At 48.2% G+C, this 72,089-nt stretch overlaps 1 protein-coding gene across 4 annotated transcripts; it reads right to left on the bottom strand.

Annotated features, from left to right (window-relative positions):
* Positions 1-4,463: 4,463 nt before the first annotated feature.
* RAD21 (RAD21 cohesin complex component) lies at positions 4,464-40,324 on the bottom strand. 4 transcript variants are annotated; one of them, XM_029062971.2, is made up of 15 exons: positions 40,119-40,324; positions 29,357-29,435; positions 25,857-26,032; positions 24,922-25,051; positions 23,133-23,232; positions 22,351-22,457; positions 21,138-21,344; positions 19,631-19,756; positions 18,714-18,836; positions 15,880-16,103; positions 15,581-15,746; positions 14,945-15,096; positions 10,521-10,670; positions 8,565-8,648; positions 4,464-6,173 (listed from the first exon to the last, which is right to left on the bottom strand). In XM_029062971.2, the coding sequence occupies exons 3-15, from the start codon at positions 25,998-26,000 to the stop codon at positions 5,982-5,984; spliced, it is 1,905 nt and encodes a 634-aa protein (XP_028918804.1). In that variant the 5' UTR covers positions 26,001-26,032; positions 29,357-29,435; positions 40,119-40,324; the 3' UTR covers positions 4,464-5,981. The 4 variants fall into 4 exon arrangements, with proteins under 4 accessions (XP_028918804.1, XP_028918803.1, XP_007661994.2 ...); XM_029062970.2 differs by lacking the exon at positions 40,119-40,324 and adding an exon at positions 34,854-35,082; XM_007663804.4 differs by lacking the exon at positions 29,357-29,435.
* Between the last annotated feature and the right edge of the window lie 31,765 nt (positions 40,325-72,089).

The following is a 72,089-nucleotide window of genomic DNA, read 5'->3' on the forward strand; positions in this document are numbered from 1 at the left end:
CAGCGCTTAGAACGGTGCTCGGCACATAGTAAGCGCTTAACAAACACCAACATTATTATTATTATTATTATTATTATTAAGTGACTCGCCCACCGTCACACAGCTGCCAAGTGGCAGAGCCGGGAGTCGAACTCACGACCTCTGACTCCGAAGCCCGGGCTCTTTCCACTGAGCCACGCTGCTTCCCATGAAGACGACGGTTTAGGCTGCGCCCGTTCGGTTTTCTGATGGGCTCAGATATCTCGGGAAGGAAGATGAACTCCGAGGGGGGATTACTGATCACCCGCTTGTCCTCCGTCGCCGCCCGAAGCAGCGGGAAGGCCGTCCCGGGTGGCCGCGCTTCTCCGAGGCTGGACCTCGAGCCCTCTTTCCCCTCTTCCGGGGAGACGGCGTGGCCTCAGAGCGAGGGGCTGGGGATTCAGAGACCCGGGTTCTAATCCCCACAGCAGTTTGCCTGCTCTGTGACCGGCTGGGCAGATGGCTTAACTTCTCCACGCCTGCGTTTCCCTCTCCGTAAAATGGGATTCAAATAGCAGTTCTCTCTCCCCGACGGGTTGCGAGCCTCGTGTGGGACGGGGACTGCGTTCGATTTGACCGCCTTGAATCTCAGTGCTTGGCCCGTAGCGAAGACTAATAAAAACCATTTCTATTATTACGGAATTGCTTATATGTTCAGGGCAAACTAGTCCGATTTCCAAAGACCCTCTACGACATGAAGTCCACCACTGACAGCTTTCCCAGATGCACCGTGAATAATAATAATAATAATAATAAAGGATAATGGCATTTGTTAATTACTTATTACATACCAGGCACCGTTCTAAGCGCTGGGGTAGCTAAGGTAATCGGGTTGAACACAGTCCCCGGCCCACACAGGGCTCACACTCTTAATCCCCATTTTTCAGACGAGGTAACCGAGGCCCAGAGAAGCGAAGCGACTGCCCAAGGTCACACAGCAGACGAAGCGGCGGAGCCGGGATTAGAACCCACGCCTTCTGGCTCCCAGGGCGGTGCTCTTTCCACTAGGCCACGCCGCTTCCGCTCCGTGACGGCGGGGCCGACTCATTTCAATCGATCGGTGGTATTGATCGAGCACTTACTACGCACTGTACTAAGCGCTCGGGGAGAGTACAGTACAATGGAATTAGCAGGCACGTTCCTCGCTCACCACATTTCAATGCCAGGAGCTGGGGGTACCTAACGCACTATTGTAATAATAATGATAATAATTATGGTATCTGTTAAGCGCTTACCTTGTGCCAAGCACTAAGCGCTGGGGGAGATACCAGGTAATCAGGTTGCTCCACGTCGGGCTCGCGGTCTCAATTCCCATTTTAAAGATGAGGTCACTGAGGCACAGAGAAGTGAAGTGACTTGCCCAAGGTCACACAAGAGACAAGTCAGGATTAGAACCCACGACCTCCGACTCCCCAGCCCGGCCTCTTTCCACTGAGCCAGAGAAGCAGCATGGCTCAGTGGCAAGAGCCCGGGCTTGGGAGTCGGAGGTCATGAGTTCGAATCCCGGCTCTGCCACTCGTCAGCTGTGTGACTGTGGGCAAGGCACTTCACTTCTCTGGGCCTCAGTGACCTCATCTGGAAAATGGGGATTAACTGCGAGCCTCACGTGGGACAACCCGATTGCCCTGTATCTCCCCCAGCGCTTAGAACAGTGCTCTGCACATAGTAGGCGCTTAACAAATACCAACATTATTATTATGAGCCACACTGCTTCCCTAAGAACGTGAGATGAAGAACGTGAGCACCGTGCGCCCCACCTGATAAACCTGTAGTCGTTCGTTCATCATATTTGAGTGCTTCCTGTGTGCTGAGCGCCATACAACCTACCCCAGCGAAGTGCCTGGCGCATAGTAGGCGCTTAACGTAAGCCATTGAAAAAAAAAATTGGGGCTCATGGTCTAAGTAGGAGGGAGGTGAGGAGCTTTCAGTGGAGCAGGAGAGGGGGAGACAAACTAAAACACACAAAAAGATAACAGAAAAATCCGTACCTAAGTGATGCGGAAGCGGAGATTCAAACCCTGCTCCTTTCTCATTCAATAGTATTTATTGAGCGCTTACTATGTGCAGAGCACTGGACTGAGCGCTTGGAATGAACAGGTCGGCAACAGATAGAGACGGTCCCTGCCGTCTGACGGGCTCACGGTCTGACCGGGGGAGACGGACGGACGAGAACGATGGCGATAAATAGAGTCGAGGGGAAGAACGTCTCGTAGAAACGGATGGCGACTAAATAGAATCGAGGCGATGTACATTTCATTACGGGGAGGGCATCCAATGTGACGATCCTCTATCGATTCCAGCGATCAGTGCAGTGCTTGGCACCTACTAGGCTCCTAAGAGAAGCAACGTGGCCTAGGCGGAAAGAACCTAGACCCGGGAGTCGGCGGACCCGGGTTCTAATCCTGGCTCCGCCACTTGATGACGTAGGCGTTCGGTAAGCGCTTACTCTGTGCCAAGCTCTGTTCTAAGCGCTGGGGTAGAAACAGGGTAATCAGGTTGCCCCACGTGGGGCTCACGCTTTTAATCCCCGTTTTCCAGATGAGGGAACCGAGGCCCGGAGAAGTGAAGTGACACGTGACGGAGCCGGGATCAGAACCCGTGTCCTCCGACTCCCAAGCCCGGGCTCTTTCCCCTGAGCCACGCTGCCACTTGTATACCGTGTGTCCCGGGGCGGGTCATTCTCTGTGCAGGGAACGTCTTTATGGACTCTGAAAAGCTGTAATCCCCCAGGTGCTTAGTACAGTGCTGCGCACACAGTAAGTAATCAATACGACCGATCGAATCTAGAGAATGGGGATTCAATCCCTGCTCTCCCTCCTACTTGGACCGTGAGCCTCACGGGGGACAGGGACCGTGTCCGACCTGCTCGACTTGTACCTTCCCCGGCGCTTAGTACAGTGCTTGAGCGAAATGCTTAGCAGATAGCACAATTATCATTATTCACCCTCCCTCTTCATATTCAACAGACTCTCAGTCCCCCCGCTTTCCAAGCCTTATCGAAGGGCCACCTCCTCCAAGAGGCCTTCCCTGACTAGGCCCTCATTTCCTCTTCTCCCACTCCTTCTCCCATTTCAGGACAGAGGACCACTAAGGAACCGGTCCATTTTATCCTCCCTTAGGGGCTTTAGCTTGCTTTGGCCTTTTTTTTTTTTTTTTTGATATCATGTTGGACCTAGTCCATATAACTACTAATGTTGATATCTGTTAAGCGCTCACTATGTGCTGAGCACTGTTCTAAGCGCTGGGGTGGATACAGGGGAATCAGGTTGACCCACATGAGGCTCACAGTTAACCCCCACTTTCCAGATGAGGGAACTGAGGCACAGAGAAGTGAAGTGACTTGCCCACAGGCACACAGCCGACGTGGCAGAGTCGGGATCCAAACCCATGACGCCCGACTCCCGAGCCCGGGCTCTTTCCACTGAGCCACGCTGCGTATAGCGTGTGGGGCTCACAGTCTTCATCCCCCATTTTACAGATGAGGTAACAGAGGCACAGAGCTGTTAAGCGATTTGCTCGATGTCACACAGCAGACCAGTGGCGGATCCAGGATTAGAATCCACGTTCTCTGACCCCCAGGCCCGTGCTCTTTCCACTCCTTTACTGAGCCCTCCCTCGGCCGCGTAGCATTGAAGTCCACATCCGTAATCGACTCATTTATATTAATGTCTGTCTCCCTCTCTCCCCGCTCGGGGTGGCACCTGGAGAGTTTCCAGTCCTCTGCCAGTCATCACAGCTACTCCTACTCTTCCCAACCATCTTAAAAACTACGATTGGCCTAACCGAAAAAAAGGAAAGAAAAAAGGGGAGCCATAAAAACGCCATGAGGTTTACAGCTACAGCAAAACACCACCTGAGAACTACCGATTTCGCCCACGGCGCCCATTTGACCTCGGCAGGAGTTTTCAAACTAGAGAGCGTAGGGGAGAGTTGAGGCGGGGGAGTTACACAGACCTGTGTTCGGCAAGCCCCGAACCATTACATTTTCATTTCTCGCTGTCGTATTCCCGTCCGAAAGAAGCACCTATACCGTGCTCGTGTTTCTAATTTAGAAAGGAAGGCAAAGTGGGCACTTTCGTATATACCTTTAAATTATATATTATGATTCATTCACATTATCGTCCGTCTACCCCTCTCGACCATCAGCGCACTATGGGCAGGGAACACGCCTGCTAATTGTTGCATTTTACTCCCCCGAGCACTCGCTACAGGGCTCCGCGAAGAGTAAGGGCTCGAAACCACCCATTTACTGATTTGAGTCTTTATGCCTTCTCCGTCCTCAGCCTTCGTCAGAGTTTAGAACTGTCGATTTTGTCCAATCACGCCGAAACCCCGTCCCAGAGGAGAGCAAATAAAAATAAGGCAAGCCACTTAGCCGTTCCTCCGATTTTTCTTCGCTCTCCTTCTCCCGAATGCCTCGACGGAAAAACCAAAACGATCCCCGCTGCGCGAGTAACAGCTTAGGACACCACTTTTATTAGAAAAGTTATACATAACACAGCATCAACTATTTTCAAGAACAATATTAAACCTGATAAGCAACAAAAACCAGACTAACAAAATGTGTAACAAGAACTAATGACCTTTCTATAATTAAACATTCAAATTATCTACAATGTCTTTTTACAAAGGGGAAAGACATGGTCTCACGGGCACGTCGTGTCGAAGATAAAGCCGCAGCGATGATTTTATACAATTACCTCTCGTGAGATTCGATCGTGACACGGTGATTCCGTAGTCTCGCAAACCTTTAAAACATCTGCACGTGATCTGACGTTATCGGGGACTGACTTAAGTCCCAGTCTCCGAAGAGAATCTCCCGCAAAAGTGCCAAAAGTTAAGCCGGAACTTTTCGCGCCAATGATTTTACCCTAAAAAAGTTAAGACGTGGTTTAATAAATCGATCTATTCACATGATTTCTGGTGCTATCTGCTCTATTAAAAATAAGCCTCTATTTGGATCTCTCACAGGATACCGGGTGCGGGATTTCTCTCGCAAAGCTCTATGTCGGACACGGGAGCGTGCAGAATCGGGGGAGAAAAGAAAAATCGATTCTAAAACCCATAATAAATATTAGAAAAGTCATAATACAGTTTACACGGAGTCTCGTAATTAGGTGTAACCTGGTGTGTGTCGTTCTCATCAGTCTGTCCTTTGGGTACGCTTGCCGGAGAGAGGGGAATTCTATCTTCTGATTGGTTTTTATTGCTATGATCTGAACGTGTAGGTAAATCTTTTAAAAACTGCAGTCGGGAGCTTGCGTGCAGGCCGGACTGACCCCGCCGGAGGAGCCCGGCGAGTCCGACAGCCGAGTCCGGGGCCGATACCGATAAGCGTGGCGGGCCCGCGGTCCCCCCTCGGCCGAGTCGACGCCCCCGGGACGTTCCACAGACTTACCGGGAGCACCCGACATCCCAAAGTCCCACCTGCTCGCGTAGACGCTGGCCTTTCTTACTTGAACCATTCTTCCAAAGCGCCGTAACCCTGTTACCGCACTACAACTAGAAGCTCCTAAGTTCCACGGTTAAGAAGAGAGCGAAAAGATTTTGGGGTGGCCGGGGGAGAAAAACACCTCTCTTTCCCCTGAGCGGGTCAGCCGTCCGTACGCCGCGGCGGGTGACGGAGGAGAACCGCTGACTTTTCAACGCTACGCGACGTTACGTGCCCCGGGATTGCACACGTCCGCGCCGAACGGTTAAAACGGCCTCGTATTTCATCCGGAGATACCGGTATCTTCGTCGGAACGTGACGGCCCAGCAAGTTTCCCTAAAAATGACGACGGCAAATTTAAAAAATATCAAAAAGGGGCGGTGGGGGGGAAGGTGAGGGAGGGGGAAGAGAGAGAGACTTTGTACAGCCGATAAGATTTAAATTTCTGCAGTGGTCTGGTGTGCCCGACCCACGGGGGCAATACATAACAGGCCCTGGTGAAATTCACACTGGCTCCGATGTGACCGGCCGCTCAGATGATGTGGAATCTTGGTCCGGGGGTGGCGATGATGTCACTGTAGGGTTCTTCCTGCGTCAGCTCGATAGCCTGCTGCTTTTTCAGTACCAAGAAGCTGTAGAATTTTGCCGCCGCTTGCTTTCTGTTCGTATTTCTGCACAGGTCAAGCAAGCTGATGGACTCTGCTCCGGTCTTAGCGAGGGCTCTCTGGAAACACAAACGAAACCTAGAGGTGAGAAACTGGGCTGCGTTTTCCGCGAGTCCGCAAAGCCTGCCAGAACTTTTGAGAACGGGAACGTGGCCCGGCTTACGCGGGACAAGCCGTCGGCAGTATTTACTGAGTGCCTGAGTGCGTGCGGAGCACCGCACTGACAGCGCGGGAGAGAACCGCGGAGTGAGCGGACCATCCTCCGGCAGTCCACGGGTAGACGGGAGCGACGGAGAAACGAAAGGGGGAAGGGGCGCGGGGCAGGTGGGTGCGAGCGAGAGGTCGGCGCAGGGAGAGATGAGGAGGCGGCAACATGAGAAGGTTGGTTGCGTGGGAGCTGGGTGTGGTGGGAGAGCACCGAGGATGCTTACGAGGGAGAGGGCGCCGCGATTCTGCATTAGGTCGGCAATTATCTAATTAGGTTGGCTACTTTGGGCTCAAACGTACTAATAGAATGTCCGTCTCCCCCGCCCCAGACTGTAAGCTCACTGCGGGGAGGGAATGGGCCTACCAACTCCGTTGCATTATCCTCTCCCAAGAGCTTAGTAGAGTGCACGCGGTAAGCGCTCAAATACCACTGATCGATTCGCCTTTCCCAACGGGGAAATAAATGTGGAACAAAAAAAAAAAGCGTCGAGTCCTAGTATTTCTCACCTTCTCGAGTTTACATGGTATGAAAAGCAGAGTGACCTAGGGGAAAGAGCACAGGCCTGGGAGAGGATCTGGGTTCTTTTCCCTGTTCTTCCACTTGCCTGTAAGGATTTGGGCAAGTCAACTTTCCTGTGCTTTACTTTCCTCATCTGGAGATTCTGGGATTACCCTGTAGTAATAATAATAATGTTGGTATCTGTTAAGCGCTTAATATGTGCAGAGCACTGTTCTAAGTGCTGGGGTAGATACAGGGTCATCAGATTGTCTCACGTGGGGCTCACAGTTTTAATCCCCATTTTACAGATGAGGGAACTGAGGCTCAGAGAAGTTAAGTGACTCGCCCACAGTCACAGAGCTGACAAGTGGCGGAGCCGGGATTCAAACCCCTGAACTCTGACTCCCAAGCCGGGGCTCTTTCCACTGAGCCACGCTGCTTGGTACCTACCCCAGTGCTGAGTACAGCGCCTAGGACATAAGGAGCGCTTCAATACCAGTATCGTTACCATGGGTCTCCACGTCATTTAATGGCCGACCCTTAGAAGGTTCACCCTTTTCCGCTCAGCCAGAGAAATCAATGCTGTTCGTGTTTCTTTTCAGCAAGCCGAGCAGAATGGGAATAACTCCCCATCAGATGGAAGAATACTAGAATGTTGCAGACCACTTACGGAGGCAACACACCCTGGAATCATGTATATCTGTTCCGCTCGCTATTAAAAACCGTGAATTCATAGCAATCGCCCCGGGACTTATATAAGTTGCACCTGCCTGAACAGCGCAGGACAGACTTGGGCAAACCCAGTGCACGGAACCCCAACTTACTTTAAAAAGCCTAGTGATTTTTTTCCTCCTACTCCTCCTCGCCACCTTAGTCGGATACCTGCGTGCAAATCTCCGCGCTCTCAGTGCTAACCCAAACGCGCAGCGAAAGCACGTCAGGGCAGAACGTTCTTAGGAATTTAGGAAACGTCCTTGTAACGGCACGAACTTGTTGGGATCTACCTGTTTGAGAAAACCCCTCTGCTCATGCATATGGAAACATCCCAAAGAGGTCAAAGACAGAGTTGCCAATCGAATGTAACTAATGAACCCCAGGAGCGCTCTCAGGTGTGAGTTCAGGGCTCTCTGCCATTCAAAGAGCAATTAAGCCGCTCTGAACTACGATGATGGGAGGATGGTCTCTCGATTACGTCACTCCAGATAAAATGTTAAATTGTCAGTTGGGCACGTGGGTCAAGTCGAGAAAGCAATTAAACTTCCCGACTCTACCAAGTTCATCGATAATGTGAAGGGTGCACTATTGGAGAATCCCAAGCCAAGGAAAACACGCTGTGCCCGAACATCTCTCCTGCTGCCCTACCGCACTTTATCTACGCACAGGCTAGGCCTGAAGGACACTGCTGATTTTCCGGTGCTTCCCACCCAAGACACTCATTCTGCCAAACCTGAGGGTATGGGAAATTAAAGCGGCCCACCCACCACCAGCAGCCTTTTTTTTCCCCTTCCCGGGACCACAGCAGAAATGTAGCCTTCGGGCAAAAAAAAAAAAAAAAGACAAGATGCTCGTCTCATATTTAAATCGCTTAGACGGTATTTTGGAACACCACTTTCGATATCAGTGTGTGTTTCTCCCGCTCAACTGCACTTCAAAATTAAATCGTTTTGATGTCATTCTGGATGCTCGGTCACACGCCGATTATTGAAAAACATTGCCAATGTTTTAAAAACCTGCCCCAGCGTACCTGAAGACCGTGAAGCATCTGCTGAGTTCTTTTGTTCCACCTTCGTTCCTCCTGATCTTGATCACCACCAGCAGCATCTTCCTCCTGAAACACAAACAAGGCGGAAAGACATCTATAAAATTCAAATGGCAGTCACCTACGAACTGTAAAATCAGATTCAGTCCTCATTTAGAATCACTCTCTCCCCCATCGCACCTGCCTCTTAACAGTAAAGGGATCTGCTGATGACCAACCCATTAGCACAAAACAGGGCATCGATGAAAAAAATACTGGTAGGGGGCTGGGGGGAAGAAACACAATGCTACCAACGTGGACTACTTCTGAGCAATTCAGGAGCCCACCGATGCCACTGCAGTAGCTTAGTGGCTACGAACTGTAGTCTCCTCTCACCTGCGCGCCCCTTGCCCTGGTGCAGACGGAATAAAACTCCCTGAACGATCTCCCGGCCCACCCCAGCTCTACAGCAAAGTGTTTCCTATAGGGTCGCTGGGCTGTTTCTACGTGGCCAGAGGCACACGGGCAGACGATTAGACCGTGAGCCCGTCGCTGGGCAGGGACTGTCTCTGTTGCCGAACTTTACGCTCCAAGCGCTTAGTACAGTGCTCTGCACATAGTTAGGGCTCAGTAAATACCACTGAATGAAAAGTCCCAGATGGCTTCTTTAACACAGATTCCACTTAAGAGCCCAGGGCGGCAGAATCAGCCATCAACTTGCTAAATATCTTCCGATGTCTTGAACTTCTTCCTCTATCATAAGGGAGTCCGGTTGACCCTGGTTCGGAAAGAACAGGGCTCGGCCACTCCGTTAAAATGGTCATCAGCAAAAATAAAGCTTCACCTACATTTTGCATTTGAAAAGCCGGCTTGTTTTTTATGTTAATAAGAGGCTATAAAAGGAACGAATAGTAATCGGAATAATGAACTACTAAAAAGACGGGAGTGTGATTGGATTCTGAATCTGGACCCACTGACTGTGTCAAATAACTAACTTTAAAGATGGCCAAAAAGCAGACCCTGCTTTCACACATAAACACCACAGCGGGGTAATGGTAAATCTTCATTCTCAGCCCCTTGACAGAAGCTCCTTTTCATTTTGCAATCGGCATAAGCAGCGTGGCTCAGTGGAAAGAGCCCGGGCTTGGGAGTCGGAGGTCATGGGTACGAATCCCGGCTCTGCCACTTGTCAGCTGTGTGACTGTGGCCAAGACACTTCACTTCTCTGTGCCTCAGTTCCCTCATCTGGAAAATGGGAATTAACTGGGAGCCTCACGTGGGACAACCTGATGATCCTGTATCTCCCCCAGCGCTAAGAACAGTGCTCTGCACATAGTAAGCGCCTAACAAATACCAACATTATTATTATCATTATAAGCAGGCATATTTAGTAACGCTCAGACCAAAGAGTAGAATTGTGAGTTCATTTAAGGAAATCAATATACTTCCTTTTCGGTCTTTCAAGGTGACGCCTACTTTCTCATAATATGAAAATGCTTCATTTACCTTCTTTCAGAAGAAAGATTTCTTCAGGAACTGAGAAAGATGAATAAAAGCTTAAAAGGTAATGGGCATAACCTCCTGCGTCACTGTGTGCTTACTGTGTGCGGAGCTCTGTACTAATAGAGTTGGCGCACACGATCCCTGCCCACAGGGAGCTTCCAGTCTAAAGGAAGTCTGCTCTGGTTTCTGTGTCTTCATAATAAAACAGACTAGGACAGCCACAGAAGTTTGATATTCGGTTTTGGTATTTTACAACTGGCCACATGAGAACAGCCAACTCCTGGCTCATTCTCGCCAATTCAAGACACCTTATCCAAGAGACTAAAAAATATTAATAAATAGTTTTGAAAAACCACCATCAGGGTCTCTCCAAAATCTTCAAGAGAGCATGTGAAATGAAACAGCAAGGCTATCTGTCAGAGAATAGCTTAGTGTAATGGTGAGAATTCTCTCTCTTACCTCTTCTTCCTCTTCCTCCTCCTTCTCTTTTTCTTTTTCCTTCTCCTTCTCTGGCAGGAGCTCGAGCTCAGGTATCAGCTGGCAGATATTTGGAGGCTCTTCCGGAGGAAGTTCGACAGGAGGCATTTCCAACTGCTGCAACGGTTGAGGCTGGGAAAAATGGATAGAGCATCAAAAAGGGGAGATTTTGGGGAAAATCTTTTGACAAGGAAAACCCTAAAAAAAAACCCGGGTAAACGTGAGGATTTTTCCCTCAATGACTCAGGATCCTGCCAGGATGATGAAAATGCCCGGACTTGGGAGTGAGGGGTCATGGGTTCTAATCCCGCCTTGGCCGCTTGCCAGCTGTGTCACTTTGGGCAAGTCGCTTCACTTCTCTGGCCTGTGACCTCATTTGTAAAATGGGGATTTAGACTGTGAGCCCCATGTGGGACAACCTGATCGCTTTGTACCCTCCCAGCGTTTAGAACTGTGCTCTGCACATAGTAAGCGCTTAAATACCATCATTATCGACCCATTTACGGCCTTCGACGCCACTTGGTTTTCTAAAACAACCATTGTACATCTTTGAGCAAATGAGGGAAAGATAGAAACGATGGCTCCTCAACCAAGAATGCTTCCACAAAATATTTCAATGCTAGAAATTCTGACACGTTTAATCAAAACAAAAAATGAAATAAAAACTACAACTCTAGACTGTAAGCCCGATGTGGGCAGGGTACGTGTCTACCGACTCTGTGATACTGTACTCTCCCAAGCGCTCAGCACACAGTAAGTGCTCCATAAATACGACTGATTGGTGGGAAATTTTGCGTGACAAAAAACAGCACCCGCGCCCCCACATCCTCAAACCTTTAATGGGAAAAGGCTAATTTCATGGAATATGAATTTTGAAAGTACCGCTCAATACACACACAGAGAAATTTCCTGGGCACGAGTGTTAGTCACTAGATTCCAACTGGCCCACATAAGGATCGGAGCCAAGAGCTGAAGCTGTTTCTCACAGTGTAGTCGAGAAACTCCAGCAGTGTAAGGGAGCGGCCCTTTTCAGGGACACTTCCCGCCTACTCTGTGCGCAGAGATCCACACCAAGAAAAGTACAAAAGAAAGAGCGAGTCCCTGCCCTCCCAGAACAATTTATAATCTACCTGAGTACAGACCCGGGTGCTTAGGTGACACAGGAGACGGGACTTTTTAAGAAAAATAATCGGGGCAACAGAGTAAAGTACGGGCCAGAGAGGGGAGTGAGAGGAGGCAGGGAGAAGCAGGGCGGCCTATTGCCATCGTTCTTGTCTGTCCGTCTCCCCCGCTTAGACCGTAAGCCCGTCAAAGGGCAGGGACTGTCTCTGTTACCGATTTGTACATTCCAAGCACTTAGTACAGTGTTCTGCACATAGTAAGCGCTCAATAAATACTACTGAATGAATGAATGATAGAGAACGGGCCTGGTTTCTAATCCCAACTCCGCCACGTGTCTGCTCTGTGATTTGGGACAATTCACCAAACCTCTCTGTGCCTCCGTTACCTCATCTGCAAAATGGGGATTAAGACTGCGAAATCCACATGGGAGAGGCGTTGGGTCCAACCCCATTTTCTTGCATTCACCCCGTTGCTTAGAATGGTGCTTGGCACATGGTAAGCACTGAAATACCACAATTACCATGATCACCGTTAGGTCGGCAAGGAGGCTGATGAAATAGCCTCTTACAGGCAGGGTGCGTGCCTGATGACTGCTGGGCTGTACTGTCACAAGTGCTTAGCATAGGGCTCCGCACATAATCAGTGCGCGATAAATACCACTGTTTCATAGTCAAGGAGGGATATGGTAAGTGCTTGGAGAAGGGTGGCAGCAGTCTGGATGGAGAAGAAGGGGCGAACTCTAGAGATGCTACCTGAGTGCCGAGGATGGGGCCGCAGTAAATTCTCCCGTGCGCATTTTCATTAAACTGCACGTTTCGTTGGGCTAGACCGCCATTCTAGAGTCACTTCTCTGTACCTCAGTTCCCTCATCCGGAGAATGGGGATTGACACTGCGAGCGACTGGGACCGTGTCCAACCCGATTTGCTTACATCCAACCCAGCGCTTCGTACAGTGCCTGGCACATAGTGAGCGCTTACCAAATGCTATTATTATGAGGGTTAAGGAACGCTCTTCTGACAACACCCGTCTAGACAGACGATGGCGTATCGGAAACGGTTTGGCAGGCACGCGGGGACAGGTACGGACTGTGTTCGACTTGATTAGCCGGTGCCTACTTCAACACTCAGTAGGTTGCCCGGCACAGGGTATGCCTTTAAATACTATTAAAAAAGGAGTTCCAGGCACGGGGATGTAGCGAGAAAGGGGTTGGATGGGAGAGTCGGGATCAGGCTACCGCCGGAATGTATTATTATTGTATTTGTTAAGCACTCACATGGGCCAGGCACTCTTCCGTGCACTGGGGCAGATACAAGTCAATCAGGCCGGACGCGGTCCCCGTCCCACGTGGGACTCCCCGTCTAAGTAGGAGGGCGAACGTGAATCCCCATTTTACAAGTTGAGGAAACAGGCACAGAGGAGTTAAATGACATGCCGCGTGCCCAAGGTCACCCGGCGGAGCCGGGATTAGAACCCGGGTCCTCTGACGCCAAGCCCGCGCTCTTCCCACCGGGCCTCGCGGCTTCTCGGGGGAACGGAGGGTACGAGCTAAGTCGTTGCAGTTCTCGGGTGAAGGGAATCGACACGTACATCTGGAGAAAGACGGCGGGGAGCCGTGAACTCGGAGTAAGGAATAAACTGCAATCCTGCACATTTGTTCTTCGGCACTCGGCTCTGGCCTTGACGGACACCTCCCTCCCGGCGTGACATCCGGAGGCAGCTGCTCCACATTTTCATTTAATGGAAGACTGACTTAAGGGGGCGGGGGAGAATGTGGCGGGCTGGAAAGCTTTGCACACACAAGGGTAAAGACAGGTCTTCTAGATGTGGAAATTATTGCAGGGTTAGAGGCGAAGCGATTTCTTGGCCACCCACCTCTGCGTGCACACCGGTTGGCCTGAGAAATTTCCTCCTGCTTCCGGGGCAAGCGTTACTCACTTGAAGCAGCCCCAGTGGGCAGAGGAAGGAAAAGTGGAGAGCAAAATGCTGCTCTTAGCTGATAACCGGCAGAAAACACAAAATGTGAGGGGAAGCAGCGTGGCCAAACGACAGAGTCCTAACGGCCTGGGAGTTAGAGTCCGAAATCAGCCACTAAATCTGCTGTGTGACTGTGGGTGTAACTCAGTTTCCTCATCTGGAAAATGGGGATTATACCACCTACCCCACATGGCTATTGTAAAGGCAAAAATGAGTTCATCTGAGAGTACTTTTGGAATAAAAATGCTAAATAATAATAATAATAATGTATTTAAGGGCTTACTATGTGCCAAGCACTGTTCTAAGCACTGGGGGTGGGGGTGGTACAAGGTAATCAGGTCGTCCCACGTGGGGCTCACAATCTCAATCCCCATTTTACAGACGAGGGAACCGAGGCCCAGAGAAGCTAAATGACTTTGCCCGAAGTCACACAGCTGACAAGTGGCGGAGCCGGGATTAGAAACTATGACCTGACTCCCAAGCCCGGGCTCTTTCCACTAAGCCACGCTGCTTCGGTAGTATCACTTCATAAATCAGGCCAGTAATTTTCCTGGCTGCTACGTTGAAAGTATTTTTTTCAGCCAGCGATTAGGACTGTGGAGCTCAAGAAACACTAACCTTTTGAGAACATATGGTTAGTTGACAATTGAGTGGAATCACATTCCATTCTTGGAATGACCAAGTAAACAATCCTCACAATCAAGGAAGATGTCCGTCACCTTAACTAAGCAGATTCTTCTTTCCACATTCCCTAAGCAGCACTGAAAATTTTCCTAGGGGCTGCCCTGAGAAGCAGCGTGGCTCAGTGGCAAGAGCCCAGGCTTGGGAGTCGGAGGTCATGGGTTTGAATCCCGGCTCTGCCACTTAGCTGCGTGACTCTGGGCAAGTCACTTCACTTCTCTGGGCCTCGGTTCCCTCATCTGTAAAATGGGGATTAAGACTGTGACCCTCACGTGGGACAACCTGATTACCCTGCATCTACTCCAGCGCTTTAAAATGGTCTGCACATAGTAAGCGCTTCACGAGTACCAACATTATGATTATTATGTCCATTCCAGCATTTCCCCCCGCCCCAACTTATGCTTTTCTGGTAAGCATTCATTCTGCACTTATTCAATCAGTGGTGAGCGCTTACTACTGTGGACAAAGCGCTTGGGAGAGGACAAGTACAACAGAGTCGGCAGCCACATACCCCACCCCCGCCTACCCCTCTCTCCCACCCGCACCCTTTTCCAGCATTAATTTCTAAGTCCTCAAAGACCGGCGGGCATGGAAGGAACACGCCCAGTGACATCCTCTTCTTACTCACAGGCAACGCGGGCTCCGGCTCCACTTGCTGGGCTTTGCGTTTGACTCCAGTCTGAGGTGGAGGCGGGGGCATGACCGACTCATCCAAATTGGTTCTGCTGCCCTCCATCATTGACTCCTGTAGGCGGCTTGGCTCTTCCAAAATAGGTTCATCTGCCAGACAGAGCGCACAGGGTAGATTTGAGCTCTGGGGCTTGTAGGCACGTTTTTAGTCCCGGGGCAGCATCTGTTTTTCACCCCCCTCACTACAAACTACTGAGTGTGACATTCCAATCGCACAGGTTTATCTCCTTGGGTCAGTACAGATATCGCGGCAGAAAGCCGACCGTCTGAATCGCAGTCATCTCAATGGTGACGGACCGGTACCGACCTTAACTTGGATTACTCATTAAATGTTTACTCCCCCCCCCCAAAAAATTTGGACAGGCACCTGTCTGACAGAGAAGCAAAGCAAAATTTGACTTCTAGATTGCACCAGGCTCGGTCCCAGCCAGGTGGCACAAACTACTCTCTGCCGTCTTTAACGACAGTCCGTCGTGAGACCGTTGTGACGCGGTGGGTCGTTTTATTCCCCACTTCCCAGGCCAGGTGGCAGCTTGTGCTCGGACAGAAAGCGCGGCCTGGCAGAGCTACACACCGATAACATCTCGTTGCTGCTGCTGCTGCTGCTGTTGCTGCTCCTCTCTCGGCACCTCCGGGTTCTCAAAGTCTTTGAGGAACTCATCCAGATTGTCCGCCTCGCCGCCCTTCCGCCTCTTCCGCAGGTCCTCCGGCACGAGAGGCGTGAGACAGCGTGTGAAGAGCTGCAAGAGGAACAGAGGCCCTGCGGTTAACCGGCAAAACCCCCCGGCTACTCGGCTTCAGACTAAGCAGCGGTCGGTCGGTGGGTGGACCGATCGAACTTCGGGCTCCTCGGGCTTCTCAAAGCCGTGTTACCTTCAGTAGTCTGTTGTTCCACAGAGGCTGAGCGGGTAAAGAAAACAGTTTTTCCACTCCCCCGGTTTCCTTCCACATCATCAACTTCTTGGTTGGTGGCGCCAGATCCAAAGTAGTCACGATATCCGAATAATCGCTTAGCTGGGCTCTAATTGTCTTGCTGTCCAGCTCTTTTACACTGTCCACAATTAGCTTCCTCTTCCTCTTGGCTTTTGTTTCCTTGACTGGAGTAATTGGGAGGGGAGGAAAAAAGAGTCATTTAAAACTAACAAATCGCCAAAGAGAGTAAGTTATATGCCCATTAATGGCCTACCAACCCCTCTGACACACCTCAGCGCTTACATTCACGCCTAGTTCCCCCTCTCCTATTTAGTCGGGTCATTTTCTGAGTCCCCGAGACCCAAATCAGTACACAGCCAAAGGCGTTCTGTTAGGGTGAAGCAAGAGGCTGTAACTTTTTCCTACTTAAATACTAGCTTGAAGAGCCCAGCTTTCCAAAACTGAAACATCAGACAAGCACAGCTGACAGACTACAGGGGACAGTTTGATAATAAATAACGATAATAATGATGGCATTTGTTAGGCGCTTACTATATGCCAAGCACGGTTTTAAGCACTGGGGTCGATACAAGGTAGTCACGTTGTCCCATGCGGGGGCTCACAGTCTTAATCCCCATTTTACAGATGAGGTAACGGAAGCACAGTTAAGTGACTTACCCAAAGCCAATGAGTGGCGGAGGCGGGATTAGAACTCATAACCTCTGACTCCCCAGACCATTCTCTTTCCACTAAGCTCCACTGCTTCTCTAAGTCTTCTCGATAAGTCTACTAAACATATACTCCCACCGCCGCCCTCTCCTCCCAGCCACACACACCTGGAAAAACTCTTGCCTAGAATATAAATAGCTAGCTGCAATTAAAAAGCTTTAGTAAAACTATCACTGGATGTATACATGTTATCTGTAAGAGCAAAATGTGGGAGCAAAGCCAAGAACAGGAAAATTGATAAACCCACCCATTTGACAAACCCACTGTATCTACAGAGAGATAACTGCATGCACGGTGTGCCCAATTTATGTCCTAAGACCTACCAATAAATCAACTACGACTTCTGAAGACACGCTTCTGGCTCGCTCTTTTCGTAATAAAACCATTAACGGTGACCATCACCGAGTATCTCCTATTTGGCTGGCTAGGCGGAAGTATACCGCCGGGGAAGTGGGAAGTGCCAGAGGCTATGGCAGGAGGTTTCGGAGAGAGAAGGCGTGCGGAAAAACAACTCCGCAGCTAACCAAGTGGAGGGTGGGGGAGGTTTGCTCAGTCACTGAAAATCACCATCTGGGGAATGGTGTTGCTCAAAAACGGACATACCTCTAATCTGGGCATCCTAGCCCTGGGACCGCAGAGAGAGAGAAAAATGGGGGCATGTTCTGTGGATTACGGGCAAACGGGTAAGATGTAGTGCCCCCCAACCCACCAAGTACCCTCCCCAGTAGTTCTAAAGCTTGGCTCTGAAACCCAAGAACTGGACTTTGTGTCGGGGGGAGGAGAAGAGGGCGGGGGAGAGACACGGGAGATCCAGCAATCCCTCACAATTCACTGTAGGCTTCGGTCCGGCTCCCTGTAAACCTGTAAAAAGTGGCCTGAGGAGAGCTAAACCACGGCAAGCTCGCCAAGGAATTAAGAAGAGGGCTGTCAGTCACAGGAATCCTATATCAGGCAGCAGAGGATCTAGGAAAAGTCAGGGTTTGTCTCGGGCATCTGGTGGGGGAATGGTCTCATGAGTGTGCCCGAAGCTGATAAGCTAATGTTAACCAGGATAACTGGGAATCAAGACAGACTTGGGCATAAGGGATAAGGGGGAAGGCTTTACTCTTCTAGCCTCTAACTGTTCTTCCCGTAAATGGTCCACCTGGGAGTTTTTTATAACTTCTGACTTTGTTCACTGAATCCTAACAGATGCTTACGGCACAAAATGTCTCTTGGGAAGTGGATTCCCCATCTAGGGCAAACCAAGGGTAGGCGGCCTGGATTTTGGCAGGCAGAGGTGGGGAAATGATCAATGCCACTCTCCCCATTAGGGTACAAAACGGGGATTAAAATTTACAAACTAAGAACAAATTTAGGTTGTGTTTTACCTTCTCTATTTGGATGACCACATCCCTCTGTGGTCCCACGGCTAGTCTGTTTCTTGGTAACACCATTCCCCGGGTGGCGATTTTTCAGTGGCCGAGCAAACATCCCCCACTACCCTGATAGCCGAGGAGTTGTTTTTTGTCCTTGCATGTCTTCTCTCTGTATGGAATGGGTTTCTTCAGAAATACCACCTCTTTCCAATGTTTGCAAATAAAGCTGTATACGTGGTTGAAACTGCAGCTGCCTTTCAGCACACTACACATCGCAGAGACAACCGTTTGCTTCAGGTTAACGGACTGTAGTCCAGCTGAGCACTGCAAATCTGGTTTAGAGATGAGGGTTCTATTCTAGAACAGTAACGATGACCCTCACACGAAAGAATTATAAAACCAAAAACCCAAAAGAATTGCAAATTGCTTAGAAAACAGGAAAGAAAATCCTAGGAAAAATATCTGTGGTGCACTGAATGGCTGTGTCTTCCTGTAACCGCATTCCAAAATACTTGATTCTTTTGACAACAGCTAGCTAAATTGGCTAAACCTTCCCCGTCATCCTCCTGCTCCAAATTTTCCCCAAGGGGCCAATTTCAACAAGTGGGAAAAACACACGCTTTAGTCCAATTTCCTCTCAATGACAGGACTCACCTATTCTACCATATCTACCGTACCAAAAGGAGTCAAAACAGGTAGTTTACTCACCAGTGATATCAATGGGTTCCAAAGCAAAAGCCTCTTCTTCATTTGGAACAAGAGTTGTTTGGTCAGTCATAGTTGGTAGTGGTTCAACTGGATCTACTGAATCTGGACTGTCTGGTCCACCCACTGGGAGAGAAAAGGTACCAAAATGAATACTTTGCCCACACTTCTTTATCTTGTTAAAGTTTCATCCCCAGGGCTTTTAATTCTCTTCTGGCAGGTTTGTATCTCTGCTGACGTCAAATCGACTGCCATACATCCGTCCGTCCATCCTGGGGACGCCGCCACTTTCACACACCCCTGCCTTACTGAAGGAGTATCGTTTCTGCATCTTTGATATTTAATCATATTGGTTATTGGGATGAGGGATGAGAATTCGGCTGGGAGTGGGGGTGGAGACGACACTCTGCAATCCGTATCCAAAATGTCAGCTATCTACTCTCCAGACCTTTAATTCCTACTCGGTCGGTCAATGGTTACTAGAACTCGACTCTCCCACAGCATAAGACTGTTCAAGAACCCAAATACCATGGGAGAGAGAAAAGATTGTGAAATGTTCAAAAAGGGACAGGGATGGATGTTAGTTGGAGGCAGGTTTTAAGACCATCATAGAGCCAAGTATTCATTCCATCCCTTAAGCAAAAGAAGAAATCTACAACAGTACAAAGAAGTAACGAGCTTTTCGCACTCCAACCCTCGCTGCGTCAACGGGTACTTGCCCTCATCACTACCAGGGTCAGATGGAGCAGGAAAAGCACTGGAATAGTTTATTAACAATCTCATTAATCCATCGCCTAATCCGACAGAAGCACAGATCACGGCTCTGATAGTTTCTTTTCTCTAAATCCATCTTCCGAATCTTCCAACACCAGACAGAAGACAGGAAATCTGATATTAATTTAAATAAAGAAAATCCTCACTTGACACGTTGTCATCGTCGTCCAGATCATCATGCGCCGGTTGCTCTGGCATCATCACTCCTCCTTCAGATAGGGCAGGGGGATCATCGAAGATTCCTCCATCATTATTGCTGATAAGTTTGTCATCTGAAAGAATGAAGAAATATTCAGTTTTCGGCATTTAATTCTAAGTGGTATTTGTAAAGCGCTTAGTGTGCGCCAGGCACTGGACTAAATAAAAGTTAGTCAGGTTGGACACAGTCCACGTTCCACGTGGGGCTCAGAGTTTTAACTTCCAATTTACAGATGAAGTAGCCGAAGCCGAGAGAAGCGACTTGTCCAAGGTGGTTAAGCAGCCCTGTGGCAGAGGGCAGGATTAGAACCCAGGTCTTCCGTCCCCAAGTCTCTGCTCTTTCCACTAGGCTATACTGCTTCTCATTTTAAGCTGTGAGAGAATCTCTGGTAGTAGCAAAGGAATTTCAGGAAATCTAAAGTTCAGTCTACTGCCACAGATAAGAGAATCTAGATACAAGCATGTCTCATTATCCACTAAAGCGGCATTCCTAAAAAGGGCAAAGTGACATTAAACCACTTCTAATTTCCTCTTGTAGCTAAAGGTTATATTCCCAGGTATTTCACTTTCACCGAACAAACATCTTCAACTCTGTGAGAACAATGGAATTGTTTTACTTTTTAGTAATCGATATCTGGCTATTTTACCTATTGCTTTTTTATGCCTTCAGAAGTACTATCACCCAATAGTATTTTACCCCTGCCTGGGAAACACCTGCAAACACTTGACTGAAAATCCCTTCCAAAGTGGTAAGCCCACCAAAGTCTTCCAGAATGGCTCGTGGGCCTTCCACAAGCAAAAAACCTGGCTATACAAAGGAGGACAGCGACAGTCCCGCCCATCAAAAGCAGCGCTGAAGGAGATAAATTCCTTACTAAAACAACTCTCTCGAAAAATAAGTTTTGCATATATTACAGTCATTTACGATGAGGTATGCCTGTATTTTTTTTTTTCCAGAACGCAGGCTCTACCAGAGACTAATAAATATTTGAGGGGTTTTTCAAAGTGGTATTTAAGAGCTTCCTATACACCATTCATTCAATAGTATTTATTGCGCACTTACTATGTGCAGAGCACTGTACTGAGCACTTGGAATGTACAAATCGGCAACAGATAGAGACAGTCCCTGCCCACTGATGGGCTTACAGCCCAATTGGGGGAGAGAGACAGACAAAAACAATAGCAATAAATAGAATCAAGGGGATGTACATCTCATTAACAAAATAAATAGGGTAATAAAAATACTAAGCACTGGGGTGGATACAAGCTAGTAAGGCTAGACACAATCTATGGCCCGCACAGGGCTCAGAGCTTCAATCTGCCCATTTACAGATGAGGTAAGGGAGGCCCAGGGAACTGAAGCGACTTGCCCAAGCTCACGCAGCAGACGAGTGAAGGAGCCGGGATTAGGACGCAGGTCCTCCCGACTGTCAGGCCCTATCCGGTGTAACTCACCCAGAATACCACCATCGTTTCCCTCTCCAAAATTGTCATCTTTGTATTGGTCTTCATATTCCAGGTGGTTGATTTTCTCATTCAGGTGACTGGTGCTCTGTTCCGGTTCCAGTAAGAGGTTGGACGCGCTGGTGCTTACTAACATGTCGTCATCCTCAAATGCACTACCTTCTCGCATCATCTCACGATCATCCATTCCAAAGTCACCTATAAGGATTCGATTAAAGTTAGGACTAGTTTTGACAGGTTTGTAACGGGAGAGGAGAAAAATTTACCCGATGACTTTCTAAAGCCAAACATTCTAAGTAAAAGATATTATAATTCTATAGTCACGGCAGGTACCCTGACATTAAAACTTTATTTTTACATTTCAAAACTAAACTACTACTAATTTGAAGGAGAGGATGCATTCCGATATGAAATCCCCCACCTACCATTTATCTCATTAGAGGTCTTTACACATTGTAAACCACGAGCAGAGGCATAAACTAAGTATATCATAATATAGGTATAGACATGGTCCCTGACCTTGAAGTGCTTACAGCGTATTTCCTTTACTTACAAGAACCCTAGGGCTTGTTTCTATACTGAAAGAAAACCTTACAATCTATTGCATTACTACTACAGAAATAAAGCCCTCGATACCATGCATTTTCTATACCAAAATATATTTCTGAGAGTTGAAGTAAGTATATGGCAAACACTAGAATGCAATGCCCTTCCAAACTGGCAAGCACAATAAAGCCTTCCAGAATAGCTCGGGGGCCCCAACAAGCAAAAAACCTGGCTAGGCCAAGGAGGAGAGCTACAGTCCCACCAAAATCAAGTATATGGATTGTAAATATTCTTGATTTTGCAGCATATGGCCAAAAATCAAGTCACTGAACCTTGTGGAGTACCAGGCCAAATATTCAAAATCTTGTCCAAATACAGTCCACTGCGACAAAAACTTGAAAAAAAAATCTAGTAAATAAGTGGAGCAAAGGTCCATAAACACGAAGCACACAAAAGCTTGTGGAGGATGACAATGCATATTTCTTAAAGATTTATTAACAGTTTTGTCGACAAAGACATCTAATTCTTGACCAAGTTTTTGGGTTCAGTGTAAACTCGCTAAATCAGCCTCCATTACCCTGTTAAATCTTGTTTAGCAAATAATTTTGTTCAGTGTTAGAACCCAAAAGACGTTTCATACGACGACGGAAACTTTTACCGAAATCATTTTCTTGGAGGATACTGATGTTCCCAACTTCTTCTCTCATTGTAATCTCCTCCACTCTACTCTGGTTCAAACTGAATTGTTGAGCCACATCAATGTCACTTAAAAAATGAAAAGTTAAAATGGTTAGGCAACGATCTTTACCGTACTAGAATCGACACTGATCGAATGCTCAGTTGGTACAGTATGAAACAAAACAGTACCACCTTCCCTCCCCCAAATGGTGTAAATTCCTTTACAAAAGTGCGGTAAGAGACATAAAAACTATTTGCCAAAAGTCCAGCACATCACATCTTGGTCGCCCATCCACAGAAAACTAATGTCACACCTAAAGGCATCGTAACGTTGACCCGGAGAGCCATATACACTTAGTTCTCTTATAATGTGGTGGGGAGAAAGGTACAGTTCTTGACAAATCCAAAATATGAAAACACACATTTTAAGTACGCCCACTGATGCTGTGCTTTCCGACATCACATTCTACCCAGATAAAATGGATGCAGTTGAAAAAAACGTTTGCTAATCCACTAACCAAAATGCACAGTGGAAGAAATGAATGTATATAATTACCTTGAGAAACAACCCTAAAATGGTACTACGCAGCACTCTGCAATAAAATGTCTTAGTACAATTTATTCAATTATACTAAATTTATACAATTTAGTACAAGTAGACAAGGCCCCCCACCAGCCCCCGTTCCAAGAATATACATTAAAAGTTTTTGAATGTATGAGTGCTCACTCCAAACACAAAAAAATTTAAAAAGAAACTCTTACTCTAGGTCAGGCAATGGCTGGTCAAAATCATGAAATTCCTCAGGTAAGGTAATCGCATTATAAGCTGCTTCTCTATTTTCCTCAGGCAAGTCGACCACACCTAAAATATAGGAAGTTTCAAATTTTCCATTTAGACCCACCTCAAGAAGCATTTTCAATGGGGAAAAAAATGGTTCACAGCATTGACAAAGTTATTCAAAGGTACCAAAAGAAGAATACATTTCAAGATTTTCAAAATCCGCAAGGCAAATCACCCAAGATAGGTTTACCTGCCCCTCTCAACAACATCCTTTAGGGTCGGGTCTCTCCTCAAGTTAAAAGCACTTTACCAAGGCATTAATCTCACCACCGGAAACTCCGGACGTGACGTGGGGGGTGGTGAACGTGGGGGGTGGTGAACGTGAGCACAGCCACAACCTTCAAAACGTGGGAATGTTCACCTGCCGGTGCGAGTTCCCCAAGTGTGACCATCAGTCAGCTCACTTCTGGGGGTGCCACGGGAACTCTACACCTCCACTGCTTACGCAGACAAACCCTAGCCCTCACCCCTGCCTTGTGCTACCCTGTGGGTGCCAGGCACCAGACAGAGGTGACAGAGAGGGGCTGGAAACTACTTAGGTGTCATCAGTCTGGCCACCCATTTTTCTGGGACAGTAGCCCATCGCTATTGGCAGTTTGTTGCCTGGACCAACACTACGGCCTTAAGACATCCTATGGTGCCATGACTGAGCTATAGGCTTGCTAAAACCACACTGTAAATGAAGTTATGGAATCAGCATAAATGGAAAAAAAATTCACTAGGAGAAAATAAACGAGTATTCATTCCCGAAATCAACTTTGTGGCAATTTTCTGCTTAATGTACCGTGCATTCTTTGAACTATCTTGGAATTAGCTATACGATTTTACTCATTTAAAAAAAAAAAGCAAGTTTAAAAAAGCCAGGGATAGAAGCAGGGGAATACTGAAATTCAGAGCTACAGACTATGAAGTAGAATACAGGATATTATTAGGACCAGTAGACCAGTACAAGTCTCATTCCCTACTCTTCCTGTCTGCATGTTAAAAAGTGTTCATTTCAAAGATTAATCTTATCAATTATATATCACTTGTTGGCCCGCGACAAACTGCATTACCTTTTCAAACGAAACTAGTATTTAAGAGATGTAATACAGTTTAAGGACTACTATCACGTGCTGGTAATTTTCAATAGATGTATAGAAGCATTTAACCAAGTGACACAGCTTTTAGCAATAACGCATTTAGAGGATTTCTGTGCTACACTGAGAGTCTAAGTTGAATGATTTAAGAGAGAAAAGGAAGCCGAATACCCCTTCGAAATATAAATATTAGTAAACCTGGAGCTACAATATCTATGTTACATAGGCATAGCTACAATCTCAAAGCGACACCCACTCACCACCACCCGCCCCAGCCCTCCCCAGGGGTATATTTTAGTGGCGGATAGTTGGTCCTAATTTCATTTTAATGACAGAGGTACTCGTTAAGCACTTACTGTGCGTCAAGAACTGTTCTAAGCACTGAGGTAGTTATGAGATAATCAGGTGAGACACAGCCCTAGTGCCATCCTTTCTTCCTTTTAACTCAAGAGAAAAAGGAAAGAAATGTAGACTGTTTACTTCTTTAATTCTTTAAATGCCACCAAACTGAGGGAACGATCGGCTTTCTTTTGCTGCCAGGGAGAGTAGCATTTAAGGCAGATCAACACCATTCTAGATTTCTTTTAATCCAACACACAAATAATCTGAGACATCTGAAGGGTTTCAGTACCTGGACGAAAAGCCATCTTTATCTTAATGAATGCCTCATTGCAGTCCGCAAGGAGATACTTGGCTTTTCTGTGATAGATTCTAACTACTCCCAACAAAAGATGTCCTGAAGTTCGAAGTGCCATCTTGACCTGTAATAAAACACAAACATTACCGTATATAACAGATACGGTTCACTTCACGGGTGAAGGGATCACTGCAGAGGAAATTCCAGTCTCCTGAAAAGGTTGGTATTAGCCAGGGCCTACAATGGTTCAGGTCAGACCCCGCCTCCGAGTTCATCTGGAACATTCTGGAAGGGAACTGTTTTTTTTTTTAACCAAAAGGATGGGGAGCAGAGTTAAGCTCTAGCGGGGGGCTGAGCAAGGGAAGTTTTGGGGTTTGGAGTCGGCACAGGATGCCAACTGCAGGCCAGACTCCTGTCCCTCAGATACAACCAAAATGAGCTGAAGACGGTAAGACCCCGGGACAAAAAGAAGCCTTGTGTGTGTTAATTTGGGCCCGAGCATAAGCGGTCGGTGTCTGTTCCTCAGCTCTCCCCAAGTAGCCGAACCTGGACACTCCACCGTGACCTGACAGACTTCTAGGTGGGCGGCAACCGTCGGGAGCTGCGGAGTTATCTTCCCAATCCCTCCTTCGCCTTCTGTGTTGCGATCTATTTGTGTGACTAAATCCTGATTTTAATCGTGCCTGTAGGTCAATCAGGGCAGCTGGGGTCTGTGCAAAACTTTGAATCGCATCCCGGAGGGGAGTTTCTAACCCCAAGGTTTCCTGTGATAGCTTTAAACAAGAGTGGCCGTTCCTGGTCTGTGGGTAAACAGCAGAGTGGTTTCCAACCCAAGCCAAAAACGTGAAACTCATTACCACTGTTCATCCGAAGCCGGATGCAAATCAATTCCCCCGTCATAAACAATACTAAACGGGGTAAAACATTACCTTGGGCGAGATGATACTCTCCACACTGCTCTCCAGATTACACTCAAATACGTGGGCTTTGGTCAGCTTCTTGTCCCAGTGGGCCGCTAGCCAAATTTTGGCCAGCGGCCCTCGCTTACTCAGAACAAAATGAGCGTAGAACATGGTCCCAGGAGAAGAGGAAGCAAGACGTCAACCTGACAAGATAAAAATGAAAAGTCACATGGAATGCCACTGTGTCGGATCCACAGTCCGCATAACCCAACAGCGTGTCTCAGAGTGGCCTGAAGGAAACACGGTCAGTTGTATTTTTTGCTATCCACCTTCCGGACTAGAAATCTGCCTAACATCACAATTTTCCCCATTAACTAGAGGACAGTCAAGGATATTAACCATCTAAACCCACGTGAAATCTTTTGTTATTTTTCTGAAAGCAAATTTTCTCCCGGCAGATTCTACGCTCGATGATATACGCCCAAAGCACTGGGGGCTGTGTCTTCACAAAGCTGTGTATTTCCCTTGAAGTTTCTATTTTACGCATTCACCCTGCTCAAGTCTTTGATGATTCTCTAGATGTGAATGACATCCTCTTAGCCTTCTTTTCAAAACAGAAGACTCTCATCTTTTCATCCTCGGACAAAAGCCGAACCAACTCTCCAGTCGTTTTGACTGTCTTTCTAAGACCTCTTTCCCACAACCTCTCCCAAGCCTGGAACTTCCTCCCCCTCCACATATACCAGACCACCACCCTCTCCACCTTTAAAGCATTACTATGGTCAGATCTCCTCCAGATTATGTCTTCTTTTCGCCGGCTCGCTCTCCCTTCTGTGTCCTTCGGACAACTTGATAGTCGCCCCACACCCAACCCCCCCAGCACTTATGTACGTATCTTCAAATTATATGCTGTAAATTATGAATTCATATAAACGTCCGTCTCCCCCCTAGACTGTCAGCTCATTATAGGCAGGGAACGTGTTTGCTGATTTTGTTCTACTGTACTCTCCGGAGCACTCAGTACAGTGCTCTGCACAAAGTAAGCACTCAATAAATATGACTAAGATGTTGCGACTAGAAGAACCCCCGGAAAAATTCCAGTTATCATGGTTCTATTTTCAATTCCCTTCATCCTGAGGATGCTCAGCATTTAGCTTTCTTTGCTGCTTTCTCAAGGGTTTTTAGGGAATATTAACCACACCATCATCTTTTCCCTCTAATGTTCCAGGGCTCATCAATCCGTAGGGGTACTTTTGATGTTTTTTTCCCCTAGCTGACCTTACAGCATCGTTCCATATACACGACATGAGACCTTTTTTCACTGCAACCCAGCAGGTTCACTTTGTTCCTCTAATGCCAACCTACTGTACCTCGATCTCATCTACCTTGCCATCTACCTCTCATCCACATCCTGCCTCTGGCCTGGAATGCCTTCCCTCTTCACATCCTACAGACCATCGCTCTCCCCACCTTCAAACTTTTATTAAATTTTAAAAAAATCACACCCCTTCCCTAAGCCCTCGTTTCTCTTGCACTTGGATCTGTACCCTCTAAGCACTAGATATTCACCCCACCCTCAGTCCCACAGTACTAATGTACTATCCATAATTTATTTTGGTGTCTGGCTCACCCTCTAGACTATAAGATACTTCAGGGAACGTGTCTACCCACTGTTACATTGTACTCTTCCAAATGCTTAGTACAGTGTTCTTCTCAAGAATATAAGATTCTGAGACTAATATTTAATCAACTGTATTTATTGAGTGCTTATAACATGCAGAGCACTACCCTATCTCCCTCCTACCCTTCCTTTCCAAACTCCTAGAGCGAGTCATCTACACTCGCTGCCTCAAATTCCTCAACTCCAACTCTCTCCTGAACCTCCTCCGATCTGGCTTACGTCCCCTCCCCTCCACCGAAACTGCCCTCTCAAAGGTCACCCGTAACCTCCTTCTTGCCAAATCCAACGGCTCCTACTCTATCCTGATCGTCCTCGACCTCTCAGCTGCCTCCGAAACTGTCGACCGTTCCCTTCTCCTCCACACCTTATCTCATCTCAGTTTCACGGACTCCATCCTCTCCGGGTTCTCCTCTTATCTCTCTGGCCGTTCATTCTCAGTCTCCTTCGCGGGCTCCTCCTCCCCTTCCCGTCCCCTAACTGTAGGGGTTCCTCAAGGGTCAGTTCTTGGTCCCCCTCTATTCTCCACCTGCACTCACTCCCATGGAGAACTCATTCGCTGCCACGGCTTCAGTTATCATCTCTATGAGGATGACACCCAAATCTACCTCTCCTCCCCTGTTCTCTCCCCCTCCCTCCAGGCTCGTTTCGTCTTCTGCCTTCGGGACGTCTCCACCCGGATGTCCGCCCCCCACCTAAAACTCAACGTGTCCAAGACTGAGCTCCTCATCTCCCCTCCCAAACCCAGTCCTCTCCCCCACTTTCCCATCACGGTGGACGGCACCACCATCCTTCCCGTCTCACAAGGCTGGAACCTTCGCTCTCTCACTCACCCCACACAACCCATCCTTCACCAGACCCTGCCGGTCTCACCTTCACAACATCGCCAAGATCTGCCCTCTTCCCTTCATCCAAACTGCTACCTTGCTGTTGGTACAGTCTCCTATCCCGACTGGATCACTTCATCAGCCTCCTCTCTTATCTCCCATCCTCCTGTCTCTCCCCGCTTCAGTCTACCCTTCACTCTGCTGTCCGGATTATCTTCCTACAGAAACGCTCTGGGCCTGTCACTCCCCTCCTCAAAACCCTCCAGAGGTTGCCTATCAACCTTCGCATCAAACTAAAACTCCTCACTCTTGGCTTCAAAGCTCCCCATCCCATTGCCCCCTCCTACCTCACCTCCCTCTTCTCTTTCTACAGCCCAGGCCGCACGCTCCGCTCCTCTGCGGATCACCTCCTCACGGTGCCTCGTTCTCACCTGTCCCTCCATCGACCCCTGGCCCACATCCTCCCACTGTCCTGGAATGCCCTCCCTCCTCACCTCCACCAAACTAACTCTCTTCCCCTCTTCAAAGCCCTACTGAGAGCTCACCTCCTCCAGAAGGCCTTCTCAGATGGAGACACCCACTTTTCCTTTGCTCCTCCTTCCCTCCTCATCACCCCTACTCCCTCCCTCTGCTCTCCCTGCCCACAGCACTTGTGCATATTGGTACATATCTATTACTCTATTTTATTAATGATGTGTATACATCTATAATTCTATTTATCTATCTTGATACTATTGATGCCTAACTACTTGTTTGGTTGTCCGTCTCCCCCTTCTACACTGTGAGCCCATTGTTGGGTAGAAATCGTCTCTACTGCCAAATTGTACTTTCCAAGCACTTAGTACAGTGCTCTGCACAGTAAGCGCTCAATAAATACAACTGAATGAATGAATTACTAAGCACTTGGGAGAATACAACAGAATTAGCAGACATGTCCCTGGCTCATAATGAGCTTATAGCCTAGAAGGGGAGACAAGCATATAATATGAATGATCTATAATATATAATTTAAAGATATGTACCTAAATGCTGTGGGGTTGGGAGATTATCAGGAATCCAAAGGTCACAATTTCAAAAGCTCTATAGCAAATCACCCATTTTCTGTGAAACAATAAAAGAATTTCATGTCACATTTGGAGCAAAAACCCCCAATACTCATGAGGTTGAACCCAATAAAGGAACAAGCAGAATCAATCAAAATGAATGGAAACCCACCCAATTTTTCCATTTTAAAAGTTGTGTTTTCCAAGAAATGTTACTTGCAGAGTGAACCCCTTTGATTTCTGAAATGTGTCTTCTCACCATAGCTACAGTTGCAATGAACCTATAAGTTATATATTATAAATTATACACGGAAATGTCCATGTCCCCCCCACCCCCCTGGACAGTCAGCTGCTTGTGGGCAGAGTACATATCTGCCAACTCTGTTGTACGGTAGTACAGCACGCAGCAAGTGCTCAATAAATCCCACTGATGATGTTGCTGACCCCAGGGACTACCCTGAGGGGTAAAATAGGGGACAGCTTATGACCATAAAACAAAAGATGCTTTTACAGAGAAAGCCCCGTGGGTGTTCTAAATGAAAAACCCTTGAGGAACAATGCTCATCTTCCGAATTGGAGCTTGCGATCACACATGCAGAACCTGAGAATGACTGTGGATGAAAAATCTGACCAACTCTTCCCTAAAAAGGCACGGATTTAGATGGCAGTCCCAAGGGTACTTGGCGGGAGCGGAGAATGAAGGATCGCACTCTTCAGTCTACTGCCAGTGCCCCAACATGACCCTGTCGGTCCAGGCCCCAGGTGAGGAGATGGCCCTGGCATCCAGACCTGCCCTCGGACGGGCTGCTCTTTATTTAGTCCGGTCGGCTTAGGAGGACCAATCTCCAATACTTACAGCTAAGGTACTTTAAACCGGGAGGTCACAACGCATAGACATTTCTTTAAATACTTCACGAGGGGTAGCGGTGTAGAATTCGGTATCGAGGAAAAGGCCCGTCGTAAACTAAGAGCAGAAGGCAAAGTTCTTGCTTTCCGAAAATCAATGTGCGATGCGAAGTAGGAGACTGCAAAACTTGGAGGACTGTGCTTGACAGTAATGTTCACTTCTGTCTGATAATTTAAAAATTCACCCAAAGTAATTACACCCAACTAATACACACCACCATATTTTCGATCAAGCCTGCCTTTGTAGATGAATATGTTCAACTGCCCATTCAACTTTTACTGGCCCTGTCCACACTCGGGAATATAACTTTAGCCTCCGTTCACGAGCTCTCGTCACTGCAGAAAGGGAACACGAGCTATTTCAGCAAAGAAAAAGCTTAAATTAAAAAGGTACGAGATGTATTTTGAGTCTGCTGACTGATATTTCAGGTTATACACAGGAAAAGATTTGCCTGGCTGTATTCAAATCTCACCTGGAAAAAGAACCTGCCGATTTGAAAAGTGAATGCAGTAGACAGTTGCAGTTATGCCCTTAAAACTATTTCAGTATCTTGTTGCTACTCTGGCTATAATCACAGATGAGAGAATTTAATGCTCGGCACCAAGGTCCATTCTAGATGGAGAAGAGAGGGGGTTGATAGAGTAAAGTGGGAGTCCTTTGGGTCAATTATTTTAATGTGAGAGGTTCCAAATTTCATTAAATCTATCAAATCGCCTGTCTAAGTGATCAGAATCTGAGTGCAATCTCTTTACTACTGAAGGCAAAAAGGCAATTTCCTTCTCGAGTCCCCCATTTAAATTGTGCATGTTGTTCCTTTTCCACTCAAGACCGGGAAGACTCACAATAAGAGGGATTTAGGTGAGACCAACAGAGGTGAGAGAGTAGGTCAGATAAATCCTGCAAGGTTAGGGGCAGATCTAGCTGATGCTAAATATGTCCCCGCCCAGGGTTCAGTTCTGGGTCCCCTTCTATTTTCCATCTGCACCAACTCCCTTGGAGAACTCATTCGCTCACGTGGTTTCAACTACCATCTCCTATGCGGATGATGCCTAGGTGGACATCTCCAGCCTTGATCTCTCTCCTCCTCTGCAGCCTCACATTTCCTCTTGCCTTCAGGACATCTCTACTTGAATGGCCCACTGACGCATCAAACTTAAACGTGCCGAAAACAGAACTCCTCGCCTTTCCACCCAAATCCTGTCCTCCCCAAGGCCTTCCCCCTCACTGTAGAGAGCACCATCATCTCTCCCGCCTCACGAACCCATAACCTGGGTCGTATCCTTGACTCAACCCTCTCATTCAATCTTTCATACTCTACGTGTTACCAAATTCTGTCGGTTCTGCTGCACAACAATGCTAAAATCCACCCTCTTCTCTCCATCCAAAACGCTACCCACGTTAACCCAAGCTTTTATCCTCTCCCGGCTTAACTACCGCATCGGCCTCCTCGCTGACCTTCCTGCCTCCCGCCTCTCCCCACTCCAGTCCACATTTCACGCTGCGGGCGGAATCACTTTTCCACAACAACGATCGGGCCGTGTCTTCCCACTCCTCGAGAACCTCCGATAGTTGCTCATCCATCTCCGCAAACAGGAGCTCCTTACCATCACCTTCAGAGCACACAATCACTGTGCCCCCTCCAACCTCACGTCGCTGCTCTCCTCCTACAACCCAATCCCGCACTACTTGACTCCTCTGTCAACCTCCTCACTGTACCACAACCTCGTCTATCCCACTGCTTCTGGCCTGGAACACCCTTCCTCTTCAAATGTTACGACGACTCTCCCCACCCCCTTCCTCTTCAAATGTTACGACTCTCCCCACCAGTTCCAAGTCTTATCGGAGGCCCATCTCTTCCAAGAGGCCTTCCCTCACTAAGCCCCCCTTTCCTCTTCTCCCACTCCTTTGTACAAAGCCCTTTTACTTGGATTTGCACCCATTATTTACCCTTCCCTCAGACCCACGGCACTTATGTGCATATCTATAATTGACATATTAATGCCTGTCCCCCTCCACCTTTTTATAGTATTTGCTACGTGCTTACCATGCGCCAGACACCGTACTAGCTAAAAACAAACTTATCAAGTTGTCCGAGTCCCACGTGGGGCTCACAGTCTCAATCCCCATTTTACAGATGAGGCCCTGAAAAGTTAAGACTTCTCTAGACTGCAAGCTCACTGCGAGTGGAGAAGGTGTCTACCAACTCCACTCTGCTGTCCTCTCCCAAGCATCTGTACAGCGCTCCATAAATGGTTGAGTCTAAGAACTTTTAAAAAATATAAAGAGGAAAGCCTGAGAACACAGCCCCAGATTCATACAAGAGAAATCTACCTGTAGGACATTAGCTGTAGTAGGGAATTTTAGAGGAGCTTGGTCACTGCAAGAGTCTTACACACTAACTCTTTGGAGACAGTTATCTTTACATTGCCTACAGGACCTTAATTATAATGATAATGGCATTTATAAAGCACTCACTCTGTGCCAGGGAGTGTATTAAACTCTGGGGTAGATACAAGATAATCAGGTCCCTCATGGGGCTCACAGTCTAAGTGGGAGGGAGAACAGGTACTGACTCCCCATTTAACAGATGAGGGAACTGAGGCAAAGTGAAATCAAGTGACTTGGCCCAAGTCACACGGCAGATAAGTGATGGAGTTGGGACTCGAACCCAGGACTCCTGACTCCCAGGCTCATGCTCCTTCTCCTAAGCAACAATGCTTCTGAACAAGCTGTGCTTCACTGAACTTTGAGTGCTTCTTTGTTTCACTGGCATCTGAACCAAAGAGGATTGGGTGACATGCCTGACTCTGTGATCAAGCAGTGAACCTGAGAGAAAGACTATTTCAATTCAATTCTGGTTTCCAACTGATCTGACACCTATAGGGGGTTTGAATTAATGATAAACTCAACGGGATCGGGCATTTTTAAAAGCACGTGTTTCGTTTCTTCAATTTTTATCTAAGTTCAGTATAAAACCCCACAAAAGCAGATCAAAATTTTAAGAACCTACAGCCTAATTTAAGGAAATGTACTCACTTTAGGATAGAGGAATGTTGTGTGTTACTAGGTTACGACATATTCCAAAAGGACATCACAATCAACATTTAGATTGTTGACAGCCTGACCATTACAAAGCCCTTCAGGTTTGTACATACACACAAATCACACACAAGGTTACAGTGTAGAATTCAACTTTACAAAATGGGATGGTTCTGGACAATTTAAAAATCTCTCCTGGCAGATCTTTGTTGTAGAAGGCTCTCGCTTTCAGGGGTCTCCAAGGGAGGACTACAGTGATTTTCTTATTAAAATAACTTGTTTTTGAAAATGAATCATTGCTTTCTACTGAGATCTTACTGGGAGCCACGCACTTGGGAGACTTGCTGTCGTCGTCTTATGCCGTCGAGTCGGGTCCGACCCATAGTGACGCCACAGACACATCTCTCCCAGAAGGCCCCGTCTCCATCTGCAATCATTCTGGTGGCGGATCCAGAGAGTTTTTTTGGGAAAAACATGGAAGTGGTTGACCACTGCCTCTTCCGTGCAGTAAACGAGTCTCTGCCCTCGACTCTCTCCCGTGCCGCCGCTGCCCAGCACGGGTGAGTTTGGACTCGTAGCAGATTGTCTGCCACTCTCTAGCACTGTCCAAGCTAGGAACGGAATGGCCAGGCCTCTGCTTGACTCTCCCTCCCGTAGGCGTGACTGGTAGAGGACTGGAAACTCTCCAGGTGCCACCCTGAGAGCACTTGGGAGAGTACAATACAATAAGTACTACTTAGACTGTGAGCAACACGTAGGACAGAAACTGGGTCCAACTTAACCGACCTGTATCTACCCCCAGCGCTTAGCACACTCTCTGGCCCAACAGTCGGCCCTTAAATACCATAAAAAAGTTGGAAGATATGCTCCCTGCCACGCCTTCTGAAGGATGTTCAGTGGAAGATGAAACAAATTTGGCTAAGCAGTCAGAGATCCAGAAAATGGCAAATTCCCTCTAAGACTTTAAAAATTCCACAAATGTGTTTTCAGAGTTGGCTTCCTTATCCAATAAACCGCCTGTGCCGTTCACTTCCACTGCGACTTTACAGCTCACACCTACGCTCACACTTGAGGCCTTACCTGTGTTTCCAAATAAATTTTATGTTAAAATACGGTATGTATGTCGTTCAACGGTAATTAGCATTTCCGTTAACCAGCAATTTCTTCACTCCTCATAATTTTCTTAGACCGGTACCAATTTGACATGTGATATTATCAATTCCGTCCTAACTGGTAACTGGGTACTAAACAACGCCTCTTTATAAACACTTCCAAATTTTGGCAAATCAAAGGTAAAGATGCAATGACTCCCAAGGAGTAGCATTCACGGACTTACATCTAAAAAAAAGACTTCACAATTAGAATAGAACTCTCTGTTTAACACTATTCTGGAATTTTTTAAGTACCGATAGAATAATCTGTCCTCAGTTCTGACCAAAAGACAAGAGTTCGGTCCAAGCACAAAATTCCCCTACCTCTATTTACTTTACAAATTGAAGTTCCTTCCCTTCCTTACACACATTCAAGTACCTCGGAACAGGTGATTCGGAAGAACGCGGTGCAATTTACGCTGAGAAGACAGTCAGAGGTATCCTACGTAGTAACTTCTTTTGGTTTCCTTAGTTGGCGTAAAAAATTAAATCGATATTTTGACCTGCGTAATTGCACGAATAACTTTCACTCTCGGTTAGGCGCGCCTTAATATCAAGTCGAAAGTGTCTACAGATGTCACAACTTCAAACCGAGCCTCCAGAAAGCTTATCGGTGGCCGCTTGCAGAAACTACGCCCAGTGAATTCACCGTTCCACCTATTTAGTCACCGAAAGGCTACATCACAATGGTGAAACGTTTTTTCTCCAATTACAGCTCCACATTTTATCTCCACATGCTACAAGTTTCCACGTTACTGCTGTGGGCAGGCACAGTGTCTGCTTATTGTCCTCCTGCACCCTCCCAAAGCGCTTAGCTCGATAGTGAGCGCTCGATAAATACAATGGAATGAAACGAATGATTCTCCTTAGGAGAAAAATGAGGAAAGGAAAAGTTTTCAAGCCAACAGGGCACTTTATGGACGGGAAGAGGGAGAAAAAATTTAAAGTACAGTTGAAAGCGGGGCCGGCAAGTCACGGTGGTGTCACAAAGCACACCTTCCAGAGTTTACCTACCCCTTTCAAACCTTTCAAGCCACGCAAGGGGTCCTGGGGGGGGGGGAGCAGTGAACTCGGGTATCTGTCCATCCCCCCCATTTCTGTGGGCACTGACAGCAGTCCAAATACCGCTGGGCTTGCTCCCTAGATGCAAAGACAAAACCTCCTCCACGCCTGGTGGGAAGCAGCTGAGCCTCAGCAAAAAAAAAAGGGCCTCCCATGTCTTTCCAAAGTCCGAAAACCGAATAGCCTCTGGCTAAAAGAGGGAAAGGGTGAGGGAAAACCACTCCTGGAAGGATTAAGGCGAGTTTCCCTACAACAGGAGGTGCCACTCGGGAATCCTGTTATCTGCCCACCTCCCTCTGCCCCAACCCTCCTCCCCTCCCAGCTAGACCACCTGGCCCGACTTAGAAGAGTACTTGGCACATAGTAAGCGCTTAACAAGTACTGTAATTATTATTATTATTATGACTCTCTCCCCACCAGGCTCTCGACCCCTCCCCACCCCTACACCACCAGGCCCCACTTGGAACAGTGCTTGTACCCCAATAATGATTATTAACATGATCCCGTCCTCACCAGGCGCCCGCTCCCTCCCCTCAACACCACCAGGCCCAAAGTAGAAGAGTGTTTGACACACAGTAAGCACTTAACAAGTACCATACTAATTATCATTATTAGGACCCTCTCCCCTCCAGACCCAACTGCAAAGAGTGCTTGGCACACAGTAAGCGCTTAACACGTACCATCAGAGAAGCAGCGTGGCTCAGTGGAAAGAGCATGGGCTTTGGAGTCAGAGGTCATGAGTTTGAATCCCAGCTCTGCCACTTGTCAGCTGTGTGACTGTGGGCAAGTCACTTCACTTCTCTGGGCCTCAGTGACCTCATCTGTAAAATGGGGATTAAGACTGTGAGCCCCATGTGGGACAACCTGATTCCCCCGTGTCTCCCCCAGCGCTTAGAACAGTGCTCTGCACATAGTAAGCGCTTAACAAATACCAACATTATTATTATTATTATCAGAATGATATTCTTGTTATTCTGAGCCCCTCCCCACCAGGCACGACTTGGAACAGTGCTTAGCCCATAGTAAGAGCTTAACAAGTAACACAATAATAACAATAAGTTATTATTATGATCCCCTCCCTGCTACGCCACCAGGCCCAACTTTGAGAAGTGATTGGCACCCAGTAAGCACTTAAGTACCATGATGATGATGATGGTAGTTAAGTGCTTACTATGTGCCAAGCACTGTTCTATTATTAGGACCCCTCCCCCCCACACCACCAGGCTCCATTTAAGAGTGCTTGGCACCACTAAGAGCTAACACGTACCATAATAATCATGATTATTATTTTTCTGAGCTCCTCCCCACAAAGCCCCCCCTCCCCCAAACCAGGCACAACTTGGAACAGTGCTTGGCCCATAGAAAGCACTTAAGTACCACGACAATAATAATAATTACGATCCCCTCCTCACCGGGCCCAATTCAGAAGAATGCTTGGCACATAGTATGCACTTAAAAAGTCCCCGCTGTTGTGTAGGGATTGTCTATTTGTTGCTGAATTGTACTTTCCTAGCGCTTAGTAAAGTGCTCTGCACACAGTAAGCGCTCAATAAATACGACTGAATGAAAGTACCATAATCATTATCATTATCAGGGCCCCCTCCCCACAAGACCCCCGATACCTTCCCCCCTACACCACCAGGCCCAACTTAGAAGAGTGCTTGGCGCACAGTAAATGCGTACCATAATAATCATATTATTATTATTATTGTTCTGAGCCCCTCCCCAACAGGCCCCTGACCAACCAGGCACGACCTGGAACAGTGCTTAGCCCATAGTAAGCGCTTCAGAAGTACCACAACAACAATAGTAATTATTATTACTACGATCCCCTCCTCACCAGGCCCAACTTAGAAGAGCGCCTGGTGCGCAGTAAGTGCTTAACAGGTACCATAATCATTATTATTCTTATTATGATTATTACTCCGAGCCCCTCCACCAACCAGGCACAACCTGGAACAGTGCTTAGGCCATAGTAAGCGCTTAACAAGAACCACAACAATCATTATTATTATGATCCCCTCCTCACCAGGCCCAAGTGAGAAGAGCGCTTGGCGCACAGTAAGCGCTTAGTACGTACTAAAATCATCATCATTATTATTATTATTCTGAGCCCCACCCCCACCAGGCACGACCTGGAGCAGTGCTTCGCCCATAGTAAGCGCTAAACAAGTACCACCATAATCAGAATAATTACTATGATCCCCTCCTCACCAGGCCCAACTGGGAAGAGTGCTTGGCGCACCGTAAGCGCTTAACAGGTACCACAATAACCGTGATTATTATTATTTTGACCTCCCCCTCACCAGGCCCGACCTGAAGCAGCGCTTCGCCCACAGTAAGCGCTTAACAAATACCACATCAATCATAGCTATTATTACTACGATCCCCCCCGACCAGGCTCAACTTAGAGGAGCGCCTGGCGCACAGTAAGCGCTTAGCATGTACCATAACCATCAATTATTATTATTATTAGTCCGAGCCCCTCCCCACCAGGCGCACACATACACCAGGTCCGACCTGCAGCAGCGCTTCGCTCATAGTAAGCGCATAAGAAGTGCTGCATCAATCATAACAGTTATTACTCTGATCCCCCACCTCACCAGCCCCAACCTAGAGGAGCGCTTAGCGCACCGTAAGCACTTAGCACCTACCCTAATGATCAATTATTATTATTATTATTATTATTATTATTCTGAGCCACACGCACACACCAGGCCCGACCTGCAGCAGCGCTTCGCTCACAGTAAGCACTTAAGAAGTGCCACATGGACCATAATAATTATTATGATCCCTCCCTCACCAGCCCCAACTTAGACGAGCGCTTGGCGCACAGTTAGCACTCAGCACCTACCATAATCATTTATTATTATTATTCTTCTGAGCCCCCACCCCACACACATATACACACCAGGCCCGACCTGCAGCAGCGCTTTGCTCATAGTAAGCGCTTAACCAGCCCATCAATCATAATAATTATTATGATTCCCCCCACCAGGCCCAGCTTCCAGGAGCACTTGGTGCACAGTAAGCGCTCAGCACCCCCCATAATCGTAAAGTATTATTATTATTGTTCTGAGCCACACACATACACACACACACACACACAGCAGGCCCGACCTGCAGCAGCGCTTCGCTCATAGTAAGCGCTTAAGTACCACCACATCAATCATAATTATTATGATCCTTCCACCAGGCTCAACTTGGAGGAGCTCTTGGTGCACAATAAGCACTTAGCACCTACCATCATTATCAATTATTATTATTATTCTGAGCCCCCCCATAATCTATTATTATTATTCTGAGCCCCTCCACACTCAGAATCAATTATGATTATTCTGAGCCCCCCACACTCAGAATCAATTGTCATCATTATTATGAGCCCCCAGACTCAAATGATTATTATTCTGAGCCTCCCACTCATAATCTATTATTATTATTCTGAGCCCTTCCAGACTCATCATCAATTACGATTATTATTCTGAGCCTCTCCACACTCATTATCAATTATGATTATTATTTTGAACCCCTCCACACCCACAATCAATTATTATTATTATGGGCCCCCAGACTCAAATGATTATTATTCTGAGCCTCCCACTCATAATCTATTATTATTCTGAGCCCCTCCACACTCATCATCAATTATTATTATTATTATTTTGAGCCCCTCAATACTCATCATCAATTATTATTATCATTATTACGAGCCCCCAGACTCAAATTATTATTACGAGCCTCCCACTCATAATCTATTATTATTCTGAGCCCCACCACACTCATCATCAATGATTCTTATTCTGAGCCCCTCCACCCTCATTACCAATTACTATTATTTTGAGCCCCTCAACACTCATAATCAGTCATCATTATTCTGGGCCCCCCCCGACTCAAATTATTATTCTGAGCCTCCCACTCAGAATCTGTTATCATTTTGAGCCCCTCCACACTTATAATCAATTATCACTCTTATTCTGAGCCCCTCCACCCTCACCATCAATTATCACGAGCCCCCAGACTCAAACGATTCTTATTCTGAGCCCCTCCACCCTCATTATCAATGATTATTATTTTGAGCCCCTCAACACTCATAATCAGCCATCATTATTCTGGGCCCCCCCGACTCAAATTATTATTCTGAGCCTCCCGCTCAGAATCTGTTATCATTTTGAGCCCCTCCACACTTATAATCGATTATTATTATTCTGAGCCCCTCCACACTCATTATCAATGATGACCATGAATATTCCGAGCCCCCCCCCCCCCGCCCTGCACCGGCGCACGGGGCCTAAGAGCTTGGGCAAGCCCCTTGCCTTCCTCGGGGCCTTCCTCCTCCTCCTCCTCCTCCTCCTCCTCCTCCTCGGCCTGAAGCCTCTCAGCCCCGCAGCGCTTAAGCCTAAGCGGTCGGGACGGACCAGGGGGCGGCGGAGCCCGAGAGCGGGCCGATTGAACAGCTGCCCCCGTCGTCACCAAGAGGGAGCCCCCCTGACGCCGGTGAGGACTGGCAATCATTTTGCTTCTTCTCCTCAGATTTTGGGGGGCGAGGATCGGCCCCCCCCCCCGCCCCCCTCGCGTGTGTCACCTCGGGGTCCGCGGGGGGAAGGAGGCCTGCGGCCCCTGCTGAGGCGAGGCGAGGCTCGGGTGGTCGGGCCGCCGCCGCCTCCTCGTCGTCGTCGTCGTCCTCCTCCTCCTCCTCCTCCCTCCAACAGCCAAGATGGCGCCGGGGGCGTCCGCCGCTCTTCCTGCCGCCCAAACCCTCCGTTCAAATCGGCAGGATGTTTACGGTCAAAATGGGCCCCGACGCGCCTGCGCCGACGGTCCCCCTCCTTCCCCCTCCCCGGCCACACCCAGGGCGCAGGCGCGAGCGCACGCGCCCCGCCCCGCGGCTCTCCCCATTGGCCGAGCCGAAGCGGCGCACGCGCAGACCCACCCCCCTCCAGTCCGCCCTCCCCCGGGGCCCTCCCACCGGGCCAGGGATGGAGCCTGCGCGGAAGGCCGCGGGGGGCAGGGGGAGGGAGCGGAGGAGAGTCGCTGCGGCGCATGCGCCAGGGCCGGCGGGAGAGTCGCTCCGGCGCATGCGCCAGGGCCGCGGGAGAGTCGCTCCGGCGCATACGCGAAAGCCGGCGGGAGAGTCGCTCCGGCGCATGCGCGAGGGCCGCGGGAGAGTCGCTCCGGCGCATGCGTGAAGGCCTCGGCCGGCCCCTGGCCTGCGCTGTTAATGGGCGGGGCCCCCGTGCAAGTCAGCGCTAGATAATAATAATAATAATAATGATGCTATTTGTTGAGCGCTTACTCTGTGCAAAGCACTATTCTGAGCGCTAAATGCACATGCTCCGTGCCTGGCAAACCCACTCTGGATGGTGGTGGAGTGGGTTTTTTTTTAAAGGCACGACTAAAAACTAAATTCAGCTGTTTCCAAAAAAGCTAAAAGTTTTAATCGCCCCAAGTGTTTCCTTTTTTCTCATTATTTAAAAACTTGACCTGGCACTTCTGCGGTCCGGTGAGGTGTGCAAACTTGCCTCCCCCCACCCCCAATTTAGGAGAGCCTGCTGCTTTCTTTCATTTAATAATAATAATAATAATGTTGGTATTGGTTAAGCGCTTACTATGTGCAGAGCGCTGTTCTAAGCGCTGGAGTAGATACAGGGTCATCAAGGGGTCCCACGTGAGGCTCACAGTCTTCATCCCCATTTTACAGATGAGGCAGCAGAGGCCCAGAGCAGTGAAGTGACTCGCCCACAGCCACACAGCTGACGAGTGGCAGAGGGGGGATTCGAACCCATGACCTCTGACTCCCAAAGGAGGCCAAAGAGTTTCCTGGAGGAGGAGAATGCCTTCTAACGTTAGTTTCCACTTGGCTTCTTTACATCCTCGCGCATGGACTTCAAATAAAATCAATATTAGAGTAGAAGCCCGCCAGAAGCTTTAAGAGGGAAGCACCAGCACCCCTCCTCAAAACCCTCCAAAGTTTGCACCGGGGCCAGGCGGGCTTCAAGTCAATCATCGGTGGTACTTATTGAACGCTCACTCGATGCGGAACACTCTTTCATCATCACCCTCAACAGTGGTGTCGACTGAGCGCTTAGCCTGTGTGTAGAGTACCGTACTTTGTCCTTGGGAGAGTACAAGGCGAAGGGGTTGGTAGACACTGTCCCTGCCCACAGTCAGTTCGCCGTCTCGGGGGGGAGGCAGACATCCAGAAAGATGAATAAATTTATAAGATCTAATTCGTAGCTGTGTACACAAGTGCCGTGGGGCCAGGGTGGAGCAAATGCCGAATGCCCAAAGGTCACGGATCCGAACGCGGAGGCGACGTTAAAGGGAGAGGGAGTGGGGAGAAAAGCGGGCTGTCGTAGGGGGAGGCCTCTTGGAGGAGGTGTGATTCTAATAATGCTTTGAAGGAGGGGAGATTGGGGGCGTCAAGAGCCCGGGCTTGGGAGGCAGAGGTCATGGGTTCTCATCGTTAATAATAATAATAATAATAATGTTAGTATTTGTTGAGCGCTTACTCTGTGCAGAGCTCTGTTCTAAGCACTGGGGGAGATACAGGGTCATCGGGTTGTCCCACATGAGGCTCCCGGTCTTCATCCCCATTTTCCAGATGAGGTCACTGAGGCCCTGAGAAGTGAAGTGACTTGCCCAAAGTCACACAGCCGAGAAGTGGCCGAGCCGGAATTGGAACCCGTGACCTCTGTCTGCCAAGCCCGGCCTCTTTGCACTGAGCCACGCTGGTTCCCGTTATTATTAATGAGAGCAGCGTGGCTCAGTGGAAAGAGCCCGGGCTTGGAAGTCAGAGGTCATGGCCACTTATCGGCTGTGTGACTTTGGGCAAGTCACTTCACTTCTCTGGGCCTCAGTGACCTCACCTGTCAAATGGGGATGAAGACCGTGAGCCCCACGTGGGACAACCTGATTACCTTGTATCGACCCCGGCGCTTAGAACAGTGTTTTACACATAGTAAGCGCTTAACAAACACCATAATGATAATAGTAATAGTAATTTGGAGACGGGGAGGAAGTTCCCGGCCAGAGGGAGAATGTGGGATGGCGGTCAACCGAGAGACAGGCGCAAGCAGCGTGGCTCAGTGGAAAGAGCCCGGGCTTGGGAGTCAGAGGTCACGGGTTCGGATGCCGGCTCGGCCACTTGTCGGCTGTGTGACCGTGGGCAAGTCACTTTACTTCTCTGTGCCTCAGTGACCTCATCCGTAAAATGGGGGTGAAGACTGTGAGCCTCACGTGGGACAACCCGATGACCCTGTATCTCCCCCAGCGCTTAGATCAGTGCTCGGCACATACTAAGCGCTTAACAAACACCAACATTATTATTATTAGTAACTGGGGCACAGTGAACAAGCGGCATTAGAGGAGTGAAGTGGTGGGAGGGGGCAAGGTGGTGGAGCGCTTTAAAGCCGATGGAAGGAATTTCTGTTTGATGTGGACGAGGAGTAGGGAGGACCCTTGGAGTAGGGAGGAGGAGGAGGAGGAGGCACGGACTGAACATTTAAAAAAGAAAAAATGACCTGTGCGGCGGAGTGAAGGATGGACTGGAGTGGGGAGAGACAGGAGGCAGGGAGGCCAACAAGGAGGCTGATGGCGGAGACAAGACGGAATAGTATAAACGCTGGGATCGGGATGGCAGCGGTTTGGATGAGGGGAGAAGGCGTGAATTCTAGAGATGTTGTGAAGGCAGAACTGACAGGATACGGTGACAGACTGAATATGGAAGGTGAGTGAGAGAGGAGTCCAGGACAAGGTAACAGGCTTGTGAGACAGAGAGGATAATGATTTTTGTCTACAGTCATGGAGAAGTCTGAGGAAAGACAGGGTTTGTGGGGGAACTTGAGTTTTGTTTCAAGTCGGAGTATTTCAGCGCTTAGAACAGTGCTCGGTACATAGTAATAATAATAAAAATGCTGGTATTTGTTAAGTGCTTACTATGTGCAGAGCACCGTTCTAAGCGCTGGAGGGGATACGGGGTCATCAGGTTGTCCCATGTGAGGCTCCCAGTCTTCATCCCCATTTTCCAGATGAGGTCACTGAGGCCCAGAGAAGTGAAGTGACCTGCCCACGGTCACACAGCTGACAAGCGACGGAGCCGGGATTCGAACCCACGACCTCTGACTCCCAAGCCCGGGCTCTTTCCACTGAGCCGCGCTGCTTCTCTAACGCTTGCAGCCTAACAGATACCATCCTCATTATTATTATTATCATTAATAAATACTTACCATGTGCCTAGTATTCTGCTAAGTGCCGGGAAAGAATATACAGGGGAAAGTTAGGTACGTGCCCTGCGATTATGGTGATGTGTAGCCCGTCCACGGACTCGGCTTGTTGTGGTGATGTGGCTAATGGAAATAGGGACAGCGTGGCTCAGTGGAAAGAGCCCGGGCTTTGGAGTCAGAGGTCATAAGTTCGAATCCCGGCTCGGCCACCTGTCCGCTGTGTGACTTTGGGCAAGTCACTTCACTTCTCTGGGCCTCAGTTACCTCATCTGTAAAATGGGGATTAAGACTGTGAGCCCCACGTGGGACAACCTGATTCCCCTGTGTCTACCCCAGCGCTTAGAACAGTGCTTGGCACATAGTAAGCGCTTAACAAATACCAACATTATTATTATTATTATTATTAGGGACCGTTCCCGGGACATCCCGCATCACTAGCCCCGCGCGTCCTCCATAATTGTGCCTTGTCTTACGCCGTCGAGTCGTCTCCGACCCGTAGCGACTCCGTGGACGCATCTCTCCCAGAACGGCCACTTCCGACTGCGATCGTCTGGTGGTGGATCCACAGAGTTTTCTCCGTAAAAATACAGAAGCGGTTGACCCCTGCCTCCTTCCGCGCAGTCGACTCGAGTCTCCGCCCTCGCCTCTCTCCCACGCCGCTGCTGCCCAGCGCGGGGGAGTTTTGACTGGTAGCCGATGGCCTGCCACTCGCTAGCCACTGGCCAAACTGGGAATGAGATGGACAGTCCTCTGCTTGACTCTCCCTCCCACGGCCGAGACTGGTAGAGGTCTGGAAACTCTCCAGTTGAGATCCATAGAGGGGCCATAATTAGGTATCCAGAATGTATTTATTGATTCCAACATCTGCTGCCCTTTCTAATCTGTAAGATTGTTGTGGTTAGAGATCATTTCTACCAACTCAGAGAACTTGGAGAAGCAGCGTGGCTCAGTGGAAAGAGCACAGGCTTTGGAATCAGAGGTCATGGGTTCGAATCCCAGCTCTGCCACCTGTCAGCTGTGTGACTGTGGGCAAGTCACTTCACTTCTCTGGGCCTCAGTTACCTCATCTGTAAAATGGGGATTAAGAGTGTGAGCCGCACGTGAGACAACCTGATTTCCCTGTGTCTACCCCAGCGCTTAGAACAGTGCTCTGCACATAGTAAGCGCTTAACAAATACTACATTTATTAACTCAGTTGTGCCGTACTCTCCCAAGCACTTCGTACGATGCTCTGCACACAGTAAGCGCTCAATAAACACCGGCGATCATGACTGTGATTGATTCCCTGGACCTCGGAGGGATCGCGGTTTAAAGGGGGAAAAGGGCCTGGCAACAAACACATAAGGGAAGATCACAGTAATAGTATTTATTCAGCACTTTCTGTGTGCAGAGCATCGCACTAAGCACTGGGAAGCACACAAGGGAGAATTAGACCTGTCCCTTGGAGCTCACAATCTCAAAATAAAATGCGGCGACAGACACGTCGGACAATCAGAAGCAGTTTGGTCTAGTGGATGGAGCACGGGTCAGGAAGTTAGCAGGACCTGGCTTCTCATCCCTGCTCTGCAATATGTCTGCTGTGTGACCTTGGGCAAGTCCCTTAACTTCTCTGGGCCTCAGCTGCCTCATCTGTAAAATGGGGATTAAGATTGTGAGCCCTATGTGAGTCAGGGACTGTGTCCAACCTAATTAACTAGTATCTACCCCAGCACTTGGCACAGGGTAAGTGTTTAACAGACACCATAAAAACAAACAAAAAACCCACCCCAGTAAGAACACAGAAACAACAAAAAAGACAAGGGCTGGAATATATACAAAAATAAAATCAAATAGCAGGGGACTGTAATTTGGACCAGCCATTAATTTTTTCCGCGCTTCAGTTTCCTTACTTATAAATGGGAATTAAATCCTACTCTCTCCTTTTAGACCGTGAACCCATTGTGGGACAAGGACAGTATCTGACCTATCTTCTGTCTACCTCAAAGCTTAGTACGGGGCTCGGCATATTAAATGTTTAACAAATGCAACAATCCTTATCAACATTATTAGCCAAGTTTCCATCACTCACCACTCCTTGGTCGCACTCTTCACTCCTCCTGCCTCTATCCTGCTCTTGTTGTTCATTCTGTCCTTGACCTAGAACTACCTTCCCCACCAAATCCTGCAGACCTCAGTCTATTCCCACCTCCGAAGCCCCCTCTCAAAATCCTATCTCTTCCAACGAGTCTTTCCTGATTAACAGCATCCCAAATTATCAACCCTTCAGCTACCTTTTTTTTTTTAATGGTATTTGCTAAGTACTTACGACGTGCCAGGCATTATGCACAGCGCTGGGGAAGAGACAAACAGATCGGGTTGGACACGGCCCCTGTCCCACATGGGGCTCACAGTCTTTTCCCCCATTTTACAGATGAGGGAACCGAGGCACAGAAAAACAAAGTGACTTGGCCAATATCACATCGCAGATAATCGGCAGAGCGGGGTTTAGAACTCAAGTCCTTTTGACTCCCAGGTCTGTGCTCTACCACTAATAATAATACTAATAATAGCATTTGTTAAGAGCTTACTATGTGCAAAGCACTGTTCTAAGCGCTGGGGGGATATAAGGTCATCAGGTTGTCCCCCATGGGGCTCACAGTCTTCATGCCCATTTTACAGTTGAGGTAACTGAGGGCCAGAGAAGTCAAGTGACTTGCCCCCAGTCACACAGCTGACAAGCAGCAGAGCGGGGATTTGAACCCGTGACCTCTGACTCCCCAGTCCCTGCTCTTTCCTCTGAGCCACGCTAAGTAATAATAGCATTAGCTAAGTGCTTACAATGTGCCAAGCACTGTTCTAAGCACCAGGGGAGATTCATGATAATCAAGTTGGACGGTAAGCCACCGGGAAAATTTAGGGTCATTTGTAATTTGGAAAATTCACTGGATATTCCCTTCCCCAGATAATTTGAGACTCTCGAACAAAACCGGTCCTAGCACCGATCCCTGAGAGATTGTTATCATTTTTATTATTGTTACTGAATTTAAGTGCTTACTATGTGTCAAACAGTGTTCTAAGCACTGGACTAGGTGCAAGTTAATCAAGTTGGGGAATTCCACTATTTACATTTCTCTATCCCCCAAAGTGGCCTTTGAGCTCTACCCTCCATATCTGATTGTTTTTAGCCAGCTTGCTACCTATGCCAGAAGATTCCCACCATTTTCATTATCATTTAGCTTTGTTTAAAGGCCCTGTTGTGGAACCTAATCAAAACCCTCTTGCAATTCCGTAAAGCGCCCCGGTGCCCCTCTCTCCACATGTGGAACGACCCTAGAAAGAACTGAACTTGATTAGGGAGGCTCGATTTCCTCTTCCATCAACCGCGTTGTTCCCTCCCCATCCGTACCGTGTTGTCCTAAGCGCCCGCCGACCCGAAACCTCATTAAAGATTTGAGAAATCTGACTCACTTTTCCAAAACTCCAGGATGGGGCCCGAAACGTTTCTTGGAGGTCGGAATTACGGTATTTATTAATTTATTTATAAATTTATTTATTCATCGGGAAGCAGCGTGGCTCAGTGGAAAGAGCCCAGGCTTGGGAGTCGGAGGTCACGGGTTCGTATCCCGGCTCTGCCACTTGTCAGCTGTGTGGCTGTGGGCAAGTCACTTCACTTCTCTGGGCCTCAGTGACCTCTTCTGTAAAATGGGGATGAAGACCGTGAGCCCCACGTGGGACAACCTGATGATCCTGTGTCTACCCCAGCACTTAGAACAGTGCTCTGCACATAGTAAGCGCTTAACAAATACCAACATTATCATTATTATTATTATTTATTAAGTGCCCTCTGAGTGTGTCTGTGTGTGGGGGGGGGGATTTGTGTGACGGCGTAATAATAATGTTGGTATTTGTTAAGCTCTTACTATGTGCCGGGCACTGTTCTAAGCGCTGGGGTAGACATAGGGGAATCAGGTTGTCCCACGTGGGGCTCACAGTCTTAATCCCCATTTTACAGATGAGGGAACTGAGGCACAGAGAAGTGAAGTGACTTGCCCACAGTCACACAGCCGACAAGTGGCAGAGCTGGGATTCGAACTCATGAGCCCTGACTCCAAAGCCCATGCTCTTTCCACTGAGCCACGACGGCGGAGTGGAGGAGGTCGCTGAGCGTGTTGGATGTTGCGGGGTTGGGGTGGGAGGGTCCTCTCGGCCGAATGGTGGAGGAAGCAATGAGCCGGGGGACCTTTCTGTGGCCGCTGAAATCCTCGTGGCCCGTGGCACGCGAGGGCATCGTCCTTCTTAAGCCTACTGATTTTCCACATATGCAACTTGCTGACAAAAAATAACGATACAGGGCTCTTTCGAGGCCCTGTAATTGCGTGGCTCAGTGGAAAGAGCGCAGGCTTGGGAGTCAGAAGTCACGGGTTCTAATCCCGGTTCCGCCACTTGTCAGCTGTGTGACTTCACTTCTCTGTGCCTCAGTTCCCTCGTCTGTAAAATGGGGATCGAGGCTGGGAGCCCCACGTGGGACAACCTGATTACCTTCTATCTACCTCAGAGCTTGTTAGTAAGCGCTTAACAAATGCCATCGTTATAATTATTATTATTATAACACTCTAGTTTTATACTTAGTATCTTGGAGGCAAAGACAGCGTGTGGTGAAGCTGGAAGCCGAGAGAAAGTAATAATAATAATAATAATAATAATGTTGGTATTTGTTAAGCGCTTACTATGTGCCAGGTACTGTTCTAAGCTCTGGGGTAGATGCAAATTAATCAGGTTGTCCCACACAGGGCTCACAGTCTTCAGCCCCATTTTCCAGATGAGGTCACTGAGGCCCAGAGAAGTGAAGTGACTTGCCCAAGGTCACACAGCTGACAGGCGGCAGAGCCGGGACGAGAACCCATGACCTCTGACTCCCAAGCCCGGGTTCTTTTCACTGAGCCGCACTGTCACCCCTCCTCCTCTCCAACACTGAAAGCTGGCTTTCTCCAGACGATACGGTCTCCCCCGCTGCTCTCTCCGGAGCGGGCCTCATCTTCTCCCACTCCCCCAGACTCACTGGGAAAGGAGGAGCTGTTGATTTCCCTCTCGTGCCGCAATGACGCTTTCGCGCCATTCCAACTCCCCCATCCCTTCCTTTCCCTTCCACCGAAGCCCATATCATCCGCCTCTACCGCCCACTCCGGATTCTAGTAACGGTCATCTACCGCACCCCAGGCCCCACCTCCAACTTCTTGAACCATTTTGATCCCTCTCTCTCTCATCCCTTCCTCCTTTCTCCCTGCCCACACTGATCCTTGGGGGCTTCAATATCCACATAGAAGTTCCTGAAATGACCCGTACACTCCGCTCCTCTGCCGCCCACCTCCTCACCGTCCTCCGTTCTCGCCTATCCCGTCGTAGACCCCCGGGCCACGATCTCCCGCCGTCCCGGAACGCCCTCCCTCCTCACCTCCGCCAAACTAACTCTCTTCCCCTCTTCAAAGCCCTACTGAGACCTCATTTCCTCCAGGAGGCCTTCCCAGACTGCGCCCCCCTTTCCCTCTGCTCCCCCTCCCCTCCACACCCCATCCTCTGCTCCTTCCCCTCCCCGCTTCCCCTCCCCTCAGCACTGTGCTCATTTGTATATATTATTTATTACCCTATTTATTCTGTTAATGAGGGGCACATCCCCTCGATTCTATTTATCTTGATAATGTTCTCTTGTTTTTCTTTCGTTCTGTTTTGCTCTGCCATCCGTCTCCCCCGATTAGACTGTGAGCCCGTCATTGGGCAGAGATGGTCTCTATGTGTTGTCGAATTGTGCATTCCAAGCGCTTAGTACAGTGCTTTGCACATAGTAAGTGCTCAATAAATACTATTGAATGAATGAATGACCCTTCCACTGCCAGCCTTCTTTCACTCCTCAACTCCACTGACCTCCTGCTCCACCCCACCTCACCCACTCACCGATTTGGACACACACTCGATCTCATCACCTTTAGACACTCAATCTCTATCCCCACCGACTCTGAAATCCTTCTCTCCAACCACAACCTCCTCACATGCTTTCTCGCCTACACACCTCCTCCCCATAAATCCGTACCGTTCCCCCACAGAGACCTCCGATTTTTCCACCCCATATAATTTTCTCAACTCGTCATGCCCCACTTAGCCTCCATAACCCAACTACCTCCCCCTGATGACCAAACTGACGCTCTCGAAACCACCCTCTCTACCGAATTCAACTCACTCGCTCCCCTACCCCTCCGGCGATACTGTACCACTAACCCACAGCCCTGGATCACCTCCACAGTCCGCCTCTTTCGCCCTTGTGCGTGAGCGCAGAGCGCTCCTGGCGGGATCTAAATATCAGGCCAGTTCCTCCACTTCAAGTTTACCCTTGTATGCTTTAACTCTGCCCTCTCCTCTGCCCGGCAAAATTATTTCCTCACCCTGACGCCCAGGCCCACTGCCCTCGTCAGTTGTTCCGGACATTTAACTCCCTCCTCGGGCCCCTCCGTCCCCCACCTCCCCCAATCCCTCCCTCTGGCCTGGAACGTCCTCCTTTCTCAAATCTGACAATTACTTTCCCCCGCTTCAAAGCCTTATCGAAGGCCCATCTCCTCCAAGAGGCCTTCCCTGACTAAGCCCCCATTTCCTCTTCTTCCACTCCCTCCTGCGTCCCCCTGACTTGCTCCCTTTGTTCTTCCCTCCTCCCCGTCCCACAGCACTTTGTACGTATCTGTAAATTATTAATTTATGTTAGTGACTGTCTCCCCCTCTAGAATGAGCTCGCTGTGGGCCGGAATGTATCTGTTTATTGTTATACTGTACTCTCTCAAGCGCTTAGTACAGTGCTCTGCACACAGTAAATGCTCAGTAAATATAATTGAATGAATGAATAAGCTGCTGCCCTTCCACTGCAATAGAAGGCTCTGTCAGGGTGGTCGGAAGAGGAGGAAACGGTTGGAGTGGGGAGTGAGGTAAGGCACAGGACTTTGAACACCTTGCAAGACTCAAGATTTATTGTGTGGACACTCCGTTGGCTTTTAGGCATTTACTCTCGTGGCCAGAGAGCATTTGGAAGCCCTAAAGATCAGCGATCGAGGTCTGCCACTTGGCTTTCCACTGGGATCCGGTTCTGTTGCCTGAGGTGGAAGTAGCTTGCATTACGGTTTCTGCGCTCTCCATCCAAAAGGATGAGAAATACCGGTAAGGCACAACTCAGATGGCCAAGGGAATCCAGTGCGATGGCCTTTCAAGGACGTGGAATTCTGACAGAACAGTTTTCTTACTTACTGGCCAAGAGCTTGGGGGAGTGAGATTGTGCTGTAGGTCAATTTTTTTTTTTATCATGTCCTCGAATTCATCACGGGACTCCGATAAAAAATCACTTTAGCTTTTCCCGAAGGTCATTTCTCTCGTCTCTTTTCTCGCCCCCACCCCTCCTCTCCTCCCTTTCCCACTACTCCCTCTCCGTTTAATCCCACGACTCGAAAGGGAGGGAAGGGTAGGGCTCCCCTGGGAATTCTCACACTTGCTTTTCTTTGTTAGTTACTACGTTTATTGACGGCCTACTACGTGTCAAGCCCCGTGCCAAGTGCTGGGGTAAATGCCAGATGATCAGTTTGGATGTGTTCGTGTCCCACGAGCCTTCACAACTGATGAGGAGGAAGCCTGAAACAAGACCACTAAGGATGAATTGTGAACAATTAGAGAAGCAGCGTGGCTCAGTGGAAAGAGCACGGGCTTTGGAGTCAGGGGTCATGAGTTCGAATCCCAGCTATGCCACTTGTCAGCTGTGTGACTGTGGGCAAGTCACTTCACTTCTCTGTGCCTCAGTTACCTCATCTGTAAAAATGGGGATGAAGACTGTGAGCCCCACGTGGGACAACCTGATTCCCGTGTCTACCCCAGCACTTAGAACAGTGCTCTGCACATAGTAAGCGCTTAACAAATACCAACATCATTATTATTATTATTATTAACAACGCTATAATATAAACAAGGTCAAATGAAAGAATCCCGACAAAGAGCTTTAATGAAGAACATTAAATAGCAAAAACAGCACTAAGGAGAGGCAGGTCTCAACCTCCACACTGTTCCAGGCGGCAGTCTTTGGTTACGATGTGCTTTAATCAATACACTAATCAGTAGTATTAATTGAGTGCTTAATGTATAGAGAGCACTGAGAACAAGGAAGAGTTCCTCGCCTCATGGAATCTCCAGTTTAATGAGGAGTTTCCGATGGAACAGGTTAACAACTTCCCAATGGTCTAACAATTTCTTCCCCCTTGCAATGATTACTGGGTGCAGAGAGGGTGGTCCGGATACTGGGTGGTCCTCAAGGACTCTCGAGAAGCAGCGTGGCTCAGTAGAAAGAGCCCGGGCTTGGGAGTCAGAGGTCAAGGGTTCGAATCCCGGTTCGGCCTCTTGTCTGCTGGGTGACTGTGGGCAAGTCACTGCACTTCTCTGGGCCTCGGTTACCTCATCTGTAAAATGGGGATGAAGACTGTGAGCCTCACGTGGGACAACCTGATGACCCTCTATCTCCCCCAGCGCTTAAAACAGTGCTCTGTGCAGAGTAAGCGCTTAACAAATACCAGCTTTATTGTTATTATGATTAATGCTCCAGTTCTTATAGGACCATCTCCTCCAAGAAGCCTTCCCTGACTAAACCCTCCTCTCCTCTTCTCCCACTCCCTTCTCTATCTCCTTGACTTGCTCCCTTCATTCAGGGGTGTCGTTGGAGTTCAAACGATCTTTCTACATCTAAGCGATGATACATAATTCTATACATAATAAAGATACCGCTTTCTCCCAGTTCAGGGATTGGACTCTCCTCATTTATTGCTGCCAACTGCAAGAACATTCGTTACAAAAAATGGTGGCAGATCGACTATAGTTCAAGGGGGGATGGAAGTCCCAAATTGGTTTTGTTGGTGTCCAAGCAAATTAAATAGACATTATGATATCTGTTAACAGTACCTATGTTCCAGGTACTGTTCTAAGCTCTGGGGTTGATACGAGGTAGAGAGGCAGCGTGGCTCGGTGGAAAGAGCCCGGGCTTGGGAGTCAGAGGTGGTGGGTTCTAATCCCGGCCCCGCCGCTTGACTGTTGCGTGACCTTGGGCGAGCCGCTTAACTTCTCCGGGCCTCAGTTCCCTCATCTGTCAAATGGGGATTGAGACCGTGAGCCCCACGTGGACAACCTGCTTATCTTGTATCTATCCCAGCGCTTAGAACAGTGCTTGGCACATCATTGATAAGGTTGGATACGGTCCCTGCCCCACACATGCCCCACACAAGGCTCGCGGCCTTAATCTCCGTTTTAGAGATGAGACAACTGAGGCACAGAGAAGTGAAGTGACTTGCCCATGGTCACGCAGCAGACGGGTGGCGGAGCCGGGACTAGAACCCACGACCTCTGACTCTCAGGCCCGCGCTCTATCCACTAGGCTACACCATCCTACTTGATGCTCTTTTTAGATAGGAAAAGATAGCAGCCATCCTCCTGGCTTGGAGTTTGGATGACTCGTTCGACCGAGTGATTGACTGAGGTTTCTGTTCGTCACTCACAACTTCCAAGGGGGAGCCCGATTTTTAGCATTTCCAACTCGTTTTCTCTAACAGTTAGATTACTTACTCTACCTCCAGATCGTTGGACACTTTCCTATAACTTGAGTACTTTCCAGCTTGATTTACTGTATTTTTCTTTAATTAAAGAAATCCAGACTAATTGATTTTCCTAGAAAGCGGTAATGAAGAGACAAGATGAGGGAAATAGATTAAAACAGTTATTAGATAAAAGTGAAACAGAATTATATTCAGTCATGAAAAACATTTTTTCATATATGCAGTATATCACTGATAACACTATTCGATTCCTATTACTGTACCATTAAGCAGGTCAGCAGGGTGTCTCTTTATTAATATCAGAAATAATTTCTCCTGGATACCATAATCCAATCTAGTTGTTAACAAGACAGAATCTTATTCCAAGACCCAATAATCATAAATATCTTCAGAGAAGTGCTTAACAGCAGAAAAAAATGGCTCTTGATGAGATGAATGTACCTTTTAGCTTTTTTAGGAAGAAAAGTCCAGTAAAAATAGAATTTTACGTTGTACTGGGGCTCCATGACTTTGTAATCTACCGAACCGAATAGTAACACCATTACTGGTCCAGATGAGAAGCAGCGTGGCTCAGTGGAAAGAGCCCGGGCTGGGGAGTCCGAAGGTCATGGGTTCCAATCCCGGCTCCGCCGTTTGTCAGCTGGGTGACTTTGGGCAAGTCACTTCACTTCTCTGGGCCTCAGTTCCCTCATCGGTAAAATGGGGATTAAGACTGAGAGCCCCACGTGGGACAATCCGATCACCTTGTATCCCTCCCAGCGCTTAGAACGGTGCTTTGCACATAGGAAGCGCTTAACAAATGCCATCATTATGATTATTATTACAGGGAGAGACACAATAGAGGAAGCAGCATGGCCTAGTGGTTAGAACCCGGGCCCGGGCGTCAGAAAGACCTGGGTTCTAATCCAGCTCTTCCCTTTGTCTGCGAGGTGACCTCAGGCAAGTCACTTTACTTCTCTGAATAGCTTGTTTCTACACTAGTGCTTAAAGTGGTGCTTGAAACATAGTAAGAACTTAACAAATGCCATTAGGAATAATAATAATAATAATAAAAAAACAGATTAGGGTCAGGGGAATATTTGCATCAGTGCTGTGGGGCCGGGGTGAATAGCAGAGTGCTGAAGGAGCACGGCCTGGTGGATAGAGCAGGGGCCTGGGAGTCAGAAGATCATGAGTTCTAATCCCGACTCTGACATTCGTCTGCTGCGTGACCTTGGGCAAGTCACTTCACTTCTCTGGGCCTCAGTTATCTCCTCTGTAAAATGGCAATTTAGATCGTGAGCCCCATGTGGGACAGGGACTGTGGCCAACCCGATTAGGTTGTGTCTACCCCAGCGTTCAGTACTGGGCCTGGTGCATAGTAAGCGCTTAACAAATACCACCATAATCATCATCATAATAATAATAATGGTATTTGTTAAGCGCTTACTATGTGCCCAGCACTGTTCTAAGCGCTGGGGGAGATAAAGGGTATTCTGATTGTCCCACGTGGGGCTCACATTTTTTAATCCCCATGTTCACAGATGAGGTAACTGAGGCCCAGAGAAGTTAAGTGACTTGCCCATAGTCACACAGCTGGCAAAGCGGCCTAGGCGGGATTAGGACCCACGACCTCTGACTCCCAAGCCCGGGTTCTTTCCGCTGAGCCACGCTGCTTCTCCATAATTATCATTATACAATCCAAGTGTAGAGCTGATGTAGAAGGAAGGGCGGAGAGGGAAAATAAATGTCCATCATGGTAATGAATGGAAACATTTCTAACTTTCCCTTCCTGTATCCCCAAGCATGAAGTGATTTTTCTCTCATGTGGACGTCTTCATGGAAATAATTTATAAAAAGTTTATACAGAGGTCCCCTGTTAATTCTTATCTGTTTCTCTGAGTGTACTGGCTCTGTTAAAGAATGCCTATTTCTCCTGCAGTGCTCCCTCTTCTTCATCATGGCTGTTTTTACCTCAAGGTCCAAGAACCAACTCTTGGCCGCAGTGAAAGATCGGAGCATTTATTCTTTAGGTTCTTTTGGAAATCGATTTATTATTTAACCATTTTGATAATGGACATAAGTGGCCAGAGAAACAGCACGGCCTAGTGGAACGAGCACGGGCCCGGGAATCAGAGGACCTGGGTTCTAAGTCTCCCGCTGAGTTGCCTGCTGTGTGACCCTGGGCAAGTCATTTAACCTCTCTGTGCCTCAGTTACCTCATCTGTGAAATGGAGATGAAGACTGCGAGTCCCACGTTGGACAGGGACTGTGTCCAAACTGATTAGCTTGTATTTACCCCAGCGATTAGTACGGTGCCTGGCACACAGTAAGTGATCTTCCCCTCTTCAAAGCCCTACTGAGAGCTCACCTCCTCCAAGAGGCCTTCCCAGACTGAGCTTCCCCTTTTCCCTCTGCTCCCTCTGCTCCCTCTCTGCCCCCCCTTCACCTCCCCTCAGCTAAGCCCCCTTTCCCTCTGCTCCTCCCCCTCTCCCTTCCCCTCCCCTCAGCGCTGTGCTCATTTGTATATATTATTTATTACCCTATTCATTTTGTTAACGAGGTGTGCATCCCCTTGATTCTATTTATCGTGATCACGTTGTCTTGTTTTTGTCCGTCTGTCTCCCCCGGTTGGACTGTGAGCCCGTCACTGGGCAGGGATTGTCTCCATCTGTTGCCGAACTGTCCATTCCAAGCGCTACGTACAGTGCTCTGCACATAGTAAGCGCTCAATAAATACTACTGAATGAATGAAAGTATCAAATACCATTTAAAAATCATCTTCGCAGTCTACCCACATTAGGAATACTTGGGCTAGTAAGAAGTCATTTACCCGATCCAGCCGTGACGTTTCCTACCCTAAGTCATTCAAGCCAAAGATGCCGCTGCGTCTCAACCCGACGGCAGCTGTTAGCCAGAGACTGCGTTTCTGTAACGATGCTGGGAAATGGTAAGTGCTCCCGGTACGCCAGGACCTTCGCTCGGTGCCGGGGAAGCTGTTCTCCATCATCTGTCTCTCAGTTCAAGCATTCGGGTTCCATCTGTTGACTGAGACGAATTGCAAGATGGATCGGAGCAGTTGAAAGCAACTCCCTTGCCTCAGCCAGACTGGAGGTTCTGAGAAGAAATGTCTTTCTCCCCACGCCAATCCAGCCTGCAGGATTTTCCGCTGCAACACCAACCTATTCCCCCTACCTCAACCTCGTCTCTCCCGCCACCAACCCCTTGCTCGACGTCCTCCCTCTGGCCTGGAACTCCCTCCCTCTTCTAATACGGCAGACCGCCGCTCTCCGCGCCTTCAAAGCCCTATTAAAATCACATCTCCTCCGAGAAGTCTTCCCCGCCTAGGCCCTCATTTCCCCTTTTCCCACTGTCTACGCCTTCAAAGCCTTATTAAAATCACGTCTCCTCCAGGAGGTCTTCCCCGACTAAGCCCTCATTTCCCCTTTTCCCACTCCACGCCTTCAAAGCCTTATTAAAATCACATCTACGAGAGGTCTTCCCCGACTAAGCCCTCATTTCCCCAATAATGCTGGTATTTGTTAAACGCTTACTATGTGCAGAGCACTGTTCTAAGCGCTGGGGGAGATACAGGGTGATCAGGTTGTCCCGCGTGAGGCTCACAGTTAATCCCCATTTTCCAAATGAGGGAACTGAGGCCCAGAGAAGTTGAGTGACCTGCCCACAGTCACACAGCTCAGCGTGGCTCAGTGGAAAGAGCACAGGCTTCGGAGTCAGGGGTCATGAGTTCGACTCCCAGCTCTGCCACTTGTCAGCTGTGTGACTGTGGGCAAGTCACTTCACTTCTCTGGGCCTCAGTTACCTCATCTGGAAAATGGGGATTAACTGTGAGCCTCACGTGGGACGACTTGATTACCCTGTATCTCCCCCAGCGCTTAGAACAGTGCTCTGCACATAGTAAGCGCTAAACAAGTACCAACATTATCACTAAGTACCACTGACGGATTGATTATTCATTCAGTCGTATCGATGGAGCGCTTACTGTGTGCGGAACACTGTACTAAGCGCTTGGAAAGTACGATTCGACCACAAACGGAGACAATCCCTACCCAACAACGGGCTCACCGTCTAGGAATTGTATCTTCTCATCGCATCTATATTATTGACAGGGATTTGAGATAACTGAACACTTTTATTAGATTAGCAGTGGGAACAGCGAGCCCGTCACTGGGCAGGGATGGTCTCCATCTGTTGCCGAACTGTCCATTCCAAGCGCTTAGTACAGTGCTCTGCACACGGTAAGCACTCAATAAATACTAATGAAGGAATGAATGAATGAACAGTGAAAAATGAACACCTATGGTGTGAAGTAGAAACAATTATCCTTTCGGATGAGGGGCAATGTCCAGTTTTAGGCCCCTTCTTTGAAGATAAGGATCTCACATTTTTAAAAAAGCTGTTATTTTAATAATGTTGGTATTTGTTAAAAGCGCTTACTTCCTGCAGAGCACCGTTCTAAGCGCTGGGGGAGATACAGGGTCATCAGGTTGTCCCACACGAGGCTCACCATCTTTATCCTCATTTTAATAATAATAATAATAATGTTGGTATTTGTTAAGCGCTTACTATGTGCCGAGCACTGTTCTAAGCGCTGGGGTAGACATAGGGGAATCAGGTTGTCCCACGTGGGGCTCACAGTCTTAATCCCCATTTTACAGATGAGGTCACTGAGGCCCAGAGAAGTGAAGTGACTTGCCCACAGTCACCCAGCTGACGAGTGGCAGAGCTGGGATTCGAACCCATGACCTCTGACTCCCAAGCCTGGCCTCTTTCCACTGAGCCACGCTGCTTCTCTTTTAAGCAGCACGGGCGGCTCTCAGGCTCTGGACAGCAGGAAGCCAATAACTCTCCTGCCTCTGGAAGATCCAGATTCTCTCTCTGATAGAATAGAATAATATTTATTGAGCGGTTACTATGGTGTCCTTGCCATTACTATATGTCAAGTACTTTGCGTCGCTGGCTGTCTTTTCATTGCTTGAAATGGAAAGAGACCGTTGCCAGGATCTCTCGGGTCACCGCCTAGCACACTCTGTGTGAAAGGTGGGCACCAAACTGAGCAGATCTTTCCAGAATGTTTCTCATTTTCTCTACTGGGAATCCGGGTTAAACCTGTACAAGCCATAAACTCAGTGGCTTAGCTAGCAATTTATGGCTATTAGATTAGACTGTGAGCCCGTCAGTGGACAGGGATTGTCTCTATCTGTTGCCGAATTGTACATTCCAAGCGATTAGTACAGTGCTCTGCACATAGTAAGCGCTCAATAAATACTACCGCATGAATGGCGAATAATCACACTCCCTCATTTTTTTTCCTCCATTATATAGAAAATAGGATTTCTCAGAAGCTCTGAAAAATAGCTTCCCCTAATTTGTGTCCATTTCCGGTCTTATTTGATCACCTCCAGGGGGATTTCCCCTTTTTTCTTGATTTTAATTCAGGGTTTCTGCTCGATTTCAAAAACCCAGCAGTGCCTTTTCATATATTGATGCTACTGATGCCTGTTTACTTGTTTTGCTGTCTGTCTCCCCCCTTCTAGACTGTGAGCCCGTTGTTGGGAAGGGATCGTCTCTCTGTTGCTGAATTAAACTTTCCAAGACCTCGGTACAGGGCTCTGCACGCATTAAGCGCTCAATAAATACGACCGAATGACTGAATGAATGAATGAATCAGGTGCTGCTGCCCCAAATCATTCCATCTTGGTAATGTTGGTTCACCGGGGAGCACCTGACACCTATTTTATAACCCTTCAGAAACTGTAAGCTCCTAAGAGGGTAGAGATCACATCTACCAACTCTGCTGCACTGTACTTTCCCAAGTGTTTAGTGGGGGGGGGTCCCCACACACTGTGACCGCTCCATAAACACCAGCGATCAATGGACCGAAAACTCCAAACGCGCTCTTGGACTGGTCTTCTAGTTCCCGTTGGGCCCTGGACCGGCGGGGCTTTGCTCGGGCCCATCTGTGGTGTTGGTTAAGGAGGGGAGATTAGTTTTGCCCATTGGCCAGAAGTGAGAGGCCGGTGAGGGTACATTGGCATCACCCCTTTAGAGCGTAAGCTCGTTGTGGGCAGGAAATGTGTCTGTTTATTGTCATATTGCACTCTCCCTAGCACTTAGGACAGTGTTTTGTAGACAGTAAGCACTCAATAAATACGACTGAATGAATAGACTGTAAGTTCGTTGTGGGCAGGGAATGTGGTGGTTGATATTGTACTCTCCCAAGTACTTTATACAGTGGTCTGCACACAGTAAGAGCTCAATAAATACAGATTGACTGACTGATCCCATCTGTGGAGCACTGGCATAGCAGTGGCCATTTCCTCACTTCCCACCAGACACTGCCAACTCTGGCCAGGCTGGTTTCTTTTCGACACAGGGGCCGTGGCGGGAACAGATCGGGATACCCAAATTCAAAGCCTTATTGAAGGCGCATCTCCTCCAAGAGGCCTTCCCCACGTCCCGCTTTTCCTCTTCTCCCTCTCCCGTCTGCGTCACCCTGACTTGCTCCCTTCATTCACCACCCTCAAGCCCGCCCTACGGCATTTACGAACATATCTGTGATTTATTTATTTATATTAACGTCTATCTTCTCCTCTAGACCGTGAGCTTGTTGCGGGCGGAGGATGCGTCTGGATATTGTTATATTGCACTCTCCCAAGTGCGCAGTACGGTGCTCTGCACACAGTAGGTACTCAGTCAATACCATTGACCGACTCACCGACAAGCAGCAGGCTCAACCACAGAGACAGACCTGTGTGAGTCAAGTAATAATAATGTTAATAATAATAATAGTGATAATAACTGTGATATTTAAGTACTTACTAAATCCTAGGGTCGACACCCGGTAATCGAATCTGACACAGTCCCCGTTCCCCGTGGGGCTCACTGTCTAAGGGGGAAAGAGAAGCAAGTGATCCAGTGGATGATAAGAATAGTTACGGTACTCGTTAAGCACTTCCTACGTGCCGATCATTAGTCTAAGCTCTGGGGTAGATACAAGTTAATCAGGTTGGACACAGTCCCTGTCCCACATGGGGCTCACGGTCTTAATTCTCCCTCCTCCCTTCCCGTATCAGACGGACAATTGCTCTCCCCTCTTCAAAGCCTTATCGAAAGCCCATCTCCTCCAAGAAGCCTTTCCTCACTAAGCCCTCCTCTCCTCTTCTCCCACTCCCTTCTGTGTCACCCTGACTTGTTTCCTTCATTCATCCCCCCACCCAGCCCTTCGGCACTTATCTATGTATCTGCAATTTATTTATTCATTTATCTATTTGTTTAAATTAAAAAATAAATACATGGTGGTATTTGTTAAGCACTTACTATGTGCAAAGCACTGTTCTAAGCGCTGGGGGATACAAGATGATCAGGTTGTCCCATGTGGGGCTCACAGTTTTAGTCCCCATTTCACAGATGAGGTAACCGAGGCCCCGAGAAGTTCAGTGACTTGCCCACAGTCACACAGCTGACAAGTGGCAGAGCCGGGATTCGAACCCATGACCTCTGACTCCCAAGCCCGTGCCCTTTCCACTGAGCCACGCTGCTTCTCAATATCAATGTCTGTCTCCCCCTGTAGCCTGTGAGCTTGCTGGGGACAGGGAATGTGTCTGTTTATTGTTATATGGTAATCTCCCAAGGGCTTAGTACAGTGCTTCGCAAACAGTAGGTACTCAGTAAGTGCAATCGAATGAATTGAATGAAGTGGCAGAGCCGGGATTAGAACTCAGGTCTTTCTGACTCCCAGGCCCAGGTTCTTTTCCTAGACCACGTTTTTCTTAGCAGGACAAGGTTTCGGCCCCCTCCGCACAGCCACCAGATTCAACCGAAGGGTTTGCGCGGGCCATTTTTATATGCTTGTTGCTTCTCTACCTCTCTCTGCTGGCAGCTTCCTCTGTCCCTTTCTTTAACCCGTGTCTCTTCCTCTGTCCCTCGTCTCCCCCTTGTACTTCTCTCTTCCCCTCATTACCCTTGTCACCCTTCCGCTCCATGTACACTTCCTGTTCCTTGACCCTTCTCTAGCCCAAAACCCTTCCTTCTGTATCTCTCTTCTCACACCGTCTCCCTTTTTTCATAAACCCCTTCTCTCTCCTCTCTCTACACTCCCCTTCGCTCTCCCTCTTATCTGCTGCATGACCTTGGGCAAGTCATTTCACTTCTCTGAGCCTCAGTTACCTTACTTGTAAAACGGAGACTAAGACTGTGAACCCTATGTGGAACAGAAGCTGGTCCAATCTGATCACCTTGTACCTACCCCAGTACTTAATATAGTACCTGGCACATAGTAAATGCTTCACAAATGCTATTTAAAAAGAAGAAGAATAGAGAGAGGGAGAGTGGGAGAAAAAGTGATGAGAGAGGGAAAGAGACGGGTGAGATAGAGAGGGGAGAAAGGGGGAGAGAAAGTGCTAGAGAGAAGGAGAGAAGGGGAAGGTAATAATAATAATAATAATAATGTTGGTATTTGTTAAGCACTTACTATGTGCAGAGCACTGTTCTAAGCGCTGGGATATACAGGGTAATCAGGTTGTCCCACATGAGGCTCACAGTCTCAATCCCCATTTTACAGATGAGGTAACTGAGGCAAGAGAAATTAAGTGACTTGCCCACAGTCACACAGCTGACAAGTGGTAGAGTCGGGATTCAAACCCATGACCTCTGACTCCCAGGCCCGTGCTCTTCCCACTGAGCCACGCTGCTTCTCTAGAGGTAGATAAGGGGGGAGAGGGAGAGAGAGAGGGAGTGAGAAGGGGAAGGGAGAATGATGGGGGGAGAGAGAGAGATATAGAGGGAGAGAGAGGGAGAAGGAAAGAGAAAGAAGGAGAGAGGAAAGAGAGAGAAGGAGAGAGGAGAAGAAAGAGTGGGACAGAGAGATAGGGAGAGAGAGGGAAAGGAGATGGGGGAGGAGAGAAAGGAGGGAGGAGAGAGAGAAAGAGAGGGAGAGAGAATAGATATCTCATCCACATTTTACAGATGAGGAAACTGAGGCACAGATAATTTAAATGACATTCCTAAAGTCACATAACTGGAGGATACACTGTGCAAATACATTTTAAATCAATCCCATTATCTTCTATCATCTATCAATTTAGCGATCGAGGACTCTTGTCTATCGGTCTATCTTGTCTATCTACCAATCGTGTTTGTCTTATCTATTTATAAATGTATCCGTGTTCCGTTATTTTTTAAATGCATCAGTCAGTCAATCAATGGTATTTATTGAGTTCTTACTGTGTGCAGACCACTCTACTAAATTCTTGGGATGATACAATGAAGCAGAACTAGTAGACACATTCCCTGACCACAGTGAGTTTACAGTCTTGAGTGGGAGACAAACAGTAAGACGAATTTGTAGAGACAAATATAATATGCAATTTATATCAATCGATCGTATTAATCGAATGCTTACTGTGTGCCGAGCACCGTACTAAGCACTCGGGAGAGTACAATATAACAGAGTTGGGAGACACGCTCCCTTGTCCACATCAACCTTACATTCCAGAGGGGGAGACAGACGTTGATATATAGAAATAAATTACGGATATGTACGTAAGTGCCGCGGGGCTGAGGGAGGATTGAAGAAAGGGAGCAAATCCAAATGCCAGGGCGATGCGGAGGAGAGGGGGAGACAAGCTCTGTGGGGTTGAGGGTGCCCAAAGGTCACAGATCCCCATGTACAGATAATAATAATAATTTTGGTATTTGTTAAGCGCTTACTATGTGCAGAGCACTGTTCTAAGAGCTGGGGTAGATACAGGGTCATCAGGTTGTCCCACTTGGGGCTCACAGTCTTCATCCCCATTTTACAGATGAGGTACCTGAGGCACCGAGAAGTTAAGTGACTTGCCCACAGTCACACAGCTGGCAAGTGGCAGAGCTGGGATTCGAACTCACGACCTCGGACTCCCAAGCCCGGGCTCTTTCCACTGAGCCACGGGAGCCGGGGAAAAGAGGGCCTAGTCGGGGAAGGTCTCTCGATGTGACCTTAATAAAGTTTTGAAGGTAGAGAGAGTGGTGGTCTGGCGTATATGGAGCGGGAGGGAGTTCTGGGCCACGGGGAGATGTGGAAAATGAATCGGCTGAGAGACAGACAAGAGCGCCGTGTGCCGAACACTGTACTAAGCGCTTGGGAGAGTGTAATACGAGAATATAACAGACACATTCCCTGCCCACAACAAGCTTGCAGTCTGGAGGAGCAAGCTGGTGCTAGAGAAGTGGGCCGCAGTAGGAGATCAGCGAGATAAGGTAGGAGGGGGTGAGCTGATTGAACGCTTTAAAGCCGATGGCAAGGCGTTCCTGTCTGACGCGGAGGCGGATGGGCAACCACTGGAGGATTCTGAGGTGTGGGGAGATGTGGACTGAAGAGTTTTTAAGAAAAATGATCCCTGCAGCAGAGTGAAGTGTGGACTGGAGTGACGAGAGACAGGAGGCGGGGAGATCAGTGAGGTTGCTGATGCGGTAGTCAAGGTTAGGATAAGTGCTTGGATCAGCAGAGTAACAGTTTGGATGGAGAGGAGAGGGTGGATTTCATTCATTCATTCAATAGCATTTATTGAGCGCTTACTATGTGCAGAGCACTGTACCGAGCGCTTGGAATGGACAAATCGGTAACAGAGACGGTCCCTGCCCTTCGACGGGCTTACGGTCCAATCGGGGGAGACGGACAGACGAGAACGATGGCGATGAATAGAATCAAGATTTCAGCAACGTTGTGAAAGTACAACTGACAGGATTAGGTGACAGACTGAATAAGCGGGGGGAACGAGAAGGGTGAGTCGGGGACAACGCCAAGGTTACGGACTTGTGAGTTAAGAAGCGTGGCGACGTTGTCCACCGTGATGGGAAAGACAGGGGGAGGAAAGGGTTTGGGGCAGAAGATGAGAGGTTCCGTTTGGGTCACGTCGAGTTCGAGGCGTCGGCATCCGGGTAGAGATGTCCTAAAGGCAGGAGGAAACGCCAGAATGCGGAGAAGGAGAGAGGTCAGGGCTGAAGGGATAGATTTGGAAATCATCCGCACAGAGAGTTGAGCGGATGAGGTCTCCAACCACCGAGGTTTATGAGGAGCGGGGAGGCAGAAGTAGAACGATGTATTAGACGAATGATCCTGGCAGAAGAGTGCAGTACGAACGGGAGGGGGGGAGGCTGGAGGCAGGGAGGTCAGCAAGGAGGCTGATGCAGAAGTCGAGCTGGGATATGGGAAGCAGCGTGGCTCAGTGGAAAGAGCCCGGGCTTGGGAGTCGGAGGTCCCCGCTCTGCCACTTGTCAGCTGCGTGACTGTGGGCAAGTCACTTCACTTCTCTGGGCCTCAGTGACCTCATCGGTAAAATGGGGATTAACTGTGAGCCTCACGTGGGACAGCCTGATGACCCTGTATCTCCCCCAGCGCTTAGAACGGTGCTCTGCACAGAGTAAGAGCTTAACAAATACCAACATTATTATATGGAAAGTGGCTCCCCGATCTAGTATAGTTCAAACCCCTTACAGGAAGTTTACCCTAAAAATCGAGTATATTTGGGGAAGCAGCGTGGCTCAGTGGAAAGAGCCCGGGCTTCGGAGTCAGAGGTCATGGGTTCGACTCCCGGCTCTGCCACTCGTCAGCTGTGTGACTGTGGGCGAGTCACTTCACTTCTCTGGGCCTCAGTGACCTCATCTGGAAAATGGGGATGAAGACTGGGAGCCTCACGTGGGACAACCTGATGACCCTGTATCTACCCCAGCGCTTAGAACAGTGCTCGGCACATAGTAAGCGCTTAACGAATACCAACGTTATTATTATTTCATTCATGTTGCATCTTGGAGCAAGCATTCCTTAGAGGATGTTGAGGATGTTTCCTAAGTGACTTGCATTTTGTAAAGAAAACAAAGAGCTGAAATGAACACATTTATTTATGTACGTGTTTAATTTACTGCTTGGATACACTTGACATTTTGTTCCGCCGCCTTAAAGCCCATGAATCCGGAAACGCACCAGAGAAAGCGGAGAACCGACAACCCATCGATCCTTTCCTGAGTCGTTCTGGAGCGTTCTTTATAGTGGGATCTTAATAGAAAAGCCTGAAAAGTAAGTGTATTTATGATGTGAAACAGTGAGAATGAGATGAGGAGTTTCTCCGTTGTGGAAACGAAGCCGCGGTGACGTCCTCGGAGGCTGGACGAGCAGATTAAAATCGCCCTGCACTGGAGGAATCTTTTCAAACTCCCTACTAATTCAAGCAGTCCGTCGTTCCCCAGCTTTCGTCCGTCGGCTCGGAAAAACATTAAAATCGCTAAGAACGGTTGGGGGTCGTGAGGGTCAGGGACTGTGTCTAAACCCGCACGTTCTTTCCCTGTGCTTAGTACAGTGTTCCGCACACAGTAAGCGCTTAATAAATACCACTGCTGTTATCACTGGGAGAGTGCACGAAACAGAAAGCAAGGAAACCACTTAGCACCATCATCATCGATGATATTTATTGAGCGCTTACTGTGTACAGCTGAGAAGCAGCATGAGCCCGGGCTTGGGAGTCAGAGGTCATGGGTTCGAATCCCAGCTCCGCCACTTGTCAGCTGTGTGACTGTAGGCAAGTCACTTCACTTCTCTGTGCCTCAGTCACCTCATGGGTAAAGTGGGGATTAAGACTGTGAGCCTCACGTGGGACGACCTGATTACCCTGTATCTCCCCCAGCGCTTAGAACAGTGCTCTGCATATAGTAAGCGCTTAACAAATACCAATATTATTACAGAGCGCTGTACTAAGCGGTTGGGAGAGTACAACATAGTTTGTAGACACAATTCTTGCCCACGATGAGCTTACAGTGTAGAGAAGGAGACAGATATTAATAATAATAACAATGATAATAATAATGGTATTTGTTAAGCGCTATGTGCCAAGCGCTGTTCTAAGCACTGGGATAGATACAAGGTAATCAGCTTGCCCCACATGGGGCTCAGCGTCTTAATCCCCATTTTACAGATGAGGTCACTGAGGCCCAGAGAAGTGAAGTGACTTCCCCAAAATCACACAGTTGATAAGCAGCGGAGCCTGAATTAGAACCCATGACCTCTGACTCCCAAGCCCGGGCTCTTTCCACTGAGCCACGCCGCATCTCTGGGAGCTCACTGTGGGCAGGGAATGTGACGGTTTATTGTATTGTACTTTCCCAAGCGCTTAGCACGGCGTTCTGCCCACCATAAGCACTTAGTAAATACGATGGAATAAATGAATGAATCAAAAATTTAGTTTTTTACAGTTTGTTTCAGGAAAACTATGGAAGAGAAACTTCGATGGAAAAAGAAGCTTCTCAAAAGCCACGCTATTAGAAAATTTGCAATCTGCAAGATTTTCACCAACTTCATGGGAGCAGTGAATGGAAGGACTATCTAACCCAATGAGAAGAGAGAATCGCTGTTAGCAATTATCAGGCTGATTTCTAATCCCACCCAGGCCACGTTCCTATGGCGTGACCTCGGGCAAGTCACTTCACTTCTCTGCGCCTCAGTTCCCTCCCCTGCAAAATGAGAATTCAGTACCCGTTCTCCGACTCCCCCCGGGGTAGATACAAGTTAATTATATCGGGCGCCGTCCCCGGCCCACATGGGGCTCACAGTCTAAGTAGGAAGGAGAACTGACATTGAATTCCCCCTTTACAGCTGAGGAAACTGAGGCACAGAAGAGTTAAGCGACTTGCCCAAGGTCACGCAGTAGGGAAGTGGTAGAATCAGGATTAGAACTCAGGTCCTCTAACTCCCAGGCCCATACTCTTTCCATATGACACTCTTCTCTTCTGTTGTGTTGTTAGAAGCAGCGTGGCTCGGTGGAAAGAGCCCGGGCTTGGGAGTCAGAGGTCGTGGGTTCTCATCCTGGCTCTGCCACCTACCAGCTGTGTGATTTTGGCCAAGTCACTTCACTTCTCTGGGCCTCAGTTACTCCATCTGTAAAATGGGGATGAAGACTGTGAGCCCCACGAGGGACAACTTAATGACCCTGTATCTATCCAGCGCTTAGAACAGTCGTTGGCACATAGTAAGCGCTTAACAAATACCGACATTATTATTATATTTAATGTTTACAGTACCTGGCACTGTTTTTTCAGTTGCTTCCTTGTTTCATTCTCTCCTTCCCTGCCATTTTGCATGTCTTCCTGCCTTGAGGAGACCTCTACTTAGCGGAGAAGCAGCATGGCTCATCGGAAAGAGCAGGGGCTTGGGGATCGGAGGTCGTGGGTTCGAATCTCGGCTCCGCCACTTGTCACTTCTGTGACTTTGGGCAAGTCACTTCACTTCTCTGGCCTCAGTTACCTCATCTGGAAAATGCGGATTAAGACTGGGAGCCCCATGTGGGACAACCTGATTACCTTGCATCTACCCCACTGCTTAGAACAGTGCTTGGCACATCGTAAAGCGTTTAACAAGTACCGTGATCATTATTACTGAGACGTCTTGCCCACCCCTAGTCCTTCAAATGCCCAACATGAAGAGCCGGGATCGTGTCTATCAATTCTACTGCACGGTTCTCTCCCAAGCATGTAGCACAGCGCGCTGCACACGGGAAGTCCTCGATCGAATGATTGAAAAGAAACACGACGAGAAACATGCCGTTCTTGAAAGCAGTGCCACGCAGTTCTACCCGCAACTGACTCCCAGTTTTCAGCTGGGGTGCGGCCTTGGACGAGACTTGGTTTTACTGTGTCCTTAAAACGTCTCCTCCGCTCTTCTCGCTGTGGGTCGTGTACCTGTAATGTACGTACATGGGTCACGTACGGTGGTAATTGAAAGAGGCGATCGGGGTGCACGTCGGCGAAGAGGTGGTGGAGGGGTTTAAGCCTAGTAAAGCCAAAGAGACCGGTTGGGCTGGGCAAGGGAAATTTCTCTTTGGAATACGTGCGTAGGCTGCCATAAGGAAAGAAGAAAAGAGGGGAACTTAGTGTAATTCTCTGAATGCTTACTGTGTGAATTATCTGGGATAATTAGATAATTATCTAGATAGAATCATTAGATTCTACATCTAATTAGATAGATTAGATAGAATCTAGATAGATTCTACTAGATAGAAGAGATATCCACTAGATAGAAGAGATCTAGCAAGAGATCAGATACCTTCTTACCTTCCCCTTCCTTCTCTCCCTCCTCCTCCTTTTTCTCCTCATACTCCTCTTCCGGTACACTGCTTCCAAATAGCCCTTTTCCTGTTTGGGGGTTTAAAATATGCAAAAAAGGTGGGCCGATTATGTGAGATGATTAGGTAAACCACCTGATTGTCGCTCAGATGCTCTTCTCTCAGCTGCATCCAATAGAAACAACAAAAGACTCCATTAATGTATTTTCAGACGACCGCTCCCGTCTATAAAACACGGCACTCGAGAAGGCAACTCGGCCAGGTTGCCGAACGCTAATCTCCTCGCCTTAGTAGACGTGTTGGTCTATTGAACCTCTCCAGCGGTGTTTGGAGGAGTAACTGATGATAGGGCAGAGAGTCTCACGGTCAGGACGACAAGCGTTTTAAGCAATGAGTTTTGCGAACTTTACTTCCGGTGGATTAAACGCATCACAGTTTCTGCAAGCAACTGTTTCTAATTTTCCTTGGAAGCAAAATCCAGACGTTCACTCCAAAGGGTTTCCAGCTCACCCGGTGATCGACGGAGAAATTCCCTCGACATACGCTTTTGACTTACACAGCTATTTTTCCTTTTACTAATGGCGTCAGGCGGGACCATGGCCTAGGAGCTCATTCGAGAAGCAGCGTGACTCACTGGAAAGAGCCGGGGCTTGAGAGTCAGAGGTCATGGGTTCAAACCCTGGCTCTGCCACTTGTCAGCACTGTGACTTTGGGCAAGTCACTTCACTTCTGTGGGCCTCAGTTACCCTGTCTGCAAAACAGGGATTAAGACTGTGAGCCCCACGTGGGACAACCCGTTCACCTTGTATCCTCCCCAGCGCTTCGAACAGTGCGTTGCACATAGTAAGCGCTTAACAAATGCCATTATTATTTACAACACATGGAGTATACAGCTGACACTGAACGATACTAAATGAGAGAGGAAATGGTTTAACAGACCATAAATGAAATATTTTCATTTTGAGTTCAGGGGCGGGGGTTTCAGAGGGGGAAGGCGACCTTTCAGCCCTGACTGACAGAGCTGGAGAGTGAAGACAGAGAAGACACCTACAGCTCCTTTCACAAAGCTAATAATAATAATTTTAAAAAGGTGGTATTTGTTAAGCGCTTACTATGTGCAAAGCACTGTTCTAAGCGCTGGGGGGATACAAGGTGATCGGGTTGTCCCACGTGGGGCTCACAGTTTTAAGCCCCATTTTACAGATGAGGTAACTGAGGCACGGAGAAGTTAAGTGATTTGCCCACAGCTACACAGCTGACAAGTGGCAGTAATAGTAATAATAATGGTTTTTGTTAAGCGCTTATTCGACCCCAGGTCCCCATTGTACCTCTGGCCTGGTTTGCCCAACCTTTTCACATCCACCAAACTACCTTTCTTCCCCCCCTTCCAAGCCCTACTGAGAGCTCACCTCCTCCAGGAGGCCTTCCCAGACTGAGGCCCCCTTTCCCTCTGCTCCTCCTCCCCTCCCCATCGCCCCGACTCCCTCCCTCTGCTCGACCCCCTACCCCACCCCACAGCACTCGTGTCTATTTGTATACTTCCCTGTGCCTCAGTTACCTCATCTGCCAAATGGGGATTAAGACTGTGAGCCCCACGTGGGACAACCTGATCACCTTGTATCTCCCAGCGCTTAGAACAGTGCTCTGCACATAGTAAGCGCTTAACAAATACCACAATTTATTTTTGTACATTATTTTATTTTATTAATGATGTGCACAGATCTATAATTCTATTTATCTGTTTTGCTGCTCTTGATGCCTGTCTACTTGTTTTGTTTCGTTGTCTGTCTCCCCCTTCTAGACCGTTGTTGGGTAGGGGATGGTCTCTATCTGTTGCCGAATTGTACTTTCCTAGTGCTTAGTACAGTGCTCTGCACACAGTAAGAGCTCAATCAACACGACTGAATGAATGATTATGTGTCAAGCACTGGTCTAAGCACTGGGGTAGATAGGAGCGGTCTGGTGTTTTTAATCCTTTTCCCTTCTTTGGGCTGTTCTTGAGAATAGCAGAAAACTGCAACTGAGGCACGGAGGTAGGAGAGCAAAGAACCTTCCTCCCGGGCCTTATCGGGAATAAGAAAACCCTAGGGGGCTGGAGCTATCGTTTCAGAAGATCCAAAGGGAATTTGTTTGAGAAAAGACACCTCCCTCAAGCGAAGGGTTGCCTCCCTCCTGCAAATGGTTGCCTTCCTCCATCAGATAGTTAACTGAAAAGGAGGTAATCGGGAGAGAATTTGCAATTGCCCTTCCAAGCTAGAAATACCTGTAGGGGAGGTGATTTAATCCCCATTTCTGAAATTCGACTGCATTCGATTGTGCTAAACTGATAAAAGAGGTATAGAAGCCAGTCGAATACAAACTAGAAGGCAACCTCAAGGCCTAGTGGAAATAATTAGGGTATTAAAAGCCCCGGCCCGGGATTCGGAAGACCTGGGTTCCGGATCCCGTGCTTGTCTGCTGTGTGACCTTGGGCGGGTCGCTTCATTTCTCTGTGCTTCAGCCTGTGGGAGGGGAATTGAGACTGTGAGCCCCACTTGGGACAGGGACCGATTTACTCGTATTCATCCCAGCACTTTGTACAGTTTTGGGCACATAGCTTCACAAATACCAAAATTATTATACAAGCTCATCGAGTAGAACACAGTTCTGGTGCCACTTGGAGCTCACAGTCTTAATCCCCATTTTACATTCATTCATTCATTCATTCAATCGTATTTATTGAGCACCTACTATGTGCAGAGCACTGTCCTAAGCGCTTAGAATGTACAATTCGGCAACAGATAGAGACAATTCATTCATTCATTCAATAGTATTTATTGAGCACTTACTATGTGGAGAGCACTGTACAAAGCGCTCGGAATGTACAATTCGGCAACAGAGACAATCCCTGCCCAATAACGGGCTCACAGTCTAAACGGGGAAGACGGACAGCAAAACAAAACAAGTAGTCTGGACTTTGCAGACCTTTACAGAAGAGGTCACCGAGGCCCAGTGAAATGATTTGCCCGAGGTCCCGCAGCAAGCAGGTGGCGGAGCCGGGATTAGAACCCAGGTCCTTCTGGCTCCCAGGCCCGTGTTCTATCCACTAGGCCACACTGCTTCCTTATGCACTGGATCAAGAAGTTTTTCTGGATCGCGACCTGTCCGGTGCCAGTGCCAGAGGAATTCCTACAACCTGGGATGTGCCGAAAGGAGAGTCTAAGCTTCGGCGAAACCAATCCAAACCCTGACTCAAGCTGATTCACAGGGAAGAGAGCAGCGGAGGTAGAGTTGAGGAGGGGGCCGATGGAGTTCCAGCAGAGAAGGGAGACGGACCGGAGCGTCAGACCACCGAGATGGTGTGGGCTACAGTGCTCTGCGCATAGTAAGCGCTCAATCAATACCATCGAGCGAATGAATGAATGAGTCTAATTGGCTCTCTCCCCAGGCCAAATCCCCTTGATAATTTTTTCTTACAGTATTTGTTAAGAGCTTACTATGTGCCAGGCACTGTACTAAGCACTGGAGTACGTACGGGATAATCGAGTTGGACACAGACCCTGCCTCAAATGGGGCTCACATTCTTAATCCCCATTTTACACATGAGGCGACTGAGGCACAGGGAAGAGAAATGACTGGCCCAAATTCACACTGACTCCCAGGCTCG

This window comes from Ornithorhynchus anatinus, chromosome 4, assembly GCF_004115215.2.
Source record: "Ornithorhynchus anatinus isolate Pmale09 chromosome 4, mOrnAna1.pri.v4, whole genome shotgun sequence".
In the NCBI taxonomy this organism is placed as follows: domain Eukaryota; kingdom Metazoa; phylum Chordata; class Mammalia; order Monotremata; family Ornithorhynchidae; genus Ornithorhynchus; species Ornithorhynchus anatinus.

Bases quoted from the DNA above. Each gene is read 5' to 3' on its own strand.
- RAD21 (XM_007663804.4), bottom strand. From the start codon at position 26,000: ATGTTCTACGCTCATTTTGTTCTGAGTAAGCGAGGGCCGCTGGCCAAA. The intron at 18,837-19,630 runs GTGAGGATTTTC...TTTCTCTCCCAG, and splicing joins CGACGATGACAACGTGTCAA to TGGGTGGACCAGACAGTCCA. The intron at 8,649-10,520 runs GTAAGAGAGAGA...TTTGTGTTTCAG, and splicing joins AGGAGGAAGAGGAAGAAGAG to GAGGAAGATGCTGCTGGTGG.